Source organism: Lepidochelys kempii, chromosome 9 (genome assembly GCF_965140265.1).
Source record: "Lepidochelys kempii isolate rLepKem1 chromosome 9, rLepKem1.hap2, whole genome shotgun sequence".
Lineage (NCBI taxonomy): Eukaryota > Metazoa > Chordata > Testudines > Cheloniidae > Lepidochelys > Lepidochelys kempii.
In genome coordinates, this window is record NC_133264.1 from 57,839,330 (window position 1) to 57,900,277 (window position 60,948).

Consider the following 60,948-nt stretch of genomic DNA (forward strand, 5'->3'; position numbering starts at 1 on the left):
GTAATATTATTGTTTATGTGCATCACCCTAGCATGTTGAAGCCCCAATCATAGACTGGGACCCTGTTGTGCTGTACAAACACACAACAAAAAGACGGTCCCTGGCCCAAGGAGCTTCCAGTAGCACCATCTCCTACTAAGCAGGGATCTGTGACTCTGTCTCAGTCTCTCTGTGCAGTTCTCTTTGATGACAAAGTTGGTCTTTGGAAGAAGCAGGTCGAATGCTGTTGGGCTATGGAAGGGTGGCTGCTAGGGCTCGCTAACACATGTGAGCATTGCAGGGAGCTGTGACAGCTGTGAATGAGAGAGCCAACAGGGAAAGGAAGGGATAGGTTAAGAAGATTCATGTACTGAGCCTCACACATTGAGCAATCAGTTGCTTCACACCAGCGGTGCAAATCTCAAGTTCTCAACTTCATGCCCCGCTTCAGCTTGACTGCATGTTGAAATACTTATGAGGCCAATGGGATGTCACCACTCCATGATATCATGAGACAACATGGCATTGCAGCATACCTACATGATGATACATCTCAATGCAGACCCATCATATTGCAATGTCTTAGCATTGTACCACAGGGTAACAATGTGCTATTGCAAAGGAAGGCTACTACCACCTTTGGGGAGGTGAAGGAGGGTAGGTCTTTTTCCTCGAGACACCCACTGAGATCCCCTTTCAGCCAGAGCATTCTGCAGTATAATTGCAAAGAATGCTGGAGCAAGAGAGAGAGAGGGCTGGAATGTTGGCCAAGTGTATGACGAGTGGGAAAAGGAGCAGGTAGTTAGGCTAGACAATGGACAGCAATTTGGGGTGGTGGGGGGGAGATTAATCCTAGGAACATGGGATTTGTCATTGTCCACAGGCTGGTTGGTAGATATCTCCTTCATAGCCATTAGCATGGACACACACTCTCTCTCTGGAATCAAGGGGCTGCAACAAATTCTCATGGATGCTGAAATACCTCAGCTCTGAGCTCACTCTGAGTGACTAACTTGTTTATCTCCTGTGGGAGCTGCTCTGCTGTAATCAAGCATTTGGGAAGCATTAGATCTCAGCCAGCTCCTCTCGAAGTTCCAGTCACATCCCCCTCCCCAAAGAACATACGCTAAAAATACAAAGCCCAATGACACATCACTGTGTTTTTTCTCCTAAAAGTAACTCATTGCTAATCACTCCATTACTTTACTACATCCTGTTGGATTAGCAGTAGAAATAGTTCGAAGACTCAGAACAAATGGCAGATGTCAGGGAAATCAGAGGCTTTTCGTAGAATTCACAGGCCTGAATTTCAGACATTAATACATGCAAGTTACTGCTATTGCATGTACAAAACAGGTATTGGTGAATGCAGAAGGTTAGTTATATGCATAAATGGCCATCTGTGCAAAAAAATGCCCAATTTGCAGGTGTAATCATAGTAACTGTGTGTTTCTGTTTAGATGCACAGTTGCATTTACTTTTTTGTTTGTGTAACTGCACGCATTTTTGAAAATCAGTCCCTATGCGTTTTTAATTTTCTTATTGCATGGTAAAGTAATTGCACAGTTAGCAGTAAGTTATTCATAGGGGGATAAAATTAATAGTAATGTTCTGCCTGAGAATAAGGGAGATCACATTCATAAGAGCTTTTGTAACTGTTCAGTTTTGTACTGTAAAGAGTCAGATTCTCAGCAGCTTTCAGCGCTATCATAGAATCATAGAGTCCAATCCCCTGCTCAAAGCAGGACCAACACCAACTAAATCATCCCAGCCAAGGCTTTGTCAAGCCGGATCTTAAAAACCTCTAAGGATGGAGATTCCACCACCTCCCTAGCTATGTCTCATGCCTATACCTTCTGTATCTACATGCAAGGCACTGAAAATGTACCTTATGAGTTGCACTAAAATCAGGCTAACAATTCTATTTTTCAAGTCACCTGATTTATTTAATATCAATGCAACAAAAGCTGATGATTTAAAAAACAAAGTTGTTAGGAACCAATTATGCAACCCTGCCATGAGTCCCAGATGTACAAATGTAGGGCTTACCAGCCTAGTTGCCTCAGCTGACTCGACTGTCAATCCAGGGTCTAAAGAGAGAGACAGGTGTCTCGGGTACTCTGGACCTAAACCATCAAGATCTTTATAGATCAAAGACAATAGCTTGAATTCCAGCTGGAAATAAACTAGAAGCCAGCTCAATCTAGACACCTCTGGTGTCGTGCATGCAAGAGGAGAGTTTAACTACTGGCCAGAACCCAGATACAGCAGATTATGTTTGTCTTCTCCTGACACATGAAGATAGAAAGAACAGCCAGTGTCACTACTACTATCTCGACTTCCAGAAGCAGATGGAGATTTAACAGGATCTCTAGGCTGTAAATTTTAGGCCCTGTCTACATACACAAGTTGTGCCAGTTTAACTACATCTATTTAAAACCACACCTTGGTTGAACTGGTGCAACTTTGTGTGTGGACCAGGTCTTAGTAACAACAGGCAGGCATATCCCCTCAGTTGAAAGGGCTGAGATTGCTTCACTGTCTCCTTGCTTTGGTTGCCTTTCCCAGCCTTTCATTATCATTTCTGTCAAAGCTGGGGTAAGCTTTCTCCAGCCAGTTCTCATCCAAACCTGCCTCTAGGCTAGACACAGGGAAAGATAAGTAACTAAACTGTGCAGACCCATGAAATAAAGATGCACAGCTGAGTACTAGCAGAATATTGATTATACTGCACTCCAACCCACCTAAAAAGAAAAGGAGTACTTGTGGCACCTTAGAGGCTAACAAATTTAGAGACCAAACCACCTATCGCCTTTTGCAACCTCATATACACATTGAGCAGGAGGGACACCCACAGGAAAAGAAGAGCAATACGTCTGCCTGCATCCTTTCCAAGAAAAATGAATGGACCTTGTCATAAATATAAAGGGAAGGGTAAACACCTTTAAAATCCCTCCTGGCCAGAGGAAAAATCCTCTCACCTGTAAAGGGTTAAGAAGCTAGGATAACCTCGCTGGCGCCTGACCAAAATGACCAATGAGGAGACAAGATACTTTCAAAAGCTGGGGGGAGGGAAAAACAAAGGGTCTGTCTGTGTGATGCTTTTGCTGGGGACAGAAGAGGAATGGAGTCTTAGAACTTAGTAAGTAATCTAGCTAGATATGCGTTAGATTATGATTTCTTTAAATGGCTGAGAAATTAAGCTACGCTGAATAGAATGGATATTCCGTCTGTGTGTCTTTTTGTAACTTAAGGTTTTGCCTAGAGGGATTCTCTATGTTTTGAATCTAATTCAATTGAATTAGAATCAACTTGAATCTAATACCTGTAAGGTATTTAACATCCTGATTTTACAGAGGTGATTCTTTTTTACTTTTTACTTCTCTTAAAATCTTTCTTTTCAGAAACTGAATGCTTTTTCATTGTTCTTAAGATCCAAGGGTTTGGGTCTGTGGTCACCTATGCAAACTGGTGAGGATTTTTACCAAACCTTCCCCAGGAAGTGGGGTGCAAGGGTTGGGAGGATTCTGGGGGGAAAGACGTTTCCAAACAACGCTTTCCTAATAAATAAACCCAGATAAACGTTTGGTGGTGGCAGTGGAAGTCCAAGGGTAAAATAGTTTGTACCTTGGGGAAGTTTTAACCTAAGCTGGTAAAAGTAAGCTTAGGAGGTTTTCATGCAGGTCCCCACATCTGTACCCTAGAGTTCAGAGTGGGGAAGGAACCTTGACAGACCTACTCAAGGGTGACTCTTTCTATTCCTGTTATGGTCTGTGGTGGATGGTATCACAGTCTAATGGAATCAACAGGTTTCAGAGTAGCAGCCGTGTTAGTCTGTATCCGTAAAAAGAAAAGGAGTACTTGTGGCACCTTAGAGACAAACAAATTTATCAGAGTATAAGCTTCCATGAGCTACAACTCACTTCATCGGACGCATACAGTGGATGTGTCATTACACAAAGTAAAACTATTTCCTCTTATTTCCCCTCCTACTGTTCTTGTAAACTGCTGGAAATGGCCCACCTTGATTATCACTACAAAAGGTTCCCGCCACACACACCCCACCCCTCTCTCCTGCTGGTAATAGCTCACCTTTCCTGATCACTCTTGTTACAGTCTGTATGGTAACATCCATTGTTTCATGTTCTCCGTGTATATAAAATCTCCCTACTATATTTTCCACTGTATGCATCCGATGAAGTGAGCTGTAGCTCATGAAAGCTTAAGCTCTAATAAATTTGTTAGTCTCTAAGGTGCCACCGGTATTCCTTTCCTTTTTTTTTTTTTAATGGAATCAACATTAACATTTGACCTTTGCCCATCGCCAGAAGGAGGTCATCACTGGCCAATGAGACCAGCATCACTTCTTTGTCATACTCATAGATATCATACTGGAAGGGTTAAGAAACTCTGAGACCTTCAGATGCTACCAGGGACACCTCATCCAATCCTTCTCTATGTTCTGTCCTATAAAAGGAAGACTAGAAATAGGGTGTTATAGGGGGAGACTGTTGGTTTTTTTGAGCATGAGCTTAACAGTCGATCATTAAGAGTTGCCCTCCCAAAGGGAGGTAAAGCCAATATGCACCAGTAATGGACACAATGTGTCTCCACTGGCTCTTGCCAACCAAGAAGGATATTGCTTCAGATCACAACTGGCAGTGTGAAGCTCTCCAGAACCCCAGTGACCGCAACTGGCCAGGAACCTTGGCAGAGAAGATGTCACTTTTGCCTCCACATTTCCACCACCATGGAAAGGACCAACCCAATTGGAATCTAAGCAATCATATCTATAATGTAGATATAAAACTCCTTATCAAGAAGAGCACTCAGGACTATTTCTGGGCAAAGACAACTGGGGTTCACTAGGTTGTCCACCATGCAGAACAGTGCCACTGATCAGGACTTAGGTAGAGGTGAAGGTGAAAAGGGAAAACCCCTTATTCACCTTCAGTTAGTGTGATATGTTAAAATGTGTTTATATCATGATCAGTGATGCTAACCTTCCCCTTTCCAGCTTTATCTATCACATTGCAGCTGTATACCAAGGAGACCTCTCAGGATGGGGCAGATGGAGGAGCATTTAGGAACCATCTCACTGAAAGGGGTGAACAGAAGAGAATCACAATGTCCACCTAACCATCTACAAAATTATCCATCAAGACAAGTTGTCATATGTGAAAGGAGGTTGGAGGTTTCAAACCTGGTTCCTCGTGGACATTTTTCCACATCAGAGAACTAATGCAGTTTAGCACAATTTTCTGTCCTTGCTCAAAACACACCTGATACTGAAAATAGGAAGCATTATAGATTAGTACTGGTAAAACTGTAAACGTCTCCAGGACTGGAATATCATACCTCAGGGAGAAGAAGACTGGAATATGCAGGAGGTCAGCAGTGAGGTGAATTTGCAGAGCTGGGAATGGGAGCCAGGACTGGAATAGACATGAATTAGCAGAGCTGTGTGGGAATCCATTATAAAATCATAGAATCATAGGACTAGAAGGGACCTTGAGAGATCATCTAGTCCAGTCCCTTGCACTCATGGCAGAACTAAGTATTATTTAGACCATCTCTCATTATACAAGTGAACACTTTGATTTCAACAAAATATATCTGGTCTCAGGAACATAGAATGAAGGATCAACAGGAAGAGACATCTCATTCTCTGGCTGTAGTATGCAGTCCACATATACATTCACTGTTTTGAACTTCTTTTGAATAGACAAAAAGGATTCAAGTCCAAAAATCCTTTGACAATGAGGCCCTCTAGTGGGCAGACAGAAAAGTCCCACAAATAGTTTGCATCGAGTTCATACATTAGGAAAAACTCATCTTGATTTATTTTAACTTTCTGGATCCAAAATATTCCTTTTATTTCTAGTCTTCCTTAACCAGTGTGCTACAATATCCATCTTTTCTTCCAGTTCCAAAGATTCTTTGTCTTACATTTCTTGAACTTTGATCTTAGCCCACAAATTCAACCATCTGAGAGAGCAAATCACCCTGTAGATTCCTCCAAGAAATATGATTCCCTTTTCTAAGTGAATTTGGTGCCAGATTCCCAGCTCTGGAGACTAAAGCTGTCGCTATAGTCACAGAACAGGCATACCAGGGGCTGGGCCAGTACAAGCATTCTTATTCATGCTGCAATATGTTGAGAAATGGGAGGAATTGCTGAGCTTGGACCATTTTAAAAATGTGAGAGCTGTGTCCTCAACCAGTCATAAGGCAAGTAAGTGCCATGAAGGAACCTCTCCTTGATACATCATGCAATCTCTTACCCGTTTATGATCTGAAACAATGAGAACCCAGAATAGAGAGTGCAGGCCAAAGAAATGCTGAGGTCCTTTGATACTATAATGGTCTTCTCCATGCCACCTCTCCCTTTGATATATGATTCACAGATTATTAAATTCAGCTAAGTTGTGCCCCATCATATCAGGTCTGAATTTGACCAAAGAATCTAGAGATGGAAAAAACCTGTTAGATCATCTAGTCACAAATCATCCTTCTTTCTCTTACTGAAGGTAAGGTTGGTACTACATCTGCTTTTCTCCCTTACCCCAATACTTCCCCAAGACTTTAAATAAATAATTGTTCTTTTCACAGTCATATGCTCTTCAGTTTGCAGACTGAGAAGTGCAGCAATTTACTATGAAATCCACCTGCAAGACCGAAATGTCTAAATGATCTAGATGTCTCCATGGTTATGTAAACATGCAGAGATGATTGGCAAGAGGGGAAAGGTGTAGGACTGTCTTAAATTCAGCCTGCAAGAGGTTTAGGAGAGTTTGATGCATATTGGACCCTTACTGTACATTCTGCCATGTGACATAATGCAAATACTATGATGTGGGGATGTGGCACTGTCACATGTGACACAGGGAGCCTGTGCTGTCATGCAAGACAAACACCGTGACAAAGAAGCTGGGGGAGCATGAAAGCAGCCCCCTGGCCATGTCCCCACCCTCTGGGCTTCCCGCCTGGCCCAGGGCAGGTGGAGGGTCTGTGCCCCTTCCCCACTCTGCCTCTTCCCACCCCTGCTCTGCCTCTTCCCCCAAGGCCCTGCCCACCCACTGCTCACTCCTCTCCACCCGCTCCCTCCAGGCCGCCCTGCCTGCCACTCACTCCTCTCCACCCCTGAGGCTCCCTCCACTGCTCCTCTCTGCCCCCTCCACGAGCTCCCCCAGCCGCTCGTTCCTCTCCACCCCTCCCCCGAAGCCCCCCACCTGTCACTTGCACCTCTCCACTGCCTCCTCCGAGGCCCCCGTCGCTCACTCTCCTCTGCCCTCTCCTGCCTTAAGGGTCTGTGATGGGGGGGAAAGGGAACAGAGAGGAGCGAGCGGCAGGCAGGAGCCTTGGGGGGAAGAAGTGGAATGAGGGCGGGAAGAGGCAGAGTTAGGGCGAGAAGAGGCAGAGCAAGGGCAGGCCTTGGGAAGAAGAGGCACAGAGTGGGCAGGGCCTCAGGGCAGAGTGAGGGCAGAACACAGGAAGAACCCTGGTCCAGATGCCACTGGCCTCCTTGGTTCTCCAGAACTTCCAGCGGTGGAACTCCAAAAGCAGCAGACTGGCACACTTGCATCTGGCATTTCTTGCCCTGTGTGGGGAGGCTAAGCCTCACCAAGCCTCTTAAACCTGCCGCCTATGTCTTCTCTTCTCCAGACTAAAGAAACCCAATTTTTCCAATCTTCCTTCAGAGGTCATGTTTTCTAGACCTTTAATCATTTTTGTTGCTCTTCTCTGGACTTTCTCCAATTTGTCCACATCTTTCCTGAAATGTGGTGCCCAGAGCTAGACACAATACTGCAGCTGAGGCCTTATCAGCACAGAGTAGAGAAGAAGAATTACTTCTTGTGTCTTGCTTACAACACTCCTGCTGATACATTCTGAAATGATGTTCATGTTTTTTGCAACAGTGTAATACTGTTGACTCATATTTAGCTTGTGATCCACTATGACCCCCAGATCCCTTTGTGCAGTACTCCTTCCCAGGCAGACATTTCCCATTCTGTATGTGTGCAACTGATTGTTCCTTCCTTAGTGGCATACTTTGCATTTGTCCTTATTGAATTTCATCCTATTTACTTCAGAACATTTTTCCCATTTGTCCAGATCATTTTGAATTTTAATCCTATCCTCCAAAGCACTTGCAACCTCTCCCAGCTTGTTATCGTCCACAAACTTTATAAGTGTACTCTCTATGCCATTATCTAAATCATTGCTGAAGATATTGAACAGAACCAGACACAGGACTGATCCCTGGGGGACCTCACTTGATATGCCCTTCCAGCTTGAGCTGTAGCTCATGAAAGCTTATGCTCAAATAAATTTGTTAGTCTCTAAGGTGCCACAAGTACTCCTTTGCTTCCAGCTTGACTGTGAACCACTGATGATTACTCTCTGGGAACGGTTTTCCAATCAGTTATGCACCCACCTTATAGTAGTCTCATCTAGGTTGCATTTCCCTTGTTTGTGTATGAGAAGGTCATGCGAGACAGTATCAGAAGCCTTACTAAAGTCAAGATATACCACATCTACCACTTCCCCCCATCCACAAAGCTTGTTACCCTGTCAAAGAAAGCTATTAGTTGGTTTGACATGATTTGTTCTTAGCAAATCCATACTGACTGTTACTTATCACCTATTATCTTCTAGGTGTCTGCAAATTGATTGCCCTAGCCCTGATCCCCCTCCCACCCTATGAACTCCTCAGTCCCAGTTCAGAGCCCACACCCCCAGCAGAGCCCTCACCTCCCCTGAACCCCAGCCCCCTTCCCCAGCACTGATCCCCCTCCTACCCACTGAACCCCTCGGTCTCAGTTGGAGCACCCTCCTGCACCCCAACCCCCTCATCCCCAGCCCCACCCCAGAGCCCACATGCCCAGCCAGAGCCATCACCCCCCCGCCAACCCCCTGCCCCAGCCCGGAATCCCCTTCCACACCCTGAAATGCTTATTTCTGGCCTCACACCAGAACATGCACCCCCAGCCCAGAGCCCATACCCCCTCCCACACCCCAACCCCTTGCCTCAGCCCAGAGTCCCCTCCCATACTCCGAACCCCTCGGCTCCACCCCCCATCCCAGAGCCCCCTCCTGCACCCCAAACCCCTGATCCCCAGCCCCACCCCAGAGCCCGCAGCCCCAGCTGGAGCCCTCACCCCCTCTGGCATCCCAACCCAGTTCCTTGGCCCGGAGCCCCCTCCCGCACCCTGAACTCCTCATTTCTGGCCTCACCCTGGAGGGTGGAGTGAGGGCAGGGCAGGGGTGGGGCAAGAGGGAGGAGGGATGAATTGCTCTGTCGCTCGGTCTCCCTACCCCCCACTCGCTCATTTTCACTGGGCTGGCTCAGGGGTACAAGGAGGGGGTGAGAGCTCTGGCTGGGGGTGCAAGCTCCAGGGTGGGGCCAGAAAGGAGGAGTTCAGGGTGTAGAAGGAGGCTCTGGGCTGATGCAGTGGCTTGGGATCTGGGAGGGGGTGAGGGTTCCAGCTGGGGATGAGGGCATTGGGGTGTAGGCGGTGGCTTCGGGCTGGGGCATTAAGAGTACAGGAGGGGGCTCCAGGCTGGTGCAGGGGGTTAGGGTATGGGTGGTGTGAGAGCTCCAGCTGGGGGTGCAGGCTCTGGCGTGGGGCTGGGGATGATGGATTTGGGGTATAGGAGGGTGCTCTGGGCTGGGACCAAGGGGTTCAGAGGGTGGAAGGGGGATCAGGGCTGGGGCAGGGGGTTGGGGCACAGGAGGGGGTCAGGGTGGAGGCTCCAACTGGTGCTTACCTCAGGTGGCTCTTGGAAGCAGTGGCATGTCCTCCCTCCAGCTCCTCCATGAAGGTGCAGCCAGGCAGCTCTGCATGCTGCCCCGTCTGCATACGTTGCCCCCACAGCTCCCACTGGCCACAGTTCCTGGCCAATGCAAGCTGCGGAGCTGGCGTTTAAGATGAGGGTAGCACACAGAGCCACCTGGCTGCCCTTACACGTAGGAGTTAGAGGAGGGCCATGCCACTGATTCCGGGAGCCGTGCAGAGCCACAGCAGGCAGGGAGCCTGCCTTAGTCCCTCTGCACGGTTGATCGGACTTTAAACAGCACGGTCAGTGATGCTGACCTGAGCCGCCAGGGTCCCTTTTTGACCAGGCATTCTGGTAGAAAACCGGACACCTGGCAACCCTGCATGCCAACTTCACATGTAACACAAATGCCACGACACAGGAACCACAACGTTGGAATGTGGCCCTGCCACACAAGGCCGACTCCACGGAGCCCATATGTAACCCGCCCTGGGCGGAGAGGAGCTCCGCCCCGCCCTCCCGCGGGGTCCGCTTCTGTAGCCAGGAGACCTCCCCCGCCGTCTCACAGCCGCTCTGTCCGGAGCCCGCGCTCTCTATGGTTAGGAAGGTGCCACGCCGCTCTGTCCAGAACCCGCATGTTCTATGGTTAGGAGGCCTTCTTTCACCCTCCAGCACCGCTCTGGCAGCTGCTCTCGATGGTTCGCAGGCCTCACTCTTGGGCGGGACCCCGCGGGAGGCGGGGCGGAGCGGAGCCGTTGTCAGGGGGGACCCATCTGTGCTTCGGACTGCCTGGCAGGTGACTTGAGTGCAGGGCGGCTGGAGGGGGGCTGTGTTTGAGGGAAGCTGGGGATGGCCGGAGGGGGGGCTGTGGTTTGGGGGGCGGCCGGAGGGGGGGGCGCTGTGTTTGGCGGCGTGGCCTCTGGACCCAGCAATCCTGCGGGCAGGATTGAAAGCCCTGATGAGCCTGATCCGGTCTGTGGGCTGTAGTTTGCCCTCCCCTGCTATAGTGAGATAATTACTCCATAATAGCTCTGCTGGTCAATTTTCCTGTGTAGACAAATCCTTAGTGAACGTTAAAATAAATTGTGTAAATGGGCCTACAAAAATCTAAGGTGATCAGAATTTGTAAATATCTTATTCTTGTTTTTATCTTTTATTAGTAGGGAGATTTCCTTTAAGTTTATCCAGAACTTGCTAATGCCTCTTTTGGGTTCTTTTCTTATTAGTTGGTTTCGTTCCCCTTGCTAATAAAGGCCTGTTTAGTTGCACAATTACCTGACTACTGGCTCATCAAGGATGTATAAGTTGCTTCTGCTGCCTCATTCGTGTTACAACTCTATTCTTCTCCTATGAATAGGCTTAACTTCCTAGTATATAACAGTAGTTGAGCATTCTTGGAGATGAGAATAGCTCCTCCCAAGTGTCAATTTCATTACTCCCTGCTTACCACCTTAACAGTAATCTAGGACCAGGTAGGCTTCTTCATCTGAAAATTCAGTTGCTGGTGAATCTCATTTTCTGTTCTTCCTGCTTCACTGTTACAAGTAGGGTGGTTTCAAATATAAGGGCAACTGTATCTTTTGTGTTTGAGAACTCTCAAATCTTTTGCATGTGTTAACTGAGCTGCCTACCTAAACTCAGTACCCTTCCTTCTTTTTTTTTTTTTTTAAAGTTCCAATTTGGATATCTTGGGACAATCATAGGAGCAGTTCCAGGCATCTCCAAAGACACATCTGGAGTTTTCGCTGTCTAGCAAGAGCCACATAAATGTATTAAAAATGTGAGTAATATACTTTCAGATAACAATTTGAGCTGTTCAGCTTCTGAGCAGTTAAATGCAATTAATCTGTCTGTCTAAGCTGTTTTCAGATGTTAAATGTCCAACTGCATAGCCATGATTGAATCCAGGCCACTTTTCCCTGCTAAGTGCATAAAACCGGGTCTGCGAGCTCTGGATGTGGCAGTCAAAGTCCCTCCTGCTTCTCTTGCATCTTGACAATATTTTCTCCCTCAAACAAACAGATTTGTTTTTTGTTTTGTTTTTTTTTAAAAGTTGATGCACAAACCTCAGTAGGCTTCTGAGCAGTGGGGAAGCATATGATTCGAAGGGGTTATTTTAATAGCATTCATGATAAGATTCATGTGCAAATCTCTCAAACTCAGCTACCTTTTGGACATTGAATTGTACTAGTCCTGTCTTACCTTTGAGTTGTCTCAAGTTTTAGATATCCTCTACAAATCTTGCTGTTAAGCAGCCCCCATTGGAAAGTGGGTCTAGAAGTCTAGCAGGTTTTGGTGCAACTGAAACCTGTTCCACTTCAGATATATGGGTATAAGTCTTTGAAATGAAGCCCATTGTGTTCATAAGAGTTGGGAAGCAATTTAACAAAGTGTGGTGTTTGCTAATTTAAAAGCTGATGTCAGATAACAATGCTCTTTTTTAAATCCTGTTTGGTTTTGTTATCAATTCTTCCAGCTATTGTATAGTATATCTTAACCATAAATCTCGTTTGTGCTTTACTCTTTTTCAGCTTCTATGATTCTGAGGCCCAGCTCTCTGTACCTGGGCTTCAGCTGAAAACAAAATCTCTACTACTTTTCTCTTTGAAATCATATCTTCTCCCACTTTGTTTGTTGGTGACATAAGCATACTTCACAGTAATCGAATTTTCTCTAAGGGCAACTGTATCTTTAAGGAAGGAACCAGAGGCAGCAAGACCCATCCCATTTATACTTGATTTACTCTTGAACTACTTGGCATACAGGCCAGGTCTACACTAGAAACTTTTGCCAGTATAGTAACATAAGTATGGGGTGGGTTATTTTACAACAATTCTATACCAACAAAAGCCCTAGTGTAGATGCAGTTGTGCTGGCAAAAAGCTGCTCTTGCTGGTATAGCATAATTAATTGGATGAACCAATGTAATCTATACCAGCAAAAACTGCAACTACGCTAAGAGAATTTGCCAGTATAACTATCCTGGCAAATGTTTTTTAGTGTAGACTAGGCCTACATTTCTTTGCTCTAAATTTCATTCACCTCGTCTATATGGGAATGTAGTGAGGCGATGACTCACGAGTGTGGCACCTCCTGCTGGTCATCTCCAGAATTAGCTCTTTCTGGCCCAGAGTGCCCTCTGCAGGCCGGTGTCTTGCCTGCCGCTGGTCCCATGTCCCTTCCAGACTCCAGAGCCTCTTTATCTCAGGGTTCTGCCCCAGCAGTGCCCCCACACTCTCTGGGTATCTCCTCCCAGGGGAACCCCCAACCCTCTAAACCCACCTTGCCTCAGTGGCTACTGCCAGTCGTCATCTAACCCCCACTCACTGGGGAAGACTTCAGTGTAATGGCCACTCATCATTGGCAAGGGGTTAGGACCAGCTGCCTCCACCTGTTCCCAGGCTGCCCCTCTGCAGCCCCAGTACCTTTCTGGGCCTTTACCAAGGTCTGCAGCCTGGGGGTTTACCAGGTGGGAGCTGCCCTTGCCCTTTTTCACTCAGGCACCTTCAGCTCCTAGGCAGCCAGGTCCTTCTTTTTCCACAGCTAGAGATAGACTCCTAAGCTTCTGGCCCACAGCCCTCTTATCAGGGCAGCTGGGCCCTAATTAAGCTGGCCACACCTATGGTCAGCTACTCAGTCAGCTTCCCCAGCTGTTCTTAATCCCTTTTACGCAGCTACAGCCCTCTCTAGGGCTGCTTTTAACCCTTCCAGGGCTGGAGCGGGGTCACCACCCCGCTACAGGGAACTTGATAAATGAATTGGAAGTTAGCTTGGTTTCATTCTAGTGTCTGTAAATACCTCTATGTAACTTCATAGAGCAGTGCTGGATGAATTATATTAGATATCCTGATATACCACACATGGCATCAATACGCTTTTAAGTAATGGACAAGCACCAGTGTTCTGAGGCTTCTGTAAATACTCCTTGTATGTCCCTCTCTTATAAGGGATGAAGGGAGTTAAGAGATACAGAAAATGTGGGTGTGAAAAATCTGTCTTATTAGCTGGCAGCATTCTTTCTCAGATATTGGAAGGGTTTAGTTTGGGGTGGGAGGGGGGGAGAGGGAAATGTTGAAGGATGGATTAACACATGTACCTGCACAAACAAGAGGAGATATTGAAGATGTTTTGGATGTGAAAAGTAACTTCTGAGTTTCTAGGCAAAAGTGCATATTGCTAATATGGACCAGAAAGGGGTCTGATTTCAGAATTATTGCAGACCAACAGCTTTTAGTTGAGTCAACGAATGAGATCATGTCACTTACACATCTGATTTCAGATAGTGACAATTGTGGCAGGGAAGAAAAAATTCCCCTTGAAAGATTTCATTCTATATAGTTGGGAGGGAGAAAATATTTACAGTAAACCAAATGTGTTCAGAATCCAAATGAACCATCACCTCTTCATTAATGAGCAAGAGATGGAATAGTAGGGGTTAGCTTTTTTTTTCAACATTCCCTAGTCCATGGCATGATACAAAACCCCCTTCAGGGTGTCGTGGAAAAATTAACCACTCATTGTATTTGGATCAGAACAAGCCTGAAGCTCCTTTATTGATTACAAGCGCAGGGGGGGTAACAGCTCTAAGTAGCTGCCCCCCGAAGCAAAGCGCACACAGCTTTTTAAAGCTTAAAACCACAAGCAAATTACACATACTTCCATATTAATTACCTTATTTGGAATACATTGCAAAATTATCACTGGTCAAAAGCAAAAACAAGCGTTTCCCCCACTAGGCCCTTCCTGTTGTTCACTGTCTGTTCTTTTGCAGTCAGTGACCTTTCTAACACAACTGTTGTGGTTATATATTTCATAAGCTTGTCTATTGCAAATTTGTTCTGTCTGGGACTTTTCCATCCTGCCCCTTCATGCCCCTTATGCACAGAAAACCATTGTTCTGTTTTGGGGACTTTCCACTGTGCCTTCTCCTACCCCTTGACAAACATAAGCAAGCAGGATCTCAGTTTACGGCCTGCAGGCAAGCTTGACCAAAGTCAGGGCCTTAACCTGAGTTTTATGTCCTGTGAATTTTCCCTCACAAGGGTATAGATATTTGCTCATTATATTTGCTCTCATTCTCATTTTCAGTGTATTCCCATATTTTATATAGCCCTCTCTCTCAGAAAAATTACACACCTTAATTCCTCTTCTTATTTTAGTGCTTGCACATGTCCATTCCTATTTAGGTGTGTGCATGTCCCAACCACAGCTGTCAGAAATTTTTCCCCTAGTGGTATCTGTCAGCTCAGCTTTAGTGCCCCCCTGGTGCCGCACACTCATAGCGCCGGTATAAGGGGGCCCCGCCGATTCATCACTCCTCAGTTCCTTCTTACCACCCGTGACGACTGTTCAGAACATCCCTTTCTTTGCCTTGGCAAAGAGTTTTTGGCGGTTGTCCTTAATTGGCTATTTGTATATAGTTATCTATAGTTAGTTGTAGTGTTTTTTAAATAGGTAGTTTTAGTAGATTCTTAGTAAGTTAAGGTTAGCAGGGCACCTCTCCATGTCTGGAAAGGAGGTCCCGGCACCAGTGCCTGCCTCATTTCATGGGGTTCAAGGCATGCTCCTCCTGTGGGAATCATAGAATATCAGGGTTGGAAGGGACCTCAGGAGGTCATCTAGTCCAACCCCCTGCTCAAAAGCAGGACCCATACCCAATTAAATCATCCCAGCCAGGGCTTTGTCAAGCCTGACCTTAAAAACGTCTAAGGAAGGAGATTCCACCACCTCCCTAGGCAACGCATTCCAGTGTTTCACCACCCTCCTAGTGAAAAAGTTTTTCCTAATATCCAACCTGAACCTCCCCCCCTGCAACTTGAGACCATTACTCCTTGTCCTGTCCTCTTCCACCACTGAGAATAGTCTAGAACCATCCTCCCTGGAACTACCTCTCAGGTAGTTGAAAGCAGCTATCAAATCCCCCCTCATTCTTCTCTTCTGCAGACTAAACAATCCCAGTTCCCTCAGCCTCTCCTCATAACTCATGTGTTCCAGACCCCTAATCATTTTTGTTGCCCTTCGCTGGACTCTCTCCAATTTATCCACATCCTTCTTGTAGTGTGGGGCCCAAAACTGGACACAGTACTCCAGATGAGGCCTCACCAATGTCGAATAGAGGGGGACGATCACGTCCCTCGATCTGCTATGCCCCTACTTATACATCCCAAAATGCCATTGGCCTTCTTGGCAACAAGGGCACACTGCTGGCTCATATCCAGCTTCTCGTCCACTGTCACCCCTAGGTCCTTTTCCGCAGAACTGCTGCCTAGCCATTCTGTCCCTAGTCTGTAGCTGTGCATTGGGTTCTTCCGTCCTAAGTGCAGGACTCTGCACTTATCCTTATTGAACCTCATCAGATTTCTTTTGGCCCAATCCTCCAATTTGTCTAGGTCTCTCTGTATCCTATCCCTGCCCTCCAATGTGTCTACCACTCCTCCCAGTTTAGTATCATCCGCAAATTTGCTGAGAGTGCAATCCACACCATCCTCCAGATCATTTATGAAGATATTGAACAAAACCGGCCCCAGGACCGACCCCTGGGGCACTCCACTTGACACCGGCTGCCAACTAGACATGGAGCCATTGATCACTACCCGTTGAGCCCGACAATTAGCCAACTTTCTACCCACCTTATGGTGCATTCATCCAGCCCATACTTCCTTAACTTGCTGACAAGAATACTGTGGGAGACCGTGTCAAAAGCTTTGCTGAAGTCAAAATACAATACATCCACTGCTTTCCCTTCATCCACAGAACCAGTAATCTCATCATAGAAGGCGATTAGATTAGTCAGGCATGACCTTCCCTTGGTGAATCCATGCTGACTGTTCCTGATCACTTTCCTCTCATGTAAGTGCTTCAGGATTGATTCTTTGAGGACCTGCTCCATGATTTTTCCGGGGACTGAAGTGAGGTTTACTGGCCTGTAGTTCCCAGGATCCTCCTTCTTCCCTTTTTTAAAGATTGGCACTACATTAGCCTTTTTCCAGTCATCCGGGACTTCCCCGGTTCGCCACGAGTTTTCAAAGATAATGGCCAATGGCTCTGCAATCACAGCCGCCAGTTCCTTTAGCACTCTCGGATGCAACTCATCTGGCCCCATGGACTTGTGCACGTCCAGTTTTTCTAAATAGTCCCTAACCACCTCTTTCTCCACAGAGGGCTGGCCATCTATTCCCCATGTTGTGATGCCCAGCACAGCAGTCTGGGAGCTGACCTTGTTCGTGAAGACAGAGGCAAAAAAATCATTGAGTACATTAGTTTTTTCCACATCCTCCGTCACTAGGTTGCCTCCCTCATTCATTAAGGGGCCCACACTTTCCTTGGCTTTCTTCTTGTTGCCAACATACCTGAAGAAACCCTTCTTGTTACTCTTGACATCTCTTGCTAGCTGCAGCTCCAGGTGCGATTTGGCCCTCCTAATTTCATTCCTACATGCCCGAGCAATATTTTTATACTCTTCCCTGGTCATATGTCCAACCTTCCACTTCTTGTAAGCTTCTTTTTTATGCTTAAGATCTGCTAGGATTTCACCGTTAAGCCAAGCTGGTCGCCTGCCATATTTACTATTTTTTCGACACATCGGGATGGTTTGTCCCTGTAACCTCAACAGGGATTCCTTGAAATACAGCCAGCTCTCCTGGACTCCTTTCCCCTTCATGTTAGTCGCCCAGGTGATCCTACCCATCCGTTCCCTGAGGGAGTCGAAGTCTGCTTTCCTGAAGTCCAGGGTCCGTATCCTGCTGCTTACCTTTCTTCCCTGTGTCAGGATCCTGAACTCAACCAACTCATGGTCACTGCCTCCCAGATTCCCATCCACTTTTGCTTCCCCTACTAATTCTTCCCGGTTTGTGAGCAGCAGGTCAAGAAAAGCTCCCTCCCTAGTTGGCTCCTCTAGCACTTGCACCAGGAAATTGTCCCCTACGCTTTCCAAAAACTTGCTGGATTGTCTATGCACCGCTGTACTGCTCTCCCAGCAGATATCAGGAAAATTAAAGTCGCCCATGAGAACCAGGGTATGCGATCTAGTAGCTTCTGCGAGCTGCCAGAAGAAAGCCTCATCCACCTCATCCCCCTGGTCCGGTGGTCTATAGCAGACTCCCACCACTACATCACTCCTGTTGCTCACACTTCTAAACTTAATCCAGAGACACTCAGGTTTTTCTGCAGTATCGTACTGGAGCTCTGAGCATTCATACTGCTCCCTTACATACAGTGCTACTCCCCCACCTTTTCTGCCCTGCCTGTCCTTCCTGAACAGTTTATAACCATCCATGACAGTACTCCAGTCATGTGAGTTATCCCACCAAGTCTCTGTTATTCCAATCACGTCATAATTCCTTGACATCACCAGGACCTCCAGTTCTCCCTGCTTGTTTCCAAGGCTTTGTGCATTCGTATATAAGCACTTGAGATAATCTGCTGATCGCCCCTCATTCTCAGTATGAGGCAGGAGCCCTCCCCTCACAGACATTCCTGCCTGTGCTTCCTCCCGGTATCCCGCTTTCCCACTTACCTCAGGGCTTTGGTCTCCTTCCCCCGGTGAACCTAGTTTAAAGCCCTCCTCACTAGGTTAGCTAGCCTGCTCGCAAAGATGCTCTTCCCTCTCTTCGTAAGGTGGAGCCCGTCTCTGCCCAGCACTCCTCCTTCATGGAACACCATCCCATGGTCAAAGAATCCAAAGGCTTCTCTCCAACACCACCTGTGTAGCCATTCGTTGACTTCCACTATTTGGCGGTCCCTACCCAGGCCTTTTCCTTCCACGGGGAGGATGGACAAGAACACCACCTGCGCCTCAAACTCCTTTATCCTTCTTCCCAGAGCCACGTAGTCCGCAGTGATCCGCTCAAGGTCATTCTTGGCAGTATCATTGGTGCCCACGTGGAGAAGCAGGAAGGGGTAGCGATCAGAGGGCTTGATGAGTCTCGGCAGTCTCTCCATCACATCGCGAATCTTAGCCCCCGGCAAGCAGCAGACTTCTCGGTTTTCCCGGTCAGGGCGGCACATAGATGACTCAGTCTCCCGGAGGAGAGAGTCCCCGACCACCACCACCCGCCTCGTTCTCTTGGGAGTGGTGTCGTGGAACCCCCCCATCTCAGGACAGCGCATCTCATGCCTTCCAACCAGCGGAGTCTCCTTCTGCTTTCTCCCCCCAGACGTATCATCTGGTCCACTCTCCGCAACGGTACCTGTGGAGAGAACATGAAAGCGGTTAGTTACCTGTGTCCGCGTTGCTGGAACTCGGACATTCCCCCTTCTTCTTCTGGAGGTCACATGTTGCCAAGCTTCTTCACTGGCCTCTTGGCTCTGCTGTGCAACCTGCTCTAAATCTTTAGAGCTTTGTGCCCGTAGAAGCATATCCTGACTTTTGTCCAGAAAATCCTCCGTTTTCGTATGCAACGCAGGGTCGTTATCTGTTGCTCCAGACCTTCAATCTTCTCTTCCAGTATGGAGACCAGCTTGCACTTTGTACACACAGTCACTTCTGTCCTGTGGAAGAAAGACAAACATGGCACATCCAGTGCAGGTCACAATAGCTGAACCCCTCCCTTCCATACCACCTTCTTACTATGAGCTTCCTCAGAGAAGTTGGCAAGATGTAAGCCTCACTGGGCTCACTCCAGGCGAACTCCCAGGCAAACTCCTGCTGTGTGCTGCTCTGCTGTCCCCCGCTGCTCAGCTGGTTCGCCGCCGCTCGAAGCCTATGCCCAACAGTGACCCACACTTGAGACAACTAAAGTGCTTGGGAAAAGGCCATAGAAAAGACCTCTGCCAGATTTGTCAGGAGTTCAAACCCCAAACATAGAAGGACCGGGCAACGAGACTTAAAGTTCTCCCTATGGAGGCCACGCTGAGACCTGTCTCGGAACCGAGATTGGACTCAGCGCTGAGCACATCAGCATCTGTGCAGAGTGCACTGCCAACTGCTAGAGGCCCATGGCGCCACTCCCCAAAGAAGAGGCACTTCAGGCATCACAACAAGAGCTGTCCACTGGCACCAGAGAGCAACAGCAAGGGAGATAGGGATGCGATGAGACCCAGGATGGTCCACTTTCCCGCAACGGCAACCAGCCCCAACAAACATGCCGGTGCCACAGACTCTACAAAAGGAGCTGCACACTGTGCCGACCAATTTGCGGTCCCTTTAATGATAGAGGTGTATGCGGCAGCCAGGGACCTTTTGACTCTGCCGGTACTGGGATCCCCTGGCGGCACCAGGAAACATTGAGGTTTCCACCATTGAGAGACCCTTCTCTAGAAGGAAACCACCTCTGATTGCCTCCCCTCCAGCTTCACTGCGGCACTGTTCACCAGCACCGGGAGGGTCGGCAATGCTGTGGGGACCACACTTCGTATGCCTCTTCCTCCCTGGGGTCAGATTCAGGCACCTATTCCGAGTACCAACAGAACCGTCGGCGCTACAGCCACCACTCCTCATGACTATTGGTGAGTTCCGGAGCTACAGCGGCGATGAATGCCTGGCCTATAGACCTATGGGGGATGAAACCCATGCAATGGCCATTCTAGAATGCATGGGTTTCCCCTGGGCCAGGGCACCAGTTTGCGGTGCTCTTTCTTGGTCCGGTTGGAGACTGTGGCACCACCGTGATGAGAGACGCTGGAACCGACCAGTACCAAGGCAGGAGCTGCACACAGTACCAAACACGGCATGGGCCTGGGCTTGCAACCTGGTACATACCCTGGCGTGTTTGGTAACTGGTACCGAACAGCCGGCTCAGGCATCCCAAGTAGAGGAGACAATGGAAGAAAGGACAGCTTTTCATGCCCCTTCCTCTGTGATGTTCCCCTCTGGTGTTATCTGGACTGGTGATCTGCTAGGTCACTCCAGTCCTTGTTCTCTGGGAGCCAGCCTTACCCTGCTCTGCTGTGAGAACCCCCACTCCTGGGCTGTTCACGCACAGCCTCTGGGATATAAGCTGCTCCCAGCTACTTGTAACTGAATGACACTAGCCAATACCTCCAGTCCCAGAGACAACCCTAGGAACCTCCGTCTTGCAGTGTCCAGTTATGCCTGCTGGATGCTGCAAGCTTATATGAGTTTATCAATTTCACAAAGAAATTGATATGTACCAGGCTTGTTCTCCCAAGGGGAGCCTCTGACATGCTTCAAAGCAAACGCATTGCTTCAGGTAGAATAAACAAACAGATTTTAAGTGATTATAAGTCAAAGCACAAGAAGTCAAGAATTGATTGAATTGATTGATCCATCATTGAAGATTTTTAAGAGCAGGTTAGACAAACACCTGTCAGGAATGGTCTAGATAATACCTAGTCCTGCCATGAGTGCAGGGGACTGGACTAGACGACCTCTCGAGGTCCCTTCCAGTCCTATGATTCTACGAAACTCTCTCTCCAAATATCTGTTTTGACAGTCCAATGCACTCTGCTTTGCTCAATATAGGACCCAATTATCAAACTTCTCCAGGTCTCTTCCAGTCCCATGATTCTATGATATAGCTCAAGTTTCTAAGACAGACCTGTCACATACATGCATTTATAACAACACACAGATGTCACTGCAAAACTCCACAGCCTGGAAACTGGAGAGCTGAAGGTTCCACTCTATTCGACATTGGTGAGGTCTCATCTGGAGTACTGTGTCCAGTTTTGGGCCCCACACTACAAGAAGGATGTGGAAAAATTGGAAAACGTCCAGCGGAGGGCAACAAAAATGATTAGGGGACTGGAACACATGACTTATGAGGAGAGACTGAGGGAACTGGGATTGTTTAGTCTGCGGAAGAGAAGAATGAGGGGGGATTTGATAGCTGCTTTCAACTACCTGAAAGGGGGTTCCAAAGAGGATGGCTCTAGACTGTTCTCAGTGGTAGTGGATGACAGAACAAGGAGTAATGGTCTCAAGTTGCAGTGGGGGAGGTTTAGGTTGGATATTAGGAAAACTTTTTCACTAAGAGGGTGGTGAAACACTGGAATGTGTTACCTAGGGAGGTGGTGGAATCTCCTTCGTTGGAATTTTTTAAGGTCAGGCTTGACAAAGCCCTGGCTGGGATGATTTAGTTGGGGATTGGTCCTGCTTTGAACAGGGGGTTGGACTAGATGACCTTGTGAGGTCCCTTCCAACCCTGATATTCTATGATTCTATGATTTGGTCAATTGAAAGTGTTAAGATCAGCTTTGATTGCATTTTGCTTTTATTTCATTGTCCTTACAAACTTAGATGCTTCTCACCACAGGCTGGCTGGTTGCTCTTCAGCCAGGCTCTCCCCTTTGATCAGTGCTTCAGTCGCTTGGTGTGGTGTCTGTAGATGTAGGTGGAAGAGAGAGGAAGAGCAGGGCAAACATCTGTTCCTTTTATCATGTCCTTTCCTCCCCCTTGGTTTTGTGTCTCCCCCCCTTCAGAGTCAGGTGAGCATTACTGAGTCTCTCTAAGCTAAGCAAGGTTGAGCAATTCCCGTGGTGTGGCCTCATGCAGGTGAGTCATTGCATTGTAGCTTCCTTGCTGGACAATGGCTGTTGATGGGTTGTTTGATGCCTTGCCTGGGCATTGGTTACTTTCCTTGCTGTTGCCTCTGGGGAGCAAATATCCTGCTGTTTCCCTCAACTTACAGCATGTTTTAGTGACAACCATACTACACAATTCTCATAACTTCATACACATTAATGATATACATATATGGATAGAGAAATGACTTTCAGGAGATCATAACCTTTCCCCGATACCTTACAAGGCATGCTTTATATGTAAAATTACAATTATATGAAAATTAGGAATATGGGGGTTACAGCCCGCTCCCCGAACATATAGAATGTCACATCCTACTCTTCACTGGATGACGATCTTATAGCAAAGAGGGCTTCCCCTTCCCGCCCCTAATGATTTAAGAACCCCCAGGACTTGCTAAAGCAGGTGGCTATTTTATCAGCATCAGGGCCTGCAAAAGTTGTGCTGCCACTGCGATGAGGCAATAATGAAGCCGATTAAAGTCCTGTGTCAGACGCCTGCCTCCCTCCCACCCACAGCCAAGAGAATGGAGCACAAATATTTCATTCCAGCTCAGGGCTGTGAATTATTACTTTCTCATCCCTCGCCGGGATTTCTCATGGTGGTGGTGGCCAACGAGAGGGACCAGCAAGGACAGATGGATCATGTGCAGAGAGCAAAGGAACCAAAGAAGTTAGACTTACTTGGCAGAAAAGCATACTCGATGGGGGTGGGGAGGGCTCCAATTTTGCATAGCAACCCAGCAAGCATTGCTGGATCGCTATGACTTTAACATGTGGGAGTCAATGGGCAGATTTAAAGTGAAACTCCCTCAAGACAACCAGCAGGAGTTTTCAGCAATGGTGGACGAGGGCAAGACAATTGCCAGGGCTTCCCTGCAAGTGGTCTTGGATGCTGCTGATTCTGCAGCTAGATCCATGGCCATGGTGGTTACCATGAGAAGGAGCTCTTGTTTGTGAGAAGCTGGCTTTCCTCAGGAGGTCCAGAAGACACTGCATGCAGGAATTGCCCTTTGAAGGCTCTTTGCTCTTTTCAGATGCTAGGCTTCATGGCCTTAAAGATTCTAAGTCCACATTAAAATCTCTAGGGCTACATAACCTGTCTCAGCCTAGAAGGCAATACAGACCCCAGCAGTTAAGCGCTATTACACCCAGGAGCCTAGCCATGACCAGAGAAGAAGGAGTAGGGGATTCAGTAGAAGACCACCTCCACCCTCCTCCATCACAGGACCTTCTTAATTGGGCCCACACTGCTCACACAACTCGAGACACTCATTTTGACAAGATTCTTGAGGATGACATCCAACCCCCCCAATCTCAGGATCCATTCCCTATCTTTTCTGACTGCCTTACCCACTTCCTCAAGGCCTGGAAATGGGTTACTTCTGACTGCTGGGTTTTAAACACAGTAGAATTGGGATGTGGTTAGATGTTTGTCTGCGTTTGTTCTCCCTGTGTGCTGTCCCAGCTCTGTGCAGATAGTTGACACAGCAGATCTCGAGCGAACTGCCCAAAGACCACAAAATCTGTTAAGGTACGAAGGCACCCGGCCAGGTTTATTGTTGATGAAGCACGGTGCTAGTATCACGCAGACTCTACCGGACCACTAATACATGTATGCCCGTGACAATGGACACAGCTCAGTCAGTGATGGGACTTTCCACTGCCCCGTAAGCTGGCCAAAGACACTCCCTCTGAGATACATCTTTATACACCAATTCAAACAAGTTACATAGTACCCCTGATATACCAGGGTGCCACCCGTTGCCTTGTACATGTTGGTTTGATCAAAACATCTCCATCCATCATGCTGTCATCCTGACCTTTTCTTTAGGATGGGTCAGTGTGTTCCTGTTATCTTTGGGGAATGTGCTGGTATCAAGGTGTTCTGGTACCACCCTTCTGGAATGTGCTTGTGTAAGTACTCTGTGCCCAGTGCTTCTTAGGAATATGCGTTTTGCAATATTAGCCCTGTGCTTGCCAAATTCTGTGACCAGGATCTGGCTCTTGCTCACAACCTGACTATGCTTCAGCAAAGTTTGACCGTTACTTTAGTTCAGGCCTCTGATACAAGACCTTATGTTTCAGGTCCTCTTCTTGCTACACAGGGTATACCCTCCAGTTTCTTTCTACGTTCTCCCCCACCCCTTCCCAGTCCCTCTTCAGGGACCCTTCTCATGAGCCTCTGCTAGAGCAGAAGGTGCAGTCCCTCCTTTGAATGGAGCTATGGAAGAGGTTCCACATCAGCTAAGAGGAAAGAGGTTCTATTCCAGTTACTTCCTGATTCCCAAAGCCAAGGGAGGCCTGAGGCCGAGCCTAGACCTGCACAAACTCAATCGTTACCTCAAAAAGCTAACATTCTGGATGGTCTCTTTGGCATCCATCATTCTGTTGCTGGATCCAGGGGACTGGTATGCTGCCCTCGATTTGAAAGACTAATATTTTCATATTTCAATATTCCAAGGTCACAGATGATTCCTGAGGTTTGTGGTGAATCAGGGGCATTATCACTTCACTGGCCTCCCGTTTGGCCTTTCAACTGCCTGGCAGGTCTTTACCAAATGTATGGCAGTGGTAGCAGCATTCCTAAGGAAAAGAGGATTGCATGTCTTCTCGTACCTGGACAACTGGCTCATCAAAGGCTGGCCCCAGCACAAGTACAGTCCGACATTGCCCTTATACAGTCAACCTTCTGGGACCTGGGCCTTGTGATAAACATACAGAAGTCAACTCTAACACCTGTTCAAAGAATAGAGTTCATCGGGGCTCTTCTCGACTGGACGTTGACAAAGGCCTGTCTCCCAGATGAACGTTTCCAGTCAATTCAGTCGTTAATATGCTCCCTTCAGTCCCACCCCATCACAATAGTCAGACTGTGCTTAAGCCTTCTCGGTCACATGGCTTCCTGCACATATGTAATGCAGCACACAAGGCTGAGACTCGGACCTCTCCAGGCTTGGCTGAGCTCGGTGTACTCCCTGTCCAGGCACCATCTGGACAGGATCCTCACTGTGCCGCCTCAGTCCTTGACTCCCTGAAGTGGTGGCTGGACCCCAGAGTATTATGCAAGGGAGTACCCTTCACAAGGCCCCAACCATCTGCACATCCAGTCTCTGACACCTCAGCGCTAGGTTGGGGAGCCCATCTACGTCATCTCAGAACACAAGGTCTATGGTCACAGGAGGAGCTATTGCTCCATATCAATATCAGGGAACTCAGGGCGGTCTGTCTAGCTTGCCAGGCATTCCTGCCCCATATTACAAACAAGACCGTTTTGGTTCTCACGGACAATATGTCAGCCATGTATTACATCAACAGGCAAGATGGGGCCTGTTAATCCCCTCTGAGTCGGGAGGCAATCAGTCTATGGGATTTCTGCAGCATTCATGCAATCGAGTTTTAGGCTTCTTATCTGCCAGGGGTACAGAACCACCTCGCAGATCACCTCAGCAGGTTCTTTTCCTCTCACCATGAGTGGTCCCTTCACCCGAATGTCGCATGGGACATCTTCCACAGGTTGGGTTATTTCCAGATAGATCCGTTTGCTAAACATGCCCACAGGAAGTGTCAACAGTTCTGCTCCGTGAGGGGTCACAGCCCAGAATCCATCACAGATGCCTTCCTGCTGACATGTTCTGTGTTATGCCTTTCTGCCCATTTCACTGATTCACAAGATGCTGATAAAGATCAGAGAGGAGCAGGCCCGAGACATCCTAATAGCTCCAGCTTGGCCCAGGCAGCATTGGTACACAATGCTAGTTCAACTGTCCATGGAGACATCGGTCACACTTCTGCTCCATCCAGACCTGACTTCTCAGGACCACAGGTGTCTGTCTGCTCCACCAGAACCTTGGCTCCTTGCATCTGAAAGCATGGAGTCTTCATGGAAAAATCCTGATGAGCGAGCCTTTTCGGAGCAGGTCTATAAAATCCTCCTAGGCAGCAGGAAACCCTCTACGAGGGAAGCTTATTGCACCAAGTGGAAGCGTTTCTCCTTTTGGTTTTCACAACATGGAATGTCACTTCTGGAAACCCGCTTACAACTCATCTTAGACTATCTTCTATCCCTGAAGGAGCAGGGCTTGGCTCTCTCCTTGATCAAGTTCCACCTGGCAGCCATCTCCACATTCCATCTGAAGATAGGCAATAGATGGATCTTTTCTCATAAAATGGTAATCTGCTTCCTTAAAGGCCTGGAGAAGATATTCCCTCAAATGAGGAAGCCAGTCCCTCCATGGGATTTGAATCTTGTCCTTTCAAAATTGATGGGATCACCCTTCGAGCCACTAGCAACATGTTCACTACTTCACCTTTCATGGAAAGTAGTCTTTCTAGAGGCAATCATATTGGCCAGGAGGGGGTCAGAGAACCGAGCCCTCACTGCAGAACCTCCTTATACAATCTTCTTTATGGACAAGGTGCAGTTACGTGCACACCTGAGCTTCCTTCCTAAGGTGGTGTCCCAGTTTCACTGCAACCAACCCATATTTTTGCCTTTTTTAAAGCCTAAACCTCATGTTAATGGGGAGGAACAATGCTTGCACTCTCTGGATGTTAGGCGGGCTTTGGCGTTCTATATTGAAAGGACCAAGCCATTCCACCAAAACCCTACAGTTCTTCATAGTGATAGCTAAAAGGTCTTCCCATTTCCGTTCAGAGGATCTCGTCATGGGTAACATCTTGTATCAAAACTTGCTTTGACCACACAGTCCTTCCCCCTCCGCCAAACTTCACGGCTCATTCAGCAAGGTGTCAGGCCTCATCAGCAGCCTTTCTGACTCAGGTCCCCATTCAGGATATCTGCAGAGCAGTAACCTGGTCCTCAGTACATACGTTTTCAGCTCATTATGCCATTACTCATGGGATGATGCTGGAGTAAGCCGTAGTCTACAGAGACAACATCACATACTTTTCCACATCCCCTAAGCAATCATTTGCCTGATAGTCTGGAAATTGCTAGTGTTCTAAGGATTAAAAATCCTCCAGTGAATCAATCCCAATTTAAACCAGAAGCAGATTCTTTGTTTCAGCAACCTCTTTCCACACCTAAACCAAATTTGTGTACCAAATTGTGTACCAGAATAGTACTACAGTCGGCTTGCCCCTGAACTCCGAGCCCGCCTCCTGTGCTACAGCTTGTGAGTCACCTAAATCAGAGTAGACATGTGCAAACACTCAAAGAAGAAAAAATTCTTACTAACTTTTCTGTAACTGTTTTTCTTCGAGATGTGTTGCACATGTCCATTCCAAGACCCATCCACTGGCCCCACTCTCGGAGTCGTTGGTAAGAAGAAACTGAGGAGTGAAGGCTCGGCGGGGCCCCCTTATACCAGCGCTATGAGTGCGCAGCACCAGGGGGCTCTGGAGCCAAGCCAACGGATACCACTAGGGGAAAAATTTCCAACAGCTATGCTCGGGGCGTGCACATACCTAAATTGGAATGGACATGTGCAACACATCTCGAAGAACAACAGTTACGGAAAGGTTAGTAACTGTTTTTTCCCCCTGTCCAGCTCCAGTCGTCTTGTGTGTAGACTTCAATTTCTGTAGTAAAACTGCTTTCCTAAAGTGTAAGAGCAGCTATCTTAGTGCTTTATTACTGCTCTAAAGTTATTGGAGAAACATTCCAAGTACTGTCTTGCTTAGAGACTAGTGTGGTGTGTTGTAATTTTTGTATAACTGGTTCTGTGAACTCGTGAAAAGGTTGGAGGGATGAGAGAGAATGGTTGACCTCTTTCTATCTCCTGCCCTTCCAGGTGCTTTTACACAGTGTTGCTGCTTTAGATGGACTAAACTGTCAAAACTAGATTTATATGTTTTGCCCTGATGTCCTGTACCCCATTTACTTTACTAAACTTTAGGGTGGGAGAGGAAGCTGACCTTTGAACTATCTGATTGATAGACCACCTGAATCCAGACAAGGCTACTTTCCAAGTTTGAATGATAGCACACTTGGTACACAAATTTGGTTTAGGTGTAGAAAGAGGTTGCTGAAACAATCTGCTTCTGGTTTAAATTGGGATTGATTCACTGGAGGATTTTTAATCCTTAGAACACGAGCAATTTCCAGACTATCAGGCAAATGATTGCTTAGGGGATGTGGAAAAGTATGTGATGTTGTCTCTATAGACTACAGCTTACTCCAGCATCATCCCATGTTGCTTAGATCAAAAGTACATTATCCTGGTCTTCTGTTCTTAATATCTGTTTAAAAGATTCCTTAAAATGAAAGAATGACATTCAGTGGACGTGAAAGGGAGGCTCAGCCTGTTCTCTGGGTGATAGACTGTGGTGGAGAGATGTGTGGGAAAAGGATGGCTTGACCTTTTTTTCCAGTGAAAGCCATGACTTTTTGGCAACAATTGCTTAGATGATGCTGTTTGGTTAGTTAGCCATAACAGGCTATTTGGACAGGAGTGCCAGCAGTTAGGGAGGGAGCTGAACTCTCAAAAGACTTTTGGCAGCTGCCTGATAAAATCTGTTTTATCTAAACAACCTATTTGCACAGGATGCATGTGTGTTGCCCTACTGTCAGTCAGATCTACGGCGGTCTACATGGGTTCAGTGGAGTGGAGAGGCCTTTTCCCAGTCAATGCTATCATCTCTTCACCCACTGGGGACAATGTAATCTAATACTTAGCACTTACATAGCATTTAACATCTTCAACATGTTGTACAAACTTTAATCCTGCCAGCACCTTTAAAAATTAAGTAAATATTATTGTCCCTGTTTACAGAAGGGAAAGCTGAAACAGAGATGTCAAGTGTTGTGTCCACAGTTCCAGCCTCAAACTTAGTTCGCTAGAATATGCTGCCACTAGATTACATATGAGCTCTCTACTCAGTTATACATTGATTCTAGTCCAGTAGGGTGTCTAATTATTAACTCTTCTGGCTACAACAAAATAACTTCTATGACAGCATGCAGAGTTTTAAAATATTTGGGGTATTTTACTTGCTTCTTTTAACCAAACCCTGAGTATATGTTGATGTGTGCTATAAAACTTCAGTGCTGAAGACACTTTAGCTTTATAAGAAAGTTAAATATTTTCCTTTGTAGAAGAAATAATGGAAAAAACCACACATATAAACTAGGCAAGAATTTTCAGCTTGTTTGGGTCTGCTCTGATTTGCATTTGTCAAAATGCCCTGGACCCAGATAAATTTTGGCCCTGTCTTCACTACAGTTCAAACCCATGTCTAATATGGTTTGACCCAAAGTTCACAGCGGGATTATTACTTCAAATTTTATTAATCTGTGAATTATAATAGGTTTCTCTATGCTTCTGTCAATGGTCATTCATTAAGGGGGAGGGCACTGTTTTTACCTCTTCTCTAGCAGGTGGCAGTACACCTCTGACATGTTGAGAGCTAGCTTTCCTGCATTTAGCCCAAGATTAATTAGTGTCAGAGTACAGACCCAGCAAAAATAGAACCATGTTAAATTGGACCATTTGAATGAAGTAAGTACTATCGTAAATGTGATCATGTGTGGGGGAGATAAAAAAGAAGGTTGGTTAGTCTGCTGGAAAAGAGAATTACAGAAAGAATAATGTGCTATGGTCTTTAAAAAGAAGCAGATGAAATTCTTGATGCAAATGAGTTAAGAGTTGGCAGATTTCAATACAATTACTGCAAGGTGGGTCTTGTCTCAAGCAGTCAGCGTTAAACACCAGGTATTTGTCTTATGGCTTTCATTTCAAGCAAAATTAATTGCAGAGCCGACATTGTCTCCTGATGTCTTTATTAACTACTTAACTGTTGACATAACCTTAATTGTGGAGGAAAGGGGAGTGGGGATTTGTCATAGCAGAGATCCAGTGTGGGAAAACTGCCTGTTGCTGCAGTGTAGTGCAGTAAATCCGGAAGATTGTTTCTTGGCAGAGAAAATAATTCAGGTTGATACAAGAGTGTAATCCACTACTTGTGTTGGTTTTCTTTTTATAAGTGGTACTTGTGCTGTGTAACATGTGCTCCATAAATAGTTAAAACTGCTGCTATGTTACTATAGGAAATGCATTATGAGCATGCATGTAATTTTAGACACCCATTATCACTGGGTTTTATGTACCTATTGATTATTTCACTTGGTTTATGATTGGACTTTCAGTGCTTGATATAGTTTTAATAACTCTCTCATTTACCCCTGGCACTGAATGGTAACCTTCCCAAGGGAGGCATCTCCTTATCAGCCTTCGGCATTGTCCCTGTTTAATCAGTATTCTCTTCACAAAGGTTATATTAACTCTAGCAGTGCGGCCTCATGATGGTTGGTTGCATTTTCTAAAGCAGCATAGAAATTCTAGATTAAAGATGCAACTGTCTCTTCAGGCAACCAGCAGCAAATATTTATCCTGGCTGAGACTTGCAGACAATATACATTTTTCTCAGGCTGCTTAGGGGGAACAGTGTGCAATTTTTTTTTTTAAATGCTAATGTTTTTGGGGGTTGGTTGCAATACTGAAATTCTGCCCTATTTCCTACATTACCAAGTCATTAATTGGAAACATTTGGTTTTAGTTCAAAGCTTGTAAGAAAATAAAGGATTAATCAAAGGAAGAGTAAATATGAGCCATTCAGCATTTGATGAAAAACTTTTTTTAAAAAGCCAAATTAGAACAAGAGTTTGCAGCCTCATTGATTACAAGTAAATGTTGTTGTTGTTAAACAGTGCTGTTAATCCAGCACTGGACTATGACATACTCTTTCCCAGGTAGTGGAAGGCATAATGTGGGGTTTTGTGGGATGATAATGATCTGCTCGCTAAAATCTAGATGGAGACCATAGATTCATTTAATGCTCTACCAAAAAAAAAAATTAAATCAATACAAGGATTTTTTTTTTAATACTTTTGGATCCTAACTAACTTCCTTTGCTCAATATTTTTCTTTCCTTAAAATGGGAACTGAAAGGACTTTAATAAATGAACTGAAAGGCCATCTGATTTCATTCACTGTAAGTTCCTCTTGTATCCTCTGCAGAGATACTATTTTGTTACTTGCAGCTCTAGTCCCTATGCCTCCTATAGCAACAAATGGGTTTTTTTACTCTTTCTCCAGAAGGCTGTGCTATGGTGTTTTTTCTTAAATAACCATACCGGCACCACTGCTTAAATTTTCCACCCTTTTGCATTCCCTTCCCTAGTAGTCTCTCTCCCTCCCACCCCTATACTCTTTGTCTTGAGTTAAGATTCTATTGACATGTTTATATCTTTCTCACTCCTGTTGTTCTTGGCCTTTTGCATAAATAGCGTAAAACAGTGTCTTAAGTTCTCTGTGTACAACTCTATCCTGCCCTGATAGAGGGATGGGCTTGATGATCCAATACATCTTTCCTGTCTCAAAGTCCTCTGATCATTTGGATTCAGACTGAGATGGTTTAGCTGCTTCTTCCACGTGCCCACTTGTTGTTGAATCTTAAGGGACTTCGTCTTGGTACCTCAAGCCATTGCACTTCTCTGCATTGATAACTAGATCTGTCTGTAATGTGGACAACTTAAAGGTCAACAGTATAAAGGTAAGATGAATACAAGAATATGTAGCTGTCTAAATGGCTAATTTTAATGAGGACAGGTCTAACTTGCTGCTCTCAGTCAGGATTCATTAAACTGGCACCCAATGTAAATGCTCTCCAGTATATGGATTTTTGGTTTCAGCTTCTCAAATTCTCCTTTTAGTTTTAATATCCGTAACTGAGACTTGAATGAAATACACTGAATGCACTTATTGCAGTGACTGACTCCTGCCAACAGAGCAGAAACACAGTATGATTCTGATTGGATTAGATAAGCAGATCAGAGTAACAGCCGTGTTAGTCTGTATTCGCAAAAAGAAAAGGAGTACTTGTGGCAACTTAGAGACTAACCAATTTATTTGAGCATAAGCTTTCGTGAGCTACATAAGATTCGTGGGGTGGGAGGAGGTATTGTTTCATGGTCTCTGTGTATATAATGTCTTCTGCAGTTTCCACAGTATGCATCCGATGAAGTGAGCTGTAGCTCACGAAAGCTTATGCTCAAATAAATTGGTTAGTCTCTAAGGTGCCACAAGTACTCCTTTTCTATAAGCAGATCATTTACCCACTAAATGTTTTTATTCTCTGGCAACCTTTGATGTTGAAAGAGGAAGGAAATAAAAGGAGTGTGTGTGTGGAAGGAGATAACTACAGTTCAAGCTCCCAAAGGCAGAGGCTGTTTTCTTAAGAGGTTTGTAGCAGCAATCTTTCTATTCTGTGTTCTGTATGTAGAAATGTATATAGACCCTGTAGTTTTCTTTCAGCTAAACTTGTGGATGCTCCAAAAGCTGAAATGAACCACTGTGCTCTTCAATATATAGTATGAAAGGAGAGATTGTCATGAAATACCAAATGCATGGTATGGTGTTGGGCTAGACCAGGCTTTTTCTTAACCTGCTAGTTGAACTTCATCGAAGTCATTAGCTAAAATTAACCTTTTGACTGGCAGTCTGTAGTTTACAGCTCACCAAAATGAAAGTTCGTGTCGTCTTTGCAGGGTGTTTCAGAACTGAATGCATTTGGTCTTATTTACTTGACACTTAGATATCAAAGCAGGAGATAGTTTATCCTTACATTGGCTAGGTAGTTTTTGTCCCTCTTCTGTACTAGTTTATAACTGACAATTAATACAGAAGTGTGTCTCTCATCTAAAGAACCACCCATTTGTAATCTGAAGCAATCAAATTCTTGGTTAAGCTGCTTCTGTTAACCCTGTTTCATCCAAAACAGATCTAAGGAGCAAAAAAACTGTAGATTTTTTTTTTAAAGCCAATATGAGAGTCTCAGGGATATTGTCTCGGGTTCAGTGTGTACATAGTATGTAATACAGTTTGGATTTGTAAATTGTATAAATGTCATAGTTAACGGCTGAGCTCAAGATAGCATCTTTTGAAGACTTGTTTGCCGTTTCATTATTGTAAAGGTTTTTCACCAGTTTTGGCTTATTCTCTTTTTAGGGTTGCTGATGATAGAAGTATGAAGTTTGTCCACAAAAATGAGTGACTGTTGCTGGCTAGAGCCAGACATAGTGGAAAAGCAGGCACTGTCCCCTTTCCTCAGCCAGCTCTGCCAGGGCACCTTATTCCTGAGCTGCAGCACTATGGCTTGCCATTCTGGCCCCAATTTCTCTTGAGCACCTACTGGACATTGTGTGACTCTGTGAAGTGAATAATTAGGGACTAAAATGAGACCTGGCTAACTCACTTCCATGTGTAGCCATTGCACTATTTCAGATCTTGTTTAAACAAATGCTTAGTTTTCAGCAAGCTGGGGTGTTGGTCTACCTTGCACTAGCCTGCTGCGTACTAAGGGCTTGTCTACATTACCCGCTGGATCGATGGGCAGCGATTGATCCAACTGGGATCGATTTATCCTATCTAGTCTAGACGCGATAAATTAACCGACGAGTGCTCTCCGTCGACTCCAGTACTCCACCAGGGCGAGCGGCACAGGCGGAGTCGACAGGTGAGCGTCAGCCATCGATTTACCGCAGTGAAGACACCTCAGACACCTAAATATGTCGACTTCAGCTACATTATTCACGTAGCTGAAGTTACATAACTTAGATCGCTTGCCCTCGCCTCCTTCCCCCCCAGTGTAGACCAGGCCAAACTGTCCATGTGAACCCTGCTGCCACTCTCTATAAGTCCCCTAGTGCATACTGATCTTCTCCCATATCAAAGCAGCATAAATTAAAGCGCACTATGAAACTGTTAGTGCATGGCAGCAGGGTCCGCGTGGACGCCTAGTGCATGACAGCAGACAGCCTACTTCAGGCTAGATTTACACTCCTTGCCACATACTAATGTTCATTTAGACAAGGCCTTCTTGTGGCATCTGGCTCTTAGGAATGTTGGGTACTTATTTGTTTCAATCCTATCTGATTCACTAATTAATTTTGTGTAGGAGGGAGCAGTGTCAGATGGTCAGAGCAAGGGAGTTGGATTCAAAGGGCTCCTGGGTTGTAGTCTCTGCTTCACAGTGACCTGTTTGTGCCTCAGTTTCCCCAACTGTAAAATGGGAATACTTACCAACTTCCTAGAGGCAGGGGAAGCGTAGTTAGTCATTTTTTATAAAGTACTTTGTGATCTGTCATAAATATAAAGGGAAGGGTAAACCCCTTTGAAATCCCTCCTGGCCAGGATTCCTGGCTCCTCTCACCTGTAAAGGGTTAAGAAGCTAAAGGTAACCTCGCTGGCACCTGACCAAAATGACCAATGAGGAGACAAGATACTTTCAAAAGCTGGGAGGAGGGAGAGAAACAAAGGGTCTGTGTGTCTGTCTGTATGCTGGTCTTTACCGGGGATAGACCAGGAATGGAGTCTTAGAACTTTTAGTAAGTAATCTAGCTAGGTATGTGTTAGATTATGATTTCTTTAAATGGCTGAGAAAAGAATTGTGCTGAATAGAATAACTATTTCTGTCTGTGTATCTTTTTTGTAACTTAAGGTTTTGCCTAGAGGGGTTCTCTATGTTTTTGACTCTAATTACCTTGCAAGATATCTACCATCCTGATTTTACAGGGGGGATTTCTTTATTTCTATTTACTTCTATTTGTATTAAAAGTCTTCTTGTAAGAAAACTGAATGCTTTTTCATTGTTCTCAGATCCAAAGATTTGGGTCGGTGGTCACCTATGCAAATTGGTGAGGCTTTTTATCCAACATTTCCCAGGAAAGGGGGGGTGCAGGTGTTGGGAGGATTGTTCATTGTTCTTAAGATCCAAGGTTCTGGGTCTGTAGTCACCTAGGCAAATTGGTGAGGCTTTTTACCAAACCTTGTCCAGGAAGTGGGGTGCAAGGTTTTGGGAAGTATTTTGGGGGGAAGGACGCGTCCAAACAGCTCTTCCCCAGTAACCAGTATTAGTTTGGTGGTGGTAGCGGCCAGTCCAAGGACAACGGGTGGAATATTTTGTACCTTGGGGAAGTTTTGACCTAAGCTGGTAAAGATAAGCTTAGGAGGTTTTTCATGCAGGTCCCCACATCTGTACCCTAGAGTTCAGAGTGGGGGAGGAACCTTGACATGATCCTTGGATGAAAAGTATCCCAAGTGCAAATTATCTGACCCTCTCCCCCTTTTTTTTAAAAACTGCTGTACGTTGGACATCATTTAAAAACTTAACACTGGCCAGTCTGTTGTGATTTCCGAACCATGGTATCACCTAATACAGGAATGATGTAGGTGGTGACTTTGGTGCTAGGAGTGGTGGTGCATGTAAGTTTTCAATGTCTTTCATGCTTAGGCACTTACGGTGATAATTCAGCGCTTCAAAAGGGCTTGTCCCAAGCCACAGGCCTGTAAGGCAGCAGCATACTTTTCTCTTTTTCCTGCCTTCCTTCTGCCCCACCCTCTCCAATACGTTGAGCCAAAACACTTTGATTCTAAGCTGAAAGCAGATGATTAGCAAAACAGTCTGCTTGCTTGCAGCCTGTTTAAGAGGGATTATTAGGTTTTAGTAACCACCAGAATTAGCAACTTCCTGATTGTTGTTTCCTATTGTCTATGAATAATTTATGTACTGAGTTCAATTAATCATTTTACTGATATTCTAACCTTAGAATTCTGTTATGTCTAATCTCAAACAACTTCCATTTTATAAAGGTCATTCTGTTTTCTATTATTCAGAGAGAGTAACCTAGTTACTTCCTCTGCTTAGCAGATAGGGTCTTGGACCCAGATCCTCAAAGATACTTAGGTGCCTAACTCCAGTAAGAGTTAGGTACCTACATACCTTTGAGGATCTGGGCTTTGGAAACTTGCAGCCGCTCTATTGCTGCTGTTCTTACCAGCACCTGGATATCCATGAACAAGTAAAGCCTTAAGTGGAGATGCTGGAAAAGAGATCAGGCTTGGTGTTCAGAAGAATAGAAAGGTATGGCGAATCAAAGCAGAGTTAGGGAAAACCTTCTTTTGTGATTGATAAAATGATGAAGGAAACACCCAAAATGATGACAAAAATGAAATAGATAAAAATCAGTCTATATTCTCCATCTCCTGCTTGATGCAGTTATAATTTCCAAACATTCCTATATTTAATGTTATTGATCTAAAGCTGTTGATTAAAAGCAGAGTAAAGGGCTCCCAGATATCATTGTGATGGGTGCCCTGTCAGTGTTGTTATAACAGATGCGGATTCCTGCTGCCACCAAGACAGCTGGGTGGGTTCCGATTGAAGCTTAGAAACCTGCGTGGCTGTGCAGTAATTGAGAGAATATAGTAGTAGTAGTATTCAAAGTTCAGCAATAAAGCTCCCTATTATAAAAACTTATTAATTAAAAACCTGAAGCATATTAAATTATTTTTATTGTACAACTGATGATGGCTAGGTAGATGGTGTGGAGCACGGGTCACTTGTTGATTTGAACTAGAGAACATGATGGATTCTATGTAACATGAAACAACTCGGTTTTACTTTGGGCACACTGCCAGGCTTCACCTAAACTTGCTCCTAATACTGTTACTTTCACCCACACTTGTCTTTCATCTAGCTGTTGTGTCTTGTCAGTAACATAGACTGTAAACTAAACTATTTTGGGTTGGCCCTATCTTTGACCTGATTGCCACCTCTGTAATAAAGATATTATTAGACTATTCTCAGTGGTAGAAGAGGACAGGACAAGGAGTAATGGTCTCAAGTTGCAGTGGGGGAGGTTTAGGTTGGATATTAGGAAAAACTTTTTCACTAGGAGGGTGGTGAAACACTGGAATGCGTTACCTAGGGAGGTGGTAGAATCTTCTTCCTTAGAAGTTTTTAAGGTCAGGCTTGACAAAGCCCTGGCTGGGATGATTTAATTGGGGATTGGTCCTGCTTTTGAGCAGGGGGTTGGACTAGATGACCTCCTGAGGTCCCTTCCAACCCTGATATTCTATGATTCTATGATAAATAGTAACATAGAACCAGCCACAGTAACACTGGTCTCTCTCCTTCCTCTTGAATTTCCCCAGTATGTGGTGCCATAGATTGACACATCTATTCTCCAGCACCCAGTGCCTGCTGAATAGAGGCAGTGGACACCAAATATCATGGCAGCCCCGTTACAGAAAGAGCCTCCCTGCTGTATCCCGTTGGCACCATATGGCCCCTGCATCTCTGAACTGTGCCTGGCAATTACATGGTGATCATTTAGGTAAGGGGAGAGAGTGTGTATGCGTGCATGTGTGTTGGTGTGTGTCCACCTCTCTAGCTTGGGTGGGGTGGGAGGCAGCCTTTTCTGATTGTGCTTTACAGTGGTGGTGCTCTTTCAGTCAAGTCACTCTTGATTTCCACTAGAGTCAGACCCCAGCCCTCTTACTATATGGTTTAGAGGTTTGGTTTGGTATTTTCAGGTACGTAGGGGACCAGGTCATCTCCATGCCCTAACGGTTTTGCGGCAGCCCAATCTAGCAGGCTAAAGCAGAGTTCTAATCCCATCTCAGCCTTGACTTGCTGCATGGCTTTGAAACTGGGAGGAGAGGTAGATACGCTGGAGGGTGGTAGGGATAGGATACAGAGGGCCCTAGACAAATTAGAGCATTGGGCCAAAAGAAATCTGATGAGGTTCAACAAGGACAAGTGCACTTAGGACGGAAGAATCCGATGCACCGCTACAGACTAGGGACCGAATGGATAGGCAGCAGTTCTGCAGAAAAGGACCTAGGGGTTACAGTGGTAGACACACTGGAGGGCAGGGATAGGATACAGAGAGACCTAGACAAATTGGAGGATTGGGCCAAAAGAAATCTGATGAGGTTCAATAAGGATAAGTGCAGAGTCCTGCACTTAGGACGGAAGAACCCAATGCACAGCTACAGACTAGGGACAGAATGGCTAGGCAGCAGTTCTGCGGAAAAGGACCTAGGGGTGACAGTGGACGAGAAGCTGGATATGAGCCAGCAGTGTGCCCTTGTTGCCAAGAAGGCCAATGGCATTTTGGGATGTATAGGTAGGGGCATTGCCAGCAGATCGAGGGACGTGATTGTTCCCCTCTATTCGACATTGATGAGGTCTCATCTGGAGTACTGTGTCCAATTTTGGGCACCACACCACAAGAAGGATGTGGAAAAATTGGAAAGCGTCCAGCGGAGGGCAACAAAAATGATGAGGGGACTGGAGCACATGACTTATGAGGAGAGGCTGAGGGAACTGGGATTGTTTAGTCTGCAGAAGAGAAGAATGAGGGGGGATTTGATAGCTGCTTTCAGCTACCTGAAAGGGGATTCTAAAGAGGATGGCTCTAGACTGTTCTCAGTAGTAGCAGATGACAGAACAAGGAGTAATGGTCTCAGGTTGCAATGGGGGAGGTTTAGGTTGGATATTAGGAAAAACTTTTTCACTAGGAGGGATGGTGAAACACTGGAATGTGTTACCTAGGGAGGTGGTGGAATCTCCTTCCCTAGAAGTTTTTAAGGTCAGGCTTGACAAAGCCCTGGCTGGGATGATTTAGTTGGGGATTGGTCCTGCTTTGAGCAGGGGGTTGGACTAGATGACCTCCTGAGGTCCTTTCTAACCCTGATATTCTGTGATTCTATGAATCCACTTCACCCCCTTGTCAGACAGAGAAACAGACCGGTAAGGCAGCTGACAGACCAGTTAATGACCCCCTAATAGCTCCAGTGTTTAAATGATACCTGATACTTCTTAGCTAATTTCTGCTCTATATGTTACCTGAAGGCAATTCACTATTGATGTGTAGCCTTTCAGCGCAGCTCATGTGGACACATACAGTCACCATGTCAAGATATACCTTGGACATATCAAATGAGTAGGGCCCTACCAAATTCATGGTCCATTTTGGTCAATTTTACAGTCATAGGGTTTTAAAAATAGTAAATTTCATTATTTCAGCTTATGAAATTTCAGATTTAAATGTGTTGTAGCTGTAGGGATCCTGACCCAAAAAGGAGTTGTGGGGTGGTTGCAAGGGGTTTTGTAGGGGAGGTTGCGGTACTCCTAACCTTACTTCTGCGCTGCTGCAGGCAGCAGCGCTGCCTTCAGAGCGGGGCAGCCGGAGAGTGGTGGTTTCTGGCCAGGAGTTCAGTTCTGAAGGCAGAACCGCCGTCAGCAGCAGCGCAGAAGTAAGGATTGTTAGGAGGCTTATTCCTTCACCCACTTACTTCCCTGGTCCTTCTTGCATGAACAGAGAGCAACAATACCCAAAGTCCAAAGGTGCAAACAATTCGATGTTTATTGGGGTGAACTTCCAGCAAGCATGATTCCAGTTTCCTTCCTTAGCGTCCCTCTTCCCAGCTCTGACACCACAGAGCCTTACACCTGTGTCCTTGTTCCCATTCCTGCCCTTAACCAAACATGATTCCAATTTCCCCAGCCCCATTCCCTGTTCCCATTTCCCCTTCCCACACCCACCCACTCACTTCCTGATTGATTGCAGGCTATATAGTAAAACTTGAGTTCTGCTTTGCTATACCTTAACCAATCATTTTCCTGAAATTTAACTAACCAATCCTAACATATTGTAACATGATTATGTAACCAATTATATCCCACCACCTTAATTAGTTTACACCCAGCAAAATTAATTATACAGCAAACAGGAACAATCACAGAACCAGACAGAGATTATACAGACAAACAATAGCAAAGTGGGAACTATAATGACAAAACAATACAGAAGTGAGGATTTCACATCCCAGCTGTTGATAAGTGAGTTCTTGCCAGACAGAATGCTATCAAACGAAGTTTCCTTTTACATTTTCTAGGCACTTCCCTTTCTCTGGAGGTGATAGGCACTATCAGGACAGGATTGTATTCCTAACAGCCCAATAGCACCTTCTTTCAATGTGACTAGTTTGGTGGCATACTATGGCATTGCCATCCTTACTTCTGCAGTGCTGGGCCTTCAGTCAGCAGCCGCCACTCTCTGGCCACCCACCTCTGAAGGCAGCCACTCAGAAGTAAGGGTGGCGTGGTATGGTATTGCTACACTTACTTCTATACTGCTGCTGGCGGGGTGCTATCTTCAGAGCTGGGCACTTGCCAACAGCTGCCGCTCTCCAGCCGCCCAGCTCTGAAGGCAGTACAGAAGTGAGAATGGCAATACCAACCTCCCAAAATAACCTGGCAACCCCCTTGGCAAGTCCCTTTTGGGTCAGGACTCCTAATTTGAGAAATGTTGGTCTCCCCCATGAAATCTGTATAGTACAGGGTAAAAGCAAACACAAGACCAGCCTTCAAGTTGGGGGAGACCGGATTTCAGGGTCCATGAAGCGTTTTTCATGGCCGTGAATTTGGTAGGGCACTACAAATGAGGCTAGTTTAGGGGACCTTTGTATTTGAAAGCATCTCTTTTAAGTATGTAATTAAAGGAAATTGCCCAGTATTTAAGATACTTTGGTCCAAAGGATGATGCAATGCCGAATTGCATATGGATCTGGATACTTGGATTTCAAAAGCCAAGCTGGACTAGAGGGGGAGGGACTCTCCTCTTACACAAAGACATTCTTAGAGATATCAAAGCTGGATAAGACAGTTTTAAGCTGTTTGGGGATGGGAGAAAGGCAAAAGCGCCCTGCCATGCTGTAGGTCAAGGGATATTTCAGTGTCAAGCTTAGTGCCAGTGCAGTGGTGGTTTCCATTGTATTCAGATTGGCCTGTTGATTTATACCTATCCTATTTGGCTGGACTTTTTCCTCTTTCTGTGTTTCTATACAGTTGCCCATTAGCAATATGGTTTCAGCCATACTGAAGGAAGCATCTGATCTCGGACAGTTGCCTGCAAAGGGAATGGTCTGGTCTGTCAAGGAATAGGGAAGAAAGGAATAAGTAACTGCCTAGGTGTATGGCTAAGGCTGCAGTCTTCCTTCCCAACAGTGTCACAGGAGGGGACTTTTGTGGTCTCCGTGAGAATCGAACAATCTATAGAATACTAGGCCCTGGTTAAAACAACACTTGCCTAATATTCACAACACTCCTTGGAGGTAGATAGTGTGTGTGTGTAGTGGTTTGAGGGTAAATACTAATAGACTTCGTAGTTGCTGCAAGTGGGCTTATACAGGTGGGGTTCTTAGCCTTTTGGGGTACATCTCTACGGCAGCTGGGAGGTGTAATTCCCAGTTTAGGTGGACATAAATATGCTAGCTCTGATCAAGCTAGCATACTAAAAATAGCAGTGTGGCCACAACAGCTCAGGCTAGCCGCCCAAGTCTGAAATCCTTGATATGTACTTGGGCCGCTGCAGCCACACTGCTATTTTTGGTGTGCTAGCTCGCACAGCGCTTACGTGTATGTCTAGCTAAGTGGGGATTACACCTCCCAGCTGCAGTGTAGACAACCCTTGGTTTTAACTTATTTGACCAAGGACTCTTTTAACTATCTATTTCCCCAGAGCTCAGGTATGCAGAGACCCTGATGCGCTTTGATTATGTGTGGCTGCGTGATCACTGCCGTTCCGCATCCTGCTACAACACCAAGACTAACCAGCGCAGCCTAGACACAGCTAGCGTGGATCTATGCATCAAACCAAAGACTGTCCGAGTGGATGAGACCACGCTCTTTCTAACATGTAAGTCAAGGGAGTCTGCACTAAATGTTATGAAGGGGCCTAGCTGCAGCCGAGGTAAACATTGAAGAGTGTCATTCTGCGAGATGTCCCTAGGTGCTTTCTACAATCCACACATGCCTTAAATCATTTCCAGGGTTGTGTTGCTTTTAACTGAAAAGAAAACTGTCAGTGTGTCTAAAAAGCTGTTTCTCACTGGAGATCTGAAACTTGGGGCTTGTCTGCATGGGGAAATTTACTGGCATAGCTATATACTGCAGTAGTCATAGGGTATGTCTACACTACGAAATTAGGTCGAATTTATAGAAGTCGGTTTTTTAGAAATCATTTTTATATAGTCGATTGTGTGTGTCCCCACACAAAATCCCCTAAGTGCATTAACTCAGCGGAGTGCTTCCACAGTACCGAGGCTAGCGTCGACTTCCGGAGTGTTGCACTGTGGGTAGCAGCAGAGCTGTGCTGCTGTAAGGTCTTCCGTGTAACCGCTCTTTGCCGGCAGGAGAGAGCTGTACTCGCAGAAAAACACAACCACCCCCAACGAGCAGCTGTAGCTTTGTCGGCAGGAGAACATCTCCCATTGACAAAGTGCTGTCCACACCAGTGCTTTTCATCGGTAAAACTTTTGTCAGTCAGTTGGATGGCTTTTCTTTTTTTTTTTCCCACACCCCTGACTGACAGAAGTTTTACCGACAAAAGTGCAGTGTAGACCTAGCCATAGTGTGTCCACACAGGGATTTTAGCACTATAACTCTAGTGGTAAGCTTCTCTGTTTAGACACAGGCTCATTATTTTGCATCTTTTTGCATGCATGCTGACAGTTTGTTATACAGTGGTTTGTGAGAACTGCTGATTTAGTCTTTAAGAAACAATATCAATTAGAAACCTAGTGTATTTCAGAAACGTTTCAAAATAGCTTCAGGTCCCACACATTACCTCAGTTCCCTGCCTATTCCCGTGATTGAGAGGCATGTTTTTTCCACTATATACTGTTGCTTTCCCCTGTTGGTTGTGTTAAAAGACCCACACAAATGCGGAAACATTTCAGCTGGACAGCACTTTGTGTGTAGTCATTGCACAAAATAAACAAAGTTCAAGATATTTTTTTTTTCTCTTCTCTTGGGTGTTTTTTAACAAGTAAAATATATAATTCAGAGAGGTGACTTTTTAAAGCATATCTTTTTAAATAGGATCAAACCATCGTAGTCACAAAACAAGTGGTGCCCTTTTTTCCCCCACCAAAAAAAAATTCTAAACGAATGTAAGAACTGAATATAGGCATATGGTAAAGATTTCCCAGTGCCCCATGGGTGCCCTTTAGCTTATATTCTTGGGCTGATGATAAGGCTTATCTCTGGATCAAGTGCTGTTTTGGGAAGAGACCTAGCTGTGAACAGATAACTTGAGAACAGAGAGTGGTTCTGGCCTGTGCTACAGTTATAAACATTCCCTCAGAGTCTAAAGCTCTGTTCCCTTTTTTCACCAAATATGTTTTTGTTTGAACTAGAGAAAATGCAGACACTCAAAGACTACATTAGAAGATGAATGACTTCCTTTCTTTTACATTTTCCCTCGTAATGTGAAGGTCTGATCAGAACTCCTGTCTTCTACTTTATCCTCTACCCATTGTTCTCTGCTCCACAGCTCGTCACTTTTTCTCCAGCTCTGAGGAGTGATTGTAGATTTGTCCCATTAGAGCTCAGCAGTTTATTCAGACCATTCCTGTCTTATCAGTGCCTGATTCCCCATGCATTACCACTCTGTACTGTCTAGGGGGTTTTAATGGATCTGATTTCAGGTTATAGGACTGCAAATCTAATGCATTCTGTTCTGAACTTTGACTAAGGCACGATGTCAGACCTAGGGAGAATATGGAGCCCTAAGACTAAAGTAAAAGTAATTTAGCTGGGAACTAGAACTTGTAATGCAAATAAAGGAGTCACCAGGTGCACTGAAATATGAAATAACAATGTGGTGTATCAAATGCTCACTTTCTCACTGTAACCTCAAAGATAACTTCTTCATGTAACTTGTCCAAGAAAAATCTAATTCCGCAGTAAGAAGCTGTTGCTAGACAAAATTGTAGACTGATGACTACATCCCAGTCCCATGTTTTAACTGACTGATCACCCCAAAGCTCCAGTGGCAACAATGCTTTCTATTTTATCACAGGGCCAGATGGTCATGTGACCAGGTATGGGTTAGAGTGGCTGGTGAAGAACAGCTATGAGGGTCAGAAGCGGCAGGTCATGCATCCTCGAATTCTCTGGAATGCTGAGATCTATCAGCAAGCCCAAGTGCCCTCCGTGGACTGCCAGAGCTTCCTGGAGACAAACGAGGGGCTGAAAGAATTCCTGCAAAACTTCCTGCTGTATGGCATTGCTTTTGTAGAAAACGTCCCCCCGACCAAAGAGGACACGGAAATCTTAGCAGAGAGAATCAGCTTGATCAGGTAACTAGAGGTGCCCCAAGGAAGGCCACATGCAACTTACTAGGAGCTCCAAGGGCCACACACATAACAAGGAGCAGATTGTAGTCTCCCTCTTTAGTATGAAGGTGCAGCCTTCACTTACCCTCGATCCCAGAATATAACTCCAGTCAAGGTGAAGTATTACATACTGGGACCTGCAGTCTCTGTGGCCAGGCCATTTGATTCAAGATGGAATGTTGCATTGTAGAACCTGCCATGTCCACGGGCCCCACCTCCTTATTAAAGTTAGGATTATGGCATTGTGGAGCTGCATAGGCAGCATCTGGCTACTGTTGTGCTAATGGATAATGCGAAGATCAATGAGTAAGTGTTGGACTGGGAAGATTTGAGCTTCACTAGGAGAGAGATTTCCTGTTTTAATACGAAGGGTTGGGAGGGCAGCCCTGGGCCTGGGAGCTGGAAAGATTAAAAAAAAAAATCTGTAGTTGGCTCGAAAGGAGAAGTGTGGGAAAGATATTTCAAGTGTACAACAAAACAAAAACTCCACTGGTCTAGCCTGGGTTTGAATTTCAGGCTGTCTCCAAACTGAGTGCTGTAGAAACAGCTTACATGCCCCAGGCCATTAGCAATACAGAGATTTACATCATGGAATTTCCACTCTTTTCATGCTGGTTAAGGAGTGGCATTGATGGGTTCCCAAGGGAGTCCTATCTGTCTTATCTATCTAGGTACTTATAGGCCTCATTACTGAGACTCAGATCCTCAAAGGTATGTAGGTGCCTAACTCCCTTTGATTTCACTGGGAGCTAGGTACTTAAATACCTTTGAGAATCTAGGGCTGAGTGTTTTTCAGCTTTCTACAATTTGCTTGTCATCAGCCTGTTTCCTCCTCTGCTGGTCATCTTCCTTCCCCATGGTTCAAGGCTTGGAGAGTGGGTGTTGGACCGGAAACTCGGGGGGCCTTGGAACTCAAGCAAGGTTTCTGTGCAATCCCAGAGGAGGTGGGTGGAAGGGGGAATGTGCTGTGTGAGGGTCAGCATCTTCAGACTGTGGGAATGCCTCACATGACTCAAGAGTGAGGCTTTTGTTGATTTTATAGGAATAGTGTTCAGCTGTAAGAGGCAATCCATTCATCTGCTTGGAGGATATTGGTCACGAGACTTCAAAGGCTATGGGGGTTACACAGGAGAGGTTGGAGCTCTGTTATGAGGGAGAGGAAACAAACACTTAAAGTAGTAGAAACCCCTTCACTTGAGACATTAGTAATGAGTCACTTAATTTATATTAGAAAATATGCAGCACACGATATTCTGACTTTCTAACTTGTACACTTTGGGGGATGGTGGCAGATACACTTATAAAAACAGCTAGGATGTTCCCTAAAGCAATCTGTGCCTCACCAGTTGTGTTTACTAGCCCCTCTGTCATGTACACCTGATCAGATCCTGTCTTTTCTCTTCCAGGGAGACCATCTATGGTAGAATGTGGTATTTCACCTCTGACTTCTCCCGGGGAGACACAGCATACACAAAACTGGCTCTGGATCGTCACACTGACACCACCTACTTCCAGGAGCCCTGTGGGTAGGTGCTTGTGCTGGTTCCCAAAGATGCAGCTCAAAGGGCAAGAGTAATTTACAAGACTGAAGTTTCTAATGGCAGAATTTTTGATAAGTGGGTTGGCTGGTTCTAGACCTTAGCCAGGCACTAAACAGACTCACCCATTCCAACAGTACGGTACTGCTGCACCAGGAATCTGTCAGCATGCTTTAGTTTTTAAATCCCATTTTTTCCCCACCTAAAAATTCCTGGTCCTTCAGGCACACATTCTTATTAGGGGTTGGCTCTTGGGTGACTACATCTTGCTGTCAAAATGACTCAGGTTCTTCTTTGGTGCTCTTTTGGGATGACGTTGGCCTTACGACCATATACACAGTAGGCCCAGCCACCCAGCTACTTAGCAGTTTATGTGCTTTACAGCGTTAGTAAAATTACTATGAAAATCTATGTATAGATTCCAGAATCCCAAAATTCACAAGTTGCATATTAATGACTGATTATTTGTAGGCTGTGATGTGTGGGTTGTGCTGACTTATTTACCATCATTACACATGATCTGAGCAAGAACTTCAAATAAGTTTGGATTTACTTTCTTCCAGTGGTGTATTACTATCATCAGTTAAACAGCCTGCTGCTCAGACTCCTCAATTCCAAAGTTCATGCCTGTCTCCATTTTCAATATGTTCAGAACTGCAACATGCTCATTAAGTGCTCATTCCCAGACTCTGTGTTCACAAGTAGTTTTAGTCCCGTCTGGCCCTTGTGATGTAGACTTTATACCCTGTTTGTGATGCAGGTTTTGATGCCCTGAGAGAAGAAGGCAGCTGGCCTAATGTGGATCACACTGTTGCGCAGGAGACTCAAGGCCTCATTTTCAGTCTGTCTTTTCATAGCGGGAGGTTGGGAATGCTGCGGAGACAGCTCCCTCAGTCACCAGGCAAAGGTTCAATTAGGGACCAGTGTTACTTAGCACTTTCTAAATACGGATGTAAAATACTAAAATGATTAAACGGTAAGCCTTAGTCTTACTGATTAACCGACCCTAATTGTTGTAACCCCAGCTGCGCGGGCCGGCCAGAGCAAGTGGCCACAGCCCCTCTCCCTTTAATTGGTTAATCGATTAAACAACATAATTTTAATAATTTAAACTGTTAACTTTTTAAATGGATATTTACATCCCTATTTCTAATCATCTGAAAGGTGGCAACTGCAGTATGGAGCTTTTAAAGCAGAGGAAGGAATAATGGTGAGAGATCCTCTGGCTGCATATAAACTGCAGAGCAGCCCTCAGGAAGGGTAGAGGGAACTTACAAAATTGCCTGCCGGAGTTAAGCTCCAGCTGCCCAGTTCATATCCCATGTACTGTCATGGCAATGAAACTAGCACGAAACGTAGGTGGCAGGGAGTAACTTGCATAGCAGCGAGGGATGTTAAATGAATGATTTATTAGTATGCCCTGTATGTGGGAGAGGAGTACTTGCACAAGGCATAGGTCCTGCTGGCACACCGTCATCCAGGAGCTAGGCTGCTCTAGTATGTTCTATGAACAGCCAGGCATTATTCTGAGCCCTTTTTTGCGAAGTATGCTCTTCAGAGCTGATTTTATTAAGGAACTATCTGATGAAAACTCCACTGAAACAAATAGAAAAAAGTCCTCAAGAGTGAATGCCTTTATTTCTTGCAGAGTAGTAAAGGTTTCTGATTAAACCAGTAGCTGGAGAAACTGCTAATCTTTAGCTATTGTTGTTCCTTTCTGCTTTGAAAAAAACCTGTCTCCCTAGTGTGTCACTGTCTGCAGTGGCCTGCAGCATTATCTCTGGTTTTGATATCCTAAAATGAACAGGTAGGATTACCTCTAGGTGTTACAGGATGCTGACCTTTTGAAAGCCACAGAGTCTTCAAGCAACCTTTCTGCAGCCATATTGGTCTGTCAGCAGCTCTCCCCATTGTAAGGAGATCTGCCTTTGAATCTGTAGTGCGAGTTTTGAAGTCTCTTGCAGCTTGTAGGTGTAAGGAGATAGTTAGAGCCCAACAGAGAGAAGCTGCAGGTGCTGGATGAATGAGCTGGATGGATCACTATACACCTTTCTCATGGGGCCTCCTAAAACTTAGGACCAGTCAGTTAGAATTGGACCGGAGACTTCCAGAGAAAGCACAGAATGCTGCAGAAAGTGGTGGTGGTAATTTAATGGGTGAAACTGTCAACTCATAAAACTGGTGCTGGGGAGTTCTGTTTGGCTGGAGGGTGCCATCTGACAGACTACACCTTACCAAGTAGGTATGAAGAGAAATAAATGAGAAAGATATGTTGGAGGTGGTAGAGGGGTAAAGTTTGGATTGTTTGGTTTCCCTTGTCTGAGCAATTCCACACCTTACAATATTTTGTGGAGGGCTGGCCCAATGGCTAGGAAATAGCTTGTGACTCAAGTTATGAATTGAATTCCCTTCTGCCATAGACTCCTTATGTGATTTGGGCAAGTCACTCAAGCTCTGTGCCTCAGTTTCCCATCTGTACAATGTGGACAGTAGCACTTCCCTACCTCACAGGGTGTTGAGGATAAATATGTTAGATTGTGAGGTGCTCAGATGCTACAATGATGAGCATCTAAGAGAGAGAGGTTCATGTTTTAAGTAGAACTTTAACTTTGGTTTCCCTATTTTTTCCAAAGCTTGCCTTGTTTTAACTCACTTTATTGTAAGGCATTTTAGAGGAATTAGTTTTATGCCTGTTCAACTTTTAAAATCCAGGGTGAATCTTCTTTTGGGTTGGGAATAGTTTATAGTACTTCAATGCAATTTGATCATTGTAAAAACTGCTGTAGAAACTGTAACACAGTATTTTAATTAAGCCATGTCCTAGTGCAGGGGTGGGCATACTATGACCTGGCTCCTCTCTAGCGCTCCGGCCAGGGCCCTGGGTCGGGGACAGCGGCTCGGCAGCGCTCCGGCCAGGGCCCTGGGTCGGGGTCACACCACGCGGCTCCTGGAAGCCGCAGTATGGCCCTGCTCCAGCTCCTACGCACTCCAATGGGAGCCGCAGGGGTGGAGCCTGCGGATTGGGCAGAGCTCAGAGCTGCCTGGCCGTGTCTCCGCATAGGAGCCGGAGAAGGGACATGTCACTGCTTCCGGGAGCCGCTTGAGGTAAGCGCTGCTCTGTGCCTGCACCCCCTGAGCCTCTCCGCATGCCCCAACCCCCTGCCCCAGCCCTGATCCCCTCCCGCCCTCTGAACCCCTCGATCCCAACCCAGAGCACCCTCCTATACCACAAACTCCTCATCCCCAGCCCCACCCCAGAGCCCGCAGCCCCTTCCGCACCCTAACCCCAATTTTGTGAGCATTCATGGCCCGCCATACAATTTCTATTACCCAATGTGGCCCTCAGGCCAAAAAGTTTGCCCACCCCTGTCCTAGCATGTCTTCCAATCCCTAGTAAGAGAAGGAGCCATTTCAGACTTCAGTTGGGATGGCGGGGGGTAGGGGAACACTTTACTAAATAAACCTGCAGTCTTTAATTAATAACTTCAGTTATAAGACTGGGCTTTAGAATTTCACAACTACTTATATTTTAGGGTTAAACACTTCTTAGCTTTTTGCACTGGCCGGCTTTGTCCTCATTCAGTGAAGTGCATGATAGCTGACGACGTAAAACAGCAGCATCTGCCACTTGCTATTGAGCCATGTCAGGTGTCCCAATTAAATGAAGTATACTATAAAAGAGACTCTGAAGCGGTCATGAGCTGCTTCTTTTCCAGGTTCATTCCTCTTTCTTGGTAGTTATCTTCCTATAACTACCCACATGACTTCACTCTCTACCAAGTGACAGACTGACTGGATTTTCGTTTGTGATGTGTGTTCTCTCCCCCCTTGCAGTATCCAGGTGTTCCACTGCCTCAAACACGAAGGGACAGGTGGCAGGACGCTGCTGGTGGATGGCTTTTACGCAGCAGAGCAGGTTCTCCAGCGAGCTCCTGAAGAATTTGAGCTCCTCACCACGGTGCCGCTGAAACATGAGTACATTGAGAATGTTGTGGGCTCTCACAACCACATGATTGGGATTGGGCCGGTTTTGAATATCTACCCCTGGAACAATGAGCTCTATTTGATCAGGTGAGAAGTAATGGATCACACCATTGTTTGGGGGGTGGAGAGGGGGGAGTAGCCATTAAAGACATATGTGGCTTTTCCAGCATGCTGGTCCTTTTGCACAGTGTAGACTGATAGAACCACTCTCCTTTTACATCCTGCATTTTCTCCTGCTCTCCCAGCCAGTACCAGTGCTGAACCATGTACCAGTGCTGGGGCTGCTGGCTCTTCTAACTGGTACTTTAGGCTCTCTACCCTATCTTTTAAAGATAAGCCTCTGTTCTGAGCTCTGGCAATGCCACTTCTTGACCATCTCCCATTCAGCTGCGAGTTGTCTGCCCTGCAACGGAACAGTTGCAGGACTGGGTTTGAAACAGCCTCCGCTCTAATATGGGTTACAGCACACTTGGCTGAAAGGGAGGGGACGGGCCCTGTCTACAGGCAAGGTTTTCGTCTGAAAAATGAGGACAGTTGCCCAGAAAGGGTGGGAGCCACTATTCTAATCTGAATATTTATTTGATGTAATTCTCACCAACTTCCACGCACTTATTTTTCAGTCATTACCCATGCCATTCATTATAAAGTCTAAACCCGTGGCAATTCCGTGCCTGCCAAATTCCCAGACTGACAATGGGGAGGTGTCCAGGGAATTTTCAGGGCCTCAACTCCTGGACAAGCAGCCAGAAGCCCAAACACTCTATACGTTTCAACAGAGAACTCCGGCTCTTAAATCTCAGACTGCGAGTCGCTGCCAACCCCAATGCACTCACTCACTGCCCTGCCCAGTCACCTTTCTGCAGGGGGGCTGCAGGTGGCACAGGTCTTCCTCTTCAGCTGGATCTTGCACTATTTAGGTCAATGAGAGTCATGCCATTGACTTCAATGCCAGCAGGATCAGGCCCCTTATACGTAGGTCTTTCTGTATGTCCACCTAGTCTACAGGGATGTGGGGGTAAAACTTAGTCCAAGTTTTATTGAATCTTTGATTCTGGTTAGAATGCAAGCTGTCCAGCTTGTGCTCTTTATTTTGGATGATGATCAGTTGTGTTTGCCATCTCTGTACCTCATAACAGCACCTAAGATGAACTATAAACATTCAGCCCTGTACCTTTGTTTCATTAAACGTACATAGTATTGAAGCAGGCTTCCACTGATTTTCCTATTGAGGATGCTGATTGGTCAGTTTGTTCAAGCACTGGTATTCCCAAAACAGTGTTGAGCTAGTCCAGGGGTGGGCAAACTTTTTGGCCTGAGGGCCACATTTGGGTGGGGAAATTGCATGCAGGGCCATGAATGTAGGGCTGGGGCAGGGGGTTGGGGTGCGTAAGGGAGTGCGGGGTATGGGAGGGGGCGCGGTGTGCAGGACGGGGCTCAGGACAGGGGGTTGGGGTGCAGGAGGGGGCTTGGCAGGGGTTTGGGGTGCAGGAGAGGGATCAGGACAGGGGGTTGGGGTGCAGGCAGGGTGCATCAGGGTGCTCAGGACAGGGGTTCGGGGTGCAGGAGGGGGATCAAGGCAGGGGGCTGGGGTGCAGGAGGGATGTGTGGTGCGGCACGGGACTCAGGGTGGGGGGTGGGCTCCAGCCTGGCGCCACTTACCTGGAGCAGCTCTGGGGTGGCAGAGCGCCGCTAAGGCAGGCTCCCTGCCTGCCCTAGCCCCACACCATTCCCGGAAGCGGACATCACTACGTCCCTGTGGCCCCTTGGGAAGTGGGGGGCAGAGGGTTCTGTGTGCTACCCTTGCCTGCAGGTACCTCCCCCTGAGCTCCTATTGGCCAGGAACGGGGAACCGCAGCCAATAGGAGCTTCAAGTGTGGAATCCACAAACGAGGGCAGCACACGGAACCCTCTGCCCCCTCTCCGCCCCCACCCCACCCCCGCCAGGGTCCGCATGGATGTGGTGCCGGCCGCTTCCGGGAGTGGTACGGGGCCCGCAGCGCCATGGGCATGGCAATCCCGTGGGCCAGATCCAAAGCCCTGAGGGATTGGCTCCACCCCGCGGGCCGTAGTTTGCCCACCCCTGAACTAGTCACTGATTGGAGAGTAAGATTGTGCAATCTACTATCTCCTTTTATTATGACAGGAGGAGTTTAAGGTTCTCCATGATACATCGGGGTTGATCTTCCGCTTAGAGTTTATACCCATCTATCCCTTGACATACAGGTCACTAACCATGCATCATTTTTGATTTTGTTCCTACTTGCCAGCCATAAAGAAATAATCACTCTGGTGTGCGGGCCTTTTGCCTGCTCTCTGCATTGCATGAATTTCACCCTCTCAGCATTCCAAGCTGGCAAATGAGTGATTCAGAGTCACTTAAATGATGCTGCCTCTGTCTTGAAGCACTGCGATGCTCTGACTTCACCCTGCCCAGTGTAAATTGTCAATTGTAGTTAAAAAGAGTTTTTATAAGAAAGGGACACAATCAGGTCATTTGAGGCCAGCAGGTTTAAAAAAAATCCAAAACAAAATATTAACAGAAATGTGGTGTGTTGTGTTTTTTGTTTTGTTTTTGGAAAATAATTCAGTGAGGATAATTTTGTTTGGATTTAATTGTTCCTTCTTAAATCCCCCCTCTTCGCCCACCCCACCCCTGACACATTTACTACATAAATACAGAGTAACCCCAATGCGTTTTTGTGGCCTTCCTAAAGACGTCCTTTGTGCATTAGACTATAGAGGTTTCCTGTGGAATATCTGGCTCTGCTCTGCTCATAGATCCATGGTGACCGTCTCTTCTGTTTTGTTCTGACCCAGGTACAATAACTACGACCGAGCTGTCATCAACACAGTGCCTTATGATGTTGTGCATCGCTGGTACGCCGCGCATCGCACACTCACCACAGAGCTACGGAGACCAGAAAACGAACTCTGGGTCAAACTGAAGCCAGGCAAGGTAGTCACAGGATGTGGGAGCATGTGAACTCACTTCACTGAGGGTGGCAGCACATATTTAGATATAATAGGGACCTGGCAATTAAGACAGCTGATCTTTCCCCCGACTTGGTGTAATACTTTGGATAAGTTCCATGTGCCTGTTTCCCTCTCACAACCCTGTGGCAGGATGAATTGTATCGGCAGCACCCAAGTCTCCATTGCATACATTCTTACCACCAGAAAAGTGGGGCAGAGGGAGGATATGGCCACAAGTCAAAGCAAAAATAGTGGGAATTCACCCAAAAACAGTGTGGGAGGAGGGCTGCCACAGATGGGGAAATAGATCTCCTGATCTGTGAAGTAGGGCCAATAAAAATACCAGTGTGAGGTAGGTTGTGAAGGTTAATGTGTGAAGTGCTTTGAGGTCTTGTAGAAGTGGAAGATCTTATTAATGGAAATATATGAAACATGTAGAGGGCATCTGAGGAAACGGATGAGACCAGCATTCCTATCAAGCTCTGTCCTCAGGCTGCTTTCAGAGTCTTGCACTGCAAAACAGTCTATAAAATCAATATTCTCCAACCCCAGACATGACTGAAGTGTGTGGTGCACAAACCATGGAAGCAGAAAAAAGAAGGGTCCACCCCAGGGTTTACAATGCCCAGGATGTGCTGTGCTTTAACCCCTTGTCTAGCATTACAATTACAATGCACAGAACCAGACTATATTACAAGTGTGCAGATCCTAGGCATGTTTTGGCCTAGCGACACATCCGTCCAAGCCTACCGAAAAGGTTTACGTATACACAAGATAGATTCAGCCAGTGGAGATTAGTGTCAGAAAGCTGCTACAACCTCCCTCTGCTCCTGCATGACAGAGGGGAGGATATGCAGCTCGAAAAGTGGAGTATGGCAACCCCTGAGGTTAGAGTTTGTGCCCCTTCCACCCTCTCCCTGTTACTGCAGGAGAAGGGCAAAGGATGCAAGGTTTATATTGCTGGTGAACTCTGCCAACAGGCCACTACCATAGAAGCACCAAGCAAATGGTATAGACTGTGCCAGTACTGTCTCATTGTTTCTTTGTACTCCACTGTGTGTCTGTGTTATCTGTCGTCTCTCATCTTCGATTGGAAGCTCTTTGGGGCAGGGTGTGCCTTTTTGTTCTGCAGTTGTACAGCACCTAGCGCAGTGGTGCCTTGGTCCATGACTGGGGCTAGGAGTTACTGCACTGTAAATAGTAATTCATTGTTCATTTCAATGCCTATATATTGAGCAGCCTGCCAGGAGCAGCCCAAGGGCCACACTTAATGTTTCAGTGTGTCATTTAGGTGATAATCTGCTCTAGTATGACCTCTGTTCATGTGGACACTTCTTCACTCTGTATTCTCAGTGCTTTTCTCCTCTTATGTAGGCGCTGTTTGTGGATAACTGGCGCATCCTGCATGGGCGGGAATCATTCACAGGATACCGCCAGCTGTGCGGGTGCTACCTGACAAGAGATGACATGCTAAATACTGCACGTTTCCTGGGGCTGCAAGCTTAACATAGACTGTCAGCAGCAGAGAGGCAGCAAAACCTGTCAACCACAGTGCTCCCAAAACTGTGCGTCACCAGAACGAGCACGTTTTAAATACCTCATACACCCTATCCCTGCCAAAAAGTTCTCGGTGCCTGGGGGAATGGGCAGGAGTTAAGGGTCACCAGAGCTTTACCTGATTGTCAGCTATTGGGCAGAGGGGGAGACCTCTCTTGCTCCTCACCCCCATGGCCTTTCAGCACAGTCTGACTCCGCTTGAGAAGGAAGAAGCCAAGAATCTGAGTTGCTGCTGAAAATGCTCACAAACACCAGCTGATGCAAAATTCCAATCAAGTGCCTTCTGGATTTTAAATGAGGTGGTAAAGCCCTCACATTCCCCTAGGTGTTTTGTCAGCAACCTTCCAGGATTCATTGCATGTGGTAGGCCAGAGTAGCTATTTGCTTTGTTTTGACCCTGAGCTAGACCTGATTCCAGCTCGAGAGAGAACAAGAGGGTTTCTTTGGTCCTGCTTGAAGCAATGCAAACACCAAATTACTCCAGCTTGAGGGTGGTGACAAGTTTCTTTTCTCTTTCCTGCTCCTTAAACACCTCCCCTGGCCACACCCATGTGCATGCATTTCGGGGCAGATACAATGTCATCTTTCTCCAGTAATTGAAGGCAAACTGTGCTGACTGATGGCCCAAACGCATCAGCCGGTGTAGTATTGAACCTCTCCAGGGAGATCTGTGGGGAAGGAGGAAAAGTGAGAAGGATCTGGGAGGGAGCAAGGTGCAGTTCATCAGGCAGCAGTGCAAGGCAAGGACACTATTTCCGACACCCCTCGGTTTGAGCAGCAGCAGGCTTGTCTCCACTGTTTCCACAGCCTTATCTGGTCAGAGCTTCCCTGCACATAGGGTGAAGGCACAGCTGCTGCAGTGTTTCTTGCAGACTTGCTGCTTAGGCCTTTCTGTTCTCTCTGCCTAAGGGCTACAGGCTTAGTGCAGGGAAGCTGGCAACCTGCTGCTAAGAGAGGCTTAGGGTCTTGCATCATATTTTCCTCCAAAGGTCGCTAACGAGATGCCTTTCAGGCCCAGAAAGAATCATAGAATCATAGAATATCAGAGTTGGAAGGGACCCCAGAAGGTCATCTAGTCCAACCCCCTGCTCGAAGCAGGACCAATTCCCAGTTAAATCATCCCAGCCAGGGCTTTGTCAAGCCTGACCTTAAAAACCTCTAAGGAAGGAGATTCTACCACCTCCCTAGGTAACGCATTCCAGTGTTTCACCACCCTCTTAGTGAAAAAGTTTTTCCTAATAGCCAATCTAAACCTCCCCCACTGCAACTTGAGACCATTACTCCTCGTTCTGTCATCTGCTACCATTGAGAACAGTCTAGAGCCATCCTCTTTGGAACCCCCTTTCAGGTAGTTGAAAGCAGCTATCAAATCCCCCCTCATTCTTCTCTTCTGCAGGCTAAACAATCCCAGCTCCCTCAGCCTCTCCTCATAACTCATGTGTTCCAGACCCCTAAAGACATGGATTGCATAGAAGTGTCTGGCATTTTAAGGGACACTGTCAAGATAGAAATCCTCTTTAAAAGCAGACCCTTTCCTGTTACCAATGACAGCTGACCATGACCAATCTCATTTATTTTTTCACTCTTCAGGCTGTTTGCTTTTTTCACCTCACTAAGCCTGGAAAATGAAACGAGGCTGGTCAGTCTCGCCTCTGATTCTCCTGAACTAGCCAGCTGCTGTTCTGCTGCAAACAGAGCATGGGGATGTTTACCTATAAAGCCAATGGTCTTCATTTAGTTCACATACAGATTAATGACAGGTTTCAGAGTAACAGCCTTGTTAGTCTGTATTCGCAAAAAGAAAAGGAGTACTTGTGGCACCTTAGAGACTAACCAATTTATTTGAGCATAAACTTTCGTGAGCTACAGCTCACTTCATTGGATGCTCAAATAAATTGGTTAGTCTCTAAGGTGCCACAAGTACTCCTTTTCTTTATACAGATTAATGTCTCCTAGTACTAGGGTTCATAAAATTTCTCTGAAACCTACCTGGGTGAAACGATTAGACAATGTCTGTTTAAGGGACTCGCTCCGCTAGACAGCAAGGCTTTGCTTCAGTCACTGGGGTTTGTCAGGGAGTAACTGCAGCACCCAGTGTAATCCACCAACTGGGGATATGTGCAAAAGTGATCCATTAGCTGTGAATTCATGTCTGCAAGTTTTGGGTGGAGAGGGTCTTTTTTCCAGTTGTGTGTTTTCCAAGACCCATGGACTGGAGGCTGCTCTGGTGCTGATCGTTTCTGCTATAGGAGGCAGCTCTCAATTTTTGTCACAGAAGGAAGGAAAAAAGCCTCATCAAGCCCTCTGCACAGAATTCTTCTCTTGTAAATTGGTGGGAGGGATAGCTCAGTGGTTTGAGCATTGGCCTGCTAAACCCAGGGTTGTGAGTTCAGTCCTTGAGGGGGCTATTTAGGGATCTGGGGCAAAATTGGGGATTGGTCCTGCTTTGAGCAGGGGGTTGGACTAGATGACCTCCTGAGGTCCCTTCCAACCCTGATATTCTATGAATTAACAAGAACTCTGGTACTTGGTACACACGGGGACTACTGCAAAGCATACATTTTGAAAGCCTTTTACACATAAAAAATGGATAAAAGCGAAAACGTTAAAAATCAGGGTCTTGGTACTTCACTCACTCAATGAGTGATACCACCTGGGCAGTACCACTTTCTGGCCTTTGGTGCTTTTACTATAATGTTGTCTTGGGTTCCAAACACTGCACTGGGGCGGCGGGTGATTTCAAGAACAGCCTAGATATAGAAACCGGTGGAAAAACCTGTTTGTATTGGGTGTTTTAAAACTGTAGGGAGTGGGGAGGGAGTTTGCCATCAAAATGTTGGGCCTGAAGCGCAGCTGAGAGCTTTGCATTTGAGAGGGAGTGGAATTCACGAATTCCTTCACAGCCTGGGGGATGTTCTGTCAGGATTTTGTTGGAATGGCAGTGATGTTTGCACATAGCAAAGTGCTACCAGATTTCCTGAGTCCAAATCTCTGTATTTCAAAGAGCAGCACTGTGGGTAACACAACCAGTAACACTCTATCTTCTCTCCAGTGGGGCCAGCTGCTCCAAGCAGCACTTGTTACTAGGTAAGGCTCTGCTACCTCCGGAAGCTCAAACACCCAGGACTCAGACTAAAGCAAGGGAAAAATTGCCTCAAGGTTATTGACAAGAGACTGGAGTGAAACCTGTGCCTTTCTGATAGGGACCCGGGGTATGGTAGGTGCTCCTCTGGACCCAGCAGACTGAATAGATGGGGGATACCAGTCTACCTAGAAGCGACTCTGGTGGAAACTGAACCCTGCTCCCTAACTCGCCAGAAGTGACTATACGATCCCCATTATAATGACGTGGTGCTAGTTTGTTTTCCCCTTGAAGCACATGGTGGGGAAAGCTACCAGGAATTTGTAAGCTTCTGAAACATATTTTCCCTGCATGTCCTTTTCAGCTTCTCTTAACCTCCCTCCCCAGCAACAAAGGTGGAGGGGCGAGAACCTTGGCTTAACCTTCCTCACCACCCTTCCCCAGATCTTAGGGATTTGGAATTTCTTCTGAGCAACTTGCTGGAGTCAAGTATTTGGGGTCACACACTAGTGCTCTGTCACTTACTTAGTACTAGTGTATTTAGTCACACACTAGTGCTCTGTCAAATCTATGCATTTGTCTTAACATCATGTCTGGAACAGTCTGTTCACAATGATGCTCTTCGATGTACTCAAGCTTTTCAGACTAATTTTTGCTAATAAAATAGGAGTTGCTTCTTTTTTTCACCACAGTGAGTTGGAGGCTCAGGTCTGTGAGTATGGGACTTATCTCTCACCTGTGTTACATTGATCCTGCCATTACATGTGCTCCGTTACATCTAGCCAGTCCTCAGTCCAATCTTCTTCAGGGTTTTTCTCCTCCCAAGGTTGTTAAATCTCCAAGAGTGACTTGGATCTTGGAAAAGTTTTTTTGAGAGGGTAATTTTCCTCTCTGCCTGAGACACACAGTAAAGATGCCAAGTTGTGATATCTTTTCATGAAGTAGTACCTACTCTACAAGTGTCAGGGTTCCCCCCACACACTGTGAACTCTGGGTACAGATGTGGGGACCTGCATGAAAGATCTCCTAAGCTTATATTTTACCAGCTTAGGTTAAAACTTCCCCAAGGCACAAATTCCTTTCCTTGTCCTTGGACGGTATTGCTGCCACCACCAAGTGATTTACACAAAAATTCAGGAAAGGGTCACTTGGAGTCCCTATTTCCCCAAACCCATTCACCCCCTTTCCTGGGGAGGCTTAAGAATAATATACCAACCAATCTGGTTAACAATGTGAGCACAGACCAAACCTTTTGTTTATAGGACACTGAAAATCAATCAGGTTCTTAAAAGAAGAATTTTATTTATAAAGAAAAAGTAAAAAAAAAATCACACCTGCAAAATCAGGATGGAAGGTAACTTTACAGGGTAACAAAAAGATTTAAAACACAGAGAATTCCCCTCTTTCTCAGCTTCACAGTTACAAAAACAAGAATAAAACTACCTCTTAGCATAGGGAAAATTCACAAGCTAAAACAAAAAATAACAATGCATTTCTTTGCCTTACTTACAATTTTTGTAACTTAGATGGGTCATTTCAGGTAGGTTTTCAGGAGATGTTGTACCTGCCTGGCCTCTCTCTCCGTGTGGAGAGGGATCAAACAAAGAGAGCCACAAACAAATCCTCCCCCTCCAAGATTTGAAAGTATCTTCCTTCCTCACTGGTCCTTTTGGTCAAGTACCAACCAGGTTATTTGAGCTTCTTAACCCATTATAGGTAAAGATTCAGTACAGCTACCCAGGAGGGATTTTATGCTACCCTTATCAGTATGACAATAAGTAGTCCCATTGAAGCGAGTGTAAGGTGTGACACATGCAAAGCTTTGGAAAAAATATAATAGTCTTTGATTATTCCTTGAGATGTGATGTACTATGGATGCCTGGAATATTCAGATTGTTGTATCAAATTCATAAAGGTTATTAGGTATGGTTATGGGCTGGCTAGGGATTGTATTCCTGGCTCAATGGGGGATGCTCCCTGCAGGAACTGAAGTTGCTGGTGGGTTATAATGCAAATCCCAGTACTGAAACAATGCAGATACATCTTTTTAAATGCACACCCAGGGGAAACAGCACCCAGATTGATGCAATTTGGTTCCAGACAAAGGACTTGAAATGGTTCAACAATATCAGCCCTGAGGAGAGTCACTCACACTTCAGTCCAAGACCTGACATGAGACTGACCAAGAGAGAGGGGGCCTGAAGTACTTTAGTCCTTTCAGTGTCTCTATTTGGAGGATGGGTGACTACCTGGTAAGTTAGTCCTACACAGAAGCTATTGGGTATTACACTCTGCTCCTGCAAGAGGATTAGATGTGGAGCTGGCCAAAGGCCTACGTGTCTCTGGCTTCAGATTCTGGCAATAACCGGACCTGGTCTGCCGAGGAGCTTGTGATCCAGGGACTTTTGTGCCAGCTGGCTGGCCTGGTGGCACAGGAGGACATAAAGGTGATAGGGATCCGTGGGGTTTATTACCTACATACTAGTCTGCCACAGAATGCTGTGCGAGGTCTCTGAGTGCCTGTGTCACACTGGCCATTGTAAGTACTGCAAGATGGATGTATGGGAAATCTGTGAGGAATTGCATATATATGCTGACGATGGTCCCTAGGTTTGGCAGCTAAGGCAGGTTACCAAAAGATGACCCACATATTCCTACCCAGCAGGGGGCAAAAGATGCTTCTCACTTGGGCTGGTTACCTGCATGAGTATTGGATGGTTCATAATGGATGCTCACTTGTAGTCTGAACAAAATGCTAATCAGTGGATTGGTGGGGGAGGGGTCAGAAAGAAACAAAACCAGCAGAGGCATCCTATTTGCAAGTAAAGACAAAGACCTTTCGGAACTCTCTGGGTACAGCAGATGGATGCCAAGGGGAGAAGGGAAACTGCCAGTGGATTTGCTTCAAGAAAAGAAATCTCAGCCAGGCTTGGCTGAAACCACTGGGAAGAACTTTGGGTGAGATGGGCTTCTTTAGACTAGTTACGTTTAGGCCCTAGAAAGCATGTCATGATTTTATTTTATATGTGACCATTTGTCTCTACTAAATCACACCTGCAAAATCAGGATGGAAGGTGCTTACTGCTTCTCCAACCTCTCTCCTTTGTTAAATAAACTTAGGTTTGCTGTAAACTGTTAGGGGCTTATTCCTTCACCCGCTTACTTCCCTGGTCCTTCTCACATGAACAGAGAGCAACAATACCCGAAGTCCAAAGGTGCGAACAATTTGATGTTTATTGGGGTGAACTTCCAGCAAGCATGATTCCAGTTTCCTTCCTTAGTATCCCCCTTCCCAGCTCTGACACCACAGAGCATTATCTGTGTCTCTGTTCCCATGTTCCCCCTTAGCAAAACATGATTCCAATTTCCCCACCTTTACTTCCTGATTGACTGCAGCATATATAGGAGAACTTGAGTTCTGCTAGCTATACCTTAACCAATCATTTTACTGAAACTTAACTAACCAATCCTAACATATTGTAACATGTTTATTTAACCAATTATATCCCACCACCTTAATTAGTTTACACCCAGCAAACTTAATTATACAGCAGACGGAAACAATCACAGAACCAGATGG

The 60,948-nt window shown here is 45.9% G+C and overlaps 1 protein-coding gene across 5 annotated transcripts; it reads left to right on the top strand.

Moving 5' to 3' along the window:
- Positions 1-10,396: 10,396 nt before the first annotated feature.
- Positions 10,397-58,059, top strand: TMLHE (trimethyllysine hydroxylase, epsilon). Of its 5 annotated transcripts, none has more exons than XM_073360557.1 (9): positions 10,398-10,555; positions 11,432-11,539; positions 37,200-37,381; positions 41,576-41,752; positions 43,919-44,198; positions 45,641-45,760; positions 49,607-49,843; positions 52,574-52,712; positions 54,104-58,059. In XM_073360557.1, exons 3-9 carry the CDS (start codon positions 37,201-37,203, stop codon positions 54,233-54,235), a joined length of 1,266 nt encoding a protein of 421 aa, XP_073216658.1. In that variant the 5' UTR covers positions 10,398-10,555; positions 11,432-11,539; position 37,200; the 3' UTR covers positions 54,236-58,059. The 5 variants fall into 5 exon arrangements, with proteins under 5 accessions (XP_073216662.1, XP_073216658.1, XP_073216659.1 ...); XM_073360558.1 differs by lacking the exon at positions 10,398-10,555 and adding an exon at positions 10,675-10,871; XM_073360561.1 differs by lacking the exon at positions 37,200-37,381 and having other exon boundaries at positions 10,397-10,555.
- Positions 58,060-60,948: the final 2,889 nt, after the last annotated feature.

Bases quoted from the DNA above. Each gene is read 5' to 3' on its own strand.
- TMLHE (XM_073360556.1), top strand. The intron at 44,199-45,640 runs GTAACTAGAGGT...TTTCTCTTCCAG, and splicing joins GAGAGAATCAGCTTGATCAG to GGAGACCATCTATGGTAGAA. The intron at 52,713-54,103 runs GTAGTCACAGGA...CCTCTTATGTAG, and splicing joins TCAAACTGAAGCCAGGCAAG to GCGCTGTTTGTGGATAACTG.